Below are 72,089 nucleotides of genomic sequence, written 5' to 3'. Positions count from 1 at the left end.
TTCTCTTTGGCCTTCTTTATTTCATCTGCCTGGAGTTCCATTGCTTTGATGGCCTTGGTCAATTCCTCTATACTTGGGCTGGCATCTGGAGCTGCTGCTTCTGTTGTGGGGGCCACTGCTGCTCCTGAAGTTGCTGCTGTTGTTGAAGTAGTTGGAGGAGCTTGGGAAGTGGATTCTGCTTGTTTATCTTGTAATGCTCCTTCCAGCTCTCTCTCCAATTCCCTGATCCTCTGGTCTTGCTGCATTAGGAGGTCCAGTTGGTCCTCAGCCTGTTTTTGCTTTTGAAGTTCTGCAGTTTGAGGGTGCTCTGTGGGCTGCAGCTTCAATCTTTTCTTCAAGGCATTGAGGTCATCATCTTTATTCTTCATAAGGGCCTTCACACCCTTTGGATCACTAGGATCATGTCCTAGATCAATGATGATCTCCTCCAGAGACTTTATTCTATTGTCTTTGGCCAGAGAGGACATTCTCTCAAAGTCCAACTGGGTATTGGTGTTTTTGAGGGACTCTTTCAGCTCATGTGCCATGGTGGCCTTCTCCACCAAGGTTACATACACCATCTCCCCAGCTTGCTTATGGAGTTCAATCTGGTCCATGGGATGTATATCTCTGGCTAGGACCTCCACCCTTGTCTTTACAAAATCTGCAACTGTCTTAGGCTGCGGCCCTTTGGGCTTAAAGTGGCTGAGGAGCAATTTTTCCTCCTCAATGTCATATACCGACATTAACCTTTCCCCTCTGTGACCCAGCTTTTTGATGTAGCATGGGAAGGCTTCAGAATGATAGTACATGAACAGGTGGTAAATATAGGCCGAGTACTTGAAGACCCCCTGTCTGTCCACTCTGTTCAACTGATCATGAATCTTGTTAGCTATCAACTTAGCAAAGTTATATTTGCGGGCAGGGGGTTGGCGTGGGCTGTAAGCAGATAGCAATACCAGCATTGTTTTATCCACATGCTCACTGTTTTTGTATCCCAACACATAGGCAATCATGTCCAGTAAAAGCTTGCCTACATCATTGAAATGGACATCCAGGTAGGGAGGTGGCCCTGTAGGCTGGCACTCAGGTCAAATGAATGTCCTGGTGACCTTTTGGATCTCCTCACTGGTCATCTTCTCACCGGTGTCCAGCAAATAGTTCATGGAAAATGGGATTAGCAACTATGTCTGATCAAAATTTAACATTTTGTTGATGGACTCAGCATTAATGTAGAAAAGGATCCTCCCAGATGGAGTGCTAATAGCTATGTGCTGCACATCATAGTTTTCAGCACATAGGTGAATGATTTCAGGGAAGACATTTATAGCTGGGAGACAATAGTATGGTAGGTTTGACTCCCATATCCCATGTGTACCATGACCATCGTTATAGTCCTCTCTTAATTGACAGAAGGTCTGCAAGAAGTCCCTGTTACCCTCAAAGTCTTCAATAAGATAGTCTTTGTCAGCAAATGCCAAGGCCTCCAGCTCTTTATTTGGTGGATTTAATGGAGCTATACTGAGGGATGAGGATGCAGAAGCAGCCATTGTAAAACTTGATTTTGAAATAAGGTGATGGCAATGGTTTGCAAAGTTCTTTAAGAGCTTAAGTAATAGGCCAAATGTAGACCAAGTCTGAAGTGTTTTTCTCAGTGGAAAATGCAAATTGGTTTCTGTAGTTTGTTGCAAATTCACAGGGATGTGAATTGCTAAGGGTAAGTTGCAGAGGGTATGAGGTTTCCTTTGGTAGAAATTGCAGCTGGCCTGTACTCGGCAAAAGGGAACAATGCCGAGCACCTCGAGGACAATTTTATGGTTCTGGCCCGCGGAACGACTGTTTTAATGCCAATTTTTAGTTCTGGGGGCAATGCAAGTTACTTTAGCTGACTCTTAGTTAGCAGACAGAGCTAGAATGTGGATTTTGACCAGTCTTCAATGGTGAATTTACAGAGAAATGGAATGCATGGGCAAAATGGGGAATCTGGTGAAATACCTGGAAAAACGTTCGACAGGCCTGTGGGCCGAACTGCGCAGGCTCAATGTAGCTGAATTCTTGACTTGTAGCGGTTTGAATCTTGAATTTGATGGCTGGAAACGAATTTTCGCGGCAGCTAGTTGACAACGGCTACGTCGTTTGTGCGTGAAAACGACCACAAATGGCTAATTTAGTCGTTTATAACGCCAAATTTGGACAAAACATGCCATTGGCGCTTTTCCGTCGATGACGTCAGCATGACGTCATGGTGGGGCCCGGGTACGGAGGTGACGTGGCTGCTGAGGTGTAGGCCGGGCTGGTAGGACACGGTGGCGGGTAGATGCGGTGGCAGGGCTACGTGGAGGGCCACGGGACGCGGGGGCGGGTGGAAGTGACATGACGTCAGGCTGACGTGAGGGTGACGTGCGCCGGATGGGTGGTAATGGAGAGGCGGTAAGCGGGTTCCCCGCACCACCTTTGGGCCAAAGGCGGTATTAGGGTGGCGCTCTGAACAACCCCACTGCCTACCACGTGTCCTTGCACGGGGCGCAAAACCATTTTCCCCGGACGCTAAAGGTCGGCATATCCGGGCCCAAGAATACCCGCCCACCGTTAGATCATGGGTGGCGGAAGATCGACGGCTGGCGGGCCCTCCGACGGATCGTGCAAGTTGGGGGGACCCGCTGGCCTATTAAAATATTCAATTTAATATTTTTAGGCGGAAAACTTTAGAGTTAAGGGTTTTTGATGTGTTTTTGGGGATTTTTGGGTTTTTCAAGGGTTTTATAAGGGAAAAGAGGTTTTTAGGAGTGGGTTTAGCAGGGGGAAAGGGGTTTTCTGTGTTTTTTGAGCAGAGGGAAGGTGAGGGCTTAGGGGAAAGGTTGTTGCTCATAACCAGAGGTTAGAACAGCCCCAAGACAGGGTTGACCACAGCCCCTGGTGGACTGAAGTCTCCTTAAACAACTTATTTGGCTATAGTGCCAAGGGGAGGGATATTTATACTATGTTTGGGGTTTATACACCATGGTGTTATACTAGTAGGGAAAAGGGTAACATAGGGGAATTATATAATAGAGTTAGGGTTAATATGGATGAAAGGAGTGGAGGGGGGGAGATAACACTAAGTTTATTTGAAAATAACTTAGCTTAGGGAGTAGATCAAAATAAAAAGACTTTTAGACAAGAAATGTGGCTTCTAATAGGACTAAGAATCACCATAAAACCATCAATTCTTCCATGTATCTCAACTGATGTTGGGATGTTAGTAAATGAATGGGAAGAGGGGAAAATTTGGGAAGTTAGACATGCTTCTTTGCTTTGCTTTTCTTATCTTGACCAGCAAGATTCAATCTGAAATGAATATCACTTCTGCAGCCCCATCTACTTACCCAGCTACTTTGCCTAGCATTTTTTGTTTCTTCTTGGAGTGTGCACTTGAACTTGCAGACCCTTATGTGCCTTTTCTTTTCATTGGCTTTTCTTTTGATCATCTATCTAAGACTGCCCTTATTTCTTCCAAGGTCCCAGATTGAGCAGTTGGGAGCCTTTCTTCTCTACCTAAACTACTTGTCTGCCAAGATTAAACAGTTTGGACAGACTTCTTTCTCTATTCTACAACTGGAAATTCAAAACATGGCACGATCCAGATTAGGCTGTTGGACCATCCATCAAAATGAGACAACATCAAGCTATATACATAGATTGTTTTCTCTTGGAAATATGTGATCTTTGCATGATCAAAGCAGAGCATATTTGGAACTTTTCATTGTCAATCGTGAAATACGAAACCTATTGGTATAGGTAGCTAACAGTGGCTCCACATGGGGATGGTTTTTCATTTGAAAGACCACGAACAGCAGGTCAGAATGCCTTGGCCTTTGAATGCTTTTACCAAGCTTGAAGTATGCTGCTTTGAAATGCCAAAATAGTGTACTTCCCTTCTTGGTAGACCTCTGATCCTATTTACCTTTTGCTGGTAGTTAAGCAAACTTGAGAAATTGCATTTTTACATCTTAACAGAAAATAATATATACATCTGGATATGTACAAGGGAAAACTCAGGCTGCACTTATGGGTAGCAGTCAAAGTAGTGCTTCAGCATCCTGCCATTCATAGGACCTTCATCCAAATCAGTTTCATTAAGACTTTTAAGGAAATAAGTGTTGTTTCCTTGTACTGCTTGGACAGCAAATGGTCCTCTCCAAAGGGAATCAAATTTTCCATGTTTCCCTTTATCTTCTCTCCTTGAGTCCCATTTGAGGACTTTGTCTCCAACATTAAAGTCTTCTGCCTTAGTTCTTTTGTCAAAGGCCTTCTTTAATTTTTCTTGTAGAACTTGAACTCTGCTGAAAACTTGGTCTCTGGTTTGCTGTAAACATATGATTTGATTGATCCTTCTTTGCATATCATTTGGTTCAGCTTGGCTTTCTTGAAGAAGTTTCATAACAGGAACCCCTAGTGATGAAGGAAATTTGGCTTCTAATCCATAAACCAACTCATATGGGCTGGTCCCAATCGATCTTTTGGTTGTTAGTCTATCTGCCCATAAGGCATTAACCAGCTTCTTATGCCAATTCTTCTTATTTTCTTCCAGCACCTTCTTTATGATGTTCACTAGGCTTTTATTAGATGACTCAGGAAGGCCATTTCCTTGGGGATAGTATGTAGTAGAATGGCCCAAGGTAATGTGAAATTTATGGCAGAATTTCACCATCTTCTTGGATCTGAAAGCAGCAGCATTGTCTGTTATTATTTTGTCAGGGCAACCAAATCTAGCTAATATGTTATTCTCCAAAAACTGAATGATTGTTGAATCGTTTGCTTGTCTGCATGGAGCAGCTTCAATCCACTTGGTGAAGTAGTCTGTGGCTATTAAGATCCACCTATGTTGGCCTGAAGATGAGGGATGAATTTCCCCAATGAAATCCAAGCCCCATTGTTGAAAAGGTCTCTCTGTTGCAATAGGCCTCAAGGGAAGTGGCAGCAACTATCTCTTTCCCTCAAACACTTGACATTTATGACATGAGGTGGTAAATTTCTTAACATCAGAGAACATGGTGGGCCAGTAGTAACCAGCCCTTAGTATTTTATCCACGGTGGACTTCCAGTACAAGTGTCCACCACAGTCACCTGCATGAAATTCTTTTATGATATTGTCAGTTTCATTCTCAATTAGGCAGTTTAGCAATATCCCTTCATGGTTTTTCCAAAATAAATTTCCATCCATAACACAGAATTTAAAAGCTTTCATTTTTAAGAACCTACATTTAGTTCTGGACAATCCTGGGGGAGCACACAGGTTTTGCAATACATAACATATATCAGAGTACCAAGGGGATTGTTCAAAGGCTACATTGATCTTTGGAGTCGCCAGCTCTGGTTCACTGTCCAGCTGGTTGATGTCTAAGGCTTGGAAGTTTGCTTCTGTCATTAGTTTTTCAAACCTTGCCCTTTTATTAGTTTTGTAGGTTTTATCTCAATATCAAATTCCAAGATGTTGGCAATCCATTTTCCTCTTCTGCCCTCTAGGTTTTCTTGAGTGAGTATGTCTTTTACAATAGGACTTGGTACATAGGCTATAACATGGGAGTACAGGACGTAGATCCTAAAGTCTTTAATTGCTTTGACCAAGGCATATGCTTGCTTTTCCATGATCTGGTATTTCAGGGGTGCATCTCTAAGAGCTTTACTAAAGAAAGCAATGGGTTTCTCATTTCCTTGGTCATCTTTCTGCAATAAAACAACGGCAATTGTGTGTTGGGAGGCAGAGGAAAATATGATAAATTCCCTATCAAATTGTGGATTTGTTAGAACTGGGGTTTGGGTGAGGGCCCCCTTTATTCCTTCAAATGCTTGACTTGCTTCTACTGACCATTTTACCTTTGAATCCTTTTTAAGCATATTATTGAGTAACCTACTTAATTCGGCCAGATTTGGGATAAATCTCCTTAGAAAGTTGATTTTCCCCAAGAAGGCTTGTAATTCCTTCACATTTCTTGGATGAGGCATTTGTAAGATGGCCTAGATTCGGTCTGGATCAATCCTAATTCCATCTTTAGAGATGATGTGACCTAACAGTTTACCTTCCTCCAAACCAAACAGGGATTTTTTAGGATTTAAGGAAATCCCATATTTCCTACAAGTTATGAATATCTGTTTCAAATGTTCTTGGTCAGATTTGGAAAAAGGTGTGAGGTCATCTAGATAAATGACAAGGAAGTCATGAATCTCTTTGGCAAAAGCAATATCCATTGCCCTTAGGAATGTGGCCCCTGCATTTTTCAACCCAAAAGGCATTTTAACATATTTGAAGGTTCCCCATGGGGTTGTAAATGTTGTTTTGTCCTGATCATCAGGATGTACTAAGATCTGGTTGAAACCTGAGAATCCATCAAGTAGAGAAATTCTTGAGGCCCCCACTACTCTCTGCAAGATGTGATCCATCTTGGGTAAGGGGTAATTATCTTTCAAGGATACTTGATTTAAGTTCCTTAGATCAACACAAAGCCTTATTTCACCAGTTTTCTTTCTTGTAGGGACTAAGTTTGAAATCCAATCAGAGAATCTGATTGGTGCTATGATACCTGCCTTAAACATTTTCTGTACTTCTTGTTCCATTGCTGGGAGAAGCATAGGATTAATTCTCCTAAGTTTTTGTTTAAAGGGTTTTTGATCTGGTTTGAGAGGGATGGTGTGTTGAATTACAGAGGTGTCATAGGATTTTAAATCCTCATAACTCCAGGCAAAGACATCCTGGAACTCCTTAAAAAGGTCAATGTATTTAGGCTTTTGATCAGGGGGTAAAGCAGCAGACAGCTTTATGATTTTGGGTTGTTCAGTAGTCCCAATTTTGCACTCTTCTATGGCAGTGTTGAGGGGCTGCATTTTTGGTTTGCTGGGAACATCATTGGAATAAAAAATGTCTTCTAGTGGGGCTAAGCCAGTGGGAAGAAAATTATCCTTCAATTGTATAACTTCAGCTTCATCATCAGCTGTCTCTTCACAATCAATTTGTTGAATTTCTAGTATGTTGTCTTTGTTAAAAATTGTAGGATGTAGCATTTGGTTAGCTGTTTTAGGTGATATTGCTTTGTTATTTTGTTGATCCTGTATTTGTGATTGACTTTCTCTTTCAAGTATTTGTGATTGACTTGCTCTATCATTGTCAATACTTAGTCCTGAAAATTCTTGCTGCAAAGTCAAGAAGTTGTTTATTTGCATGTCATCATCAAACACTTGCCAATCCTTAACATTGTTTGGGACAGATGGTCTGTGTTTTAGCTCGGCTGTAAAGCAGTGGTGGGGCTCAAAAGATAGCTTGCAGGTACTTGCAAATGTGGCCAAGCTATGAGCATGAAGGTTCTGAGTCCTAGGAATTTTGGTAATCTGAAATTCAGTAAACGAATTTAATAATTCAGCAGCAGCAGACCTATAGGACCTCAGTCTTTTGTCATTGGTGACAAAATTACCCTTGACTTGTTGGATAACTAGGTCTGAATCTCCTAGGATTGAAACTTTTATAGCTTGTAGGGACTTTACTAGCTTGAGACCTAGTAAAAGAGCCTCATATTCAGCCATGTTGTTAGTGCATCTGAAGTTCAATCTATAAGCTCTGCCCTCTGCATGACTGTTTTGTTTATTATGTATCCAGACTCCAGCTCCTGCCCCTAACTTGTTGACTGACCCATCAAACTCCATGAACCATAGGATCTGTTGGTCTAGGGGAGACTTAACAACTTCTTCGTGGTCAGGGACTGTGAGCTGAAGTTCTGGTTTTGTATTTTGTTCATCCTTTAGAACAATCTCATCACTTGTTTGGATCAGCTTTACTTCTAGGACAGTAGTATCTTGTTCATTACAACCCTGCTCTCGTTTTGATGTCTTGCTTTCATCATTATTTGTTAGACCTGAACTGTTATTGAAGAGAATGTATGAATCTATATCAGAATGGATAGCATATATGGGAAAGTTTTGAGGTTTCTCTTCACTGCTGACCATATATTTCATGAGGGATTCTCTATATAGTCTCTTGGGTTGACCAAAGACTGTGATTGTGGCATATGACATGTCTAACTGTAAGGAACCTTGGATTTTAGCCCCCCATGATCTTGATAACAGCATCCCATACTTGGGTGGGATATCAACAACTACAACATCCATTAGGATTGTTTTGTTTGGGTATTGGACAAGGGATACACACAAGTCTTTTATCAAGCCTAAACATTTGACTTGGCTGGAGTCAAATGAGAATAGGTCCTTATATGGTCTTGTAATGTCTAGGTTGAGCCTCTCCATCACTGATTTAGGCATAAGGTTATGAGAAGCACCTGAATCAAACATTGCATTGTGTAGTATCTTGTCATGCACATGTAAACTAACATAGAAAGGTAATATCCCTGTGACAGCTATTTTTCCATCAACCTCTGGACTGAACAACAATTCTGGGGTGTCATCCAACACATTGACATTATCTTTACTATGAGTGAGTTGAAGGGATTGCTTGATCTACTGTTTGTAGATGTCATGTTTGGCTAATTCTGAGAGAGGAATGGCCACTTTCTGTTTGCCAATTTCAGCCTCCAAGTCAAAAGGTTTTTCAGTTTGAACCTTAGTGTGGTGGGCAGCAACCTTTTCTTTGTTTACTGCATTTTCTTCTTGATCTTTGTCTTGATCTTGGGGCCTATGTCTGTCATTCATTTTTTGAGGATTATCCGTTGGTTTAGGCTGCAAAGAAGGTACAGCCAGTGGCTGTTGTGTTGAGGACATTTGTTCAGTAGTCTCTTCCACAATTTCCTCTGTTACAGGTGAATCAGTTATGTTGATTGGTTCAGTGACTATGGCCTTTTTAGGCTGCAGCCTGTCCTGTGGTTTCTCAGGCTGTGTTATATTTACAGTTCTGCTCCTTAATTTGTACTGTTTATGAACTTCATAAACAGCTGTATCATAGCCTTGTTTGAAGTCAAACGACTCACCTGATTTGGTTTGGAATTGTGGAATATGTTATAGACATTTTTGTGTCTTACAGCATGAAGCATGAAATTTCAATAATCTAAGGGATCCAAAGTCCCTAAACATGTTGTTCCTACCCTTAGAGGAACAAGGTCAGCAAACCACAGCACTAAATATCAGTTCTCCACCTGAAAACACTCAAAAACAAGCAAATTCTGGATCATGTCAACTGCTCCACTGAGCATCTGCGCTGAATGTCAAGAGCTCCACTGTCTACCTGCGCTGAAGGTCAACTGCAAAGAAGGCTACCTGCGCTGGGCGAGTTTGGACAAGTGGCACAGTCATTCCTCAAGGTGTCAATGCCCAAGAAGCTTCCAAAATGACACTTGGATCAGGGAATTCGACTAGTGATGAGTAAGAGGGTTTGGATCTCCAAGTGGAAGCAAGAACCTCCAAGTGGACTCAAGAACTGAAGAATAACTGAAGTGGGAGAGGACACTAGTCAGCTACAAGCTGACTCATCCTTTCTCCAAAACTCCTATATATAGAGCTCTCTCATGAGGTCTAGGGAGGCTGGAATCTTGTGAATGTAAGGAAGTGTTGTTGGTTTGAGTATAGAACTATTGGGTGATTTGCTTGAAGGAGGTGAAGAGGAGATTTCTTTCTGCTGGGTGGTGATGCTGGATTGGACCTTTTATGGTTGTATCACTTCCTGAACTTTACTTCTTCCATTAATAAAGCATTTGAGGTTCTTCTATATGCATGTGTCTCAATGGTGTATTGTTATACTTGTGTATTTGATTTATTATAATCCTTGAATCAATTATGAATGTATGCTTCTTGTAGTTTCCCTTTCTTGCCATTTTGCAGGATCTTGGTGTAGCTAGGCCAGTGAAAGAGCAAGGAGCTGGGAGCAAGCAGCAAAGAGAGAAGATTGGATCAATCATTAGCGGAAGACATCGGTTAGTGGATCTCTTCCTCCTCTCTCTTACATCTCATAAAGAAGTAATCTCAAATAGCTTTGCTTTGATTGTTGCTGAGGTACTATCACCCTTAGAGTGGGATAGGGTCATTCCGTATTGGATACTTTTCCCAACAACAAATTGGCAACTCCACTGGGGATCGTATCTTGTTGATTGTTTGTGTTTTTGCTATTCATTTCATAAACACAGGGAGTACCGAATCGAACTGCATTTGGATCTTTCATATGCAAAGTAGAGGGCAGCTACTCTAGCTCAGTTTCTGGGCATGTTTATGATTTGAAGAGCTGATCCACAAGGACTCTGAACAGCTCTTAGTTATAGCTTTTCATCCTCCTTTTCATCCCTTAGTGTGTACTTGACTGATAGCTTCTGATTTGGCCAAAAACTGTGAATTTTTGAGCAATCTGTGACCCGGAAACTGAGAAAAACGAAAGTTTATCTCTTCAGTGCAGGCACTGCGAAGGCAGTCTGCATTTCAGCGCAGTTCCCGAAGGGGCTACCTGCGCTGAAGGTCAAACTGCCAGTGTACTACCTGCGCTGAACCAGTTTTGCCTAGTGCTATTGGGGTTCCCTCCTGTTTATTGCCCTATTTTCACCCTTGTTTTTGCAGCCTGTTATCTGTCAATGTACCTATCTGAAACCAACTTTCCTTGCCACTATTCCGCCTCAATTGTATAAAGAAACTGTATTTGTTCTTTGTGTATTTCTTATATCATTTGCAGTTTCCCATAACGAAAGTGAACTAGTCTTGCTGTGGCCTCTTAGATCTAGACCTGTGATAAGTGTCGTTTTGATCTTAAGAGTTAGTTTATTTGCTGTTCATAGCTGATTGAGCTTTTGCTTTCGTCATATGGTTTGAATTTATGTATTTCTAGTGTCGAAACAAGTAAATCTTAAGGTGTCTTTTGATTTTGGACAAGCTTGTTTGCTTTCACTTGAAATTGAATTCGAAGTTATACAACAGCTTTCTTTTTGTATTGCACCAACATTAAGAAAGAGAAAAGAAATACCTGCATTGTGCATGTGCATTTTGACAGTTTGCATGTTGATTTAGGAAAAAATGCATTAGTGTGTGCTCTATGATCTGTGTGAAAAGATGATGTCTTTCTTTTCCCTCAGTAGTTAAGATTTTCAAAGTTGAAAGATTGAAAAGCTTGCTTATCATCTTAGACTGCATTTAGGAGTGTTACTATACATCTCGTGGTGATCCATAAAGGCAAACTGCTAAACAAGATCAACCTTAAAATAAATTGAATTTACATAACAACGCATTGAAACATAACGCAAACACATAGAGGTCTAAGCTAGAGACGTGTTTCGGCGTCGTTAAACGTGATATCTTAGCGTTGAGTGGTTGGGTGATTCCTCCACGGTGAAGCGATAAGTATCAATACGGACTTGTGCTCCCACGTACCGTCACGTATATATTGGGAGACCCCTATAGGAACAAAGCCTTTATCCATAGGAAGCCGTGTCGGCCGCCCTACTGATCGCAATGCAGTGAACACAGCATTCACGAAGATCGACCACTCGTACCGTAAAACGTATTCTGTGGTTTTGCGAAAAGTTTGGCACACCCTCTGCCTAGATCTCCAGAGTAGTTTCTTTTGGCCTTTTTCAAACTCTATAACTGAAAAAGTCCATCCGAGCATTTGTCACTTCGGGCTCGTTAAAACATCGAAGGAGACTAGAGTCATCTTTAGCTTTTTCTCGACTCTTAAAAAGTGAAAAAGTAAGTTGTGTCTAAAGCGTCGTTATAAAATTTATTTTAAACGGAACATAATCACCTCCTATTCCTGCATTGATCTGTAGGTTGAGAACATGGAACGCCCCAACCAAGGAATTCCACATGATGGAAATCCTAGTCCTTTCTCCTCTTGGGGAGAAGTTGGTGCGCCCCACATGGCCACATTGTCGCTTCCAGGACTGACAATTGGCCTGCCTATTTGGCTATTCTCAACCAATGTAGTTCAGAACACCATGATTCCTGAACAGTCGAGCCAACAGTTAGATCAGTCTAGAGCTGCCCACCAGCCTTCAACTTCCTATAACTCTTCCTCCAATCCTTCATCTTCGCAAGGTAGAGCCGGCAAAAGCCAAGCTCCCATGGAGAAGAAGGAGAAGAAGAAGAGAGAGAAGAAGAAGAAGGAGCCTAAGGCGACTGGGGGCAAGCAAAAGACATCTGACAAAAATCCACACACAGCACAGACCGGGCCTAAATCGCCATGTGTCATATGTAGAGGAGACCACTTCCATAGAGATTGCCCCTGTATTCCCCGGATACTAAGGGACTAGTCCCCTCGTTTGCACAGTTCGGGAGCATCAACCTCTGATAGCCATGTTGAATGCTTACCGTCAACCAGTGAAAGTGAAGGTTCAAGACAAAGAGGGGGAGCAAGATCCCCCTGCAGACTGTGTGAAGGCGATCACACCATCCACCGTTGTCCCTTCTTAGACGAAGCGAAGAGAGTTTTGGAAGATCGCCCGGTTTCACCGTTGAGACTTCCTCCTGGATACAAAAAACTCGTGCCAAGTCCTTCGTTGGTTGAAAATACAGCTGGCCCGCTCAAGTGGTCAGCTGAAGCGTCAGTCATTGAGAATGAACCTACTGAATCCAGACCGGATGAAAGTCCAAAGGTCGAAATGACAGCTGACCCGATTCTTCCTTCAGAGGTTTCACCCTCAAATGACACCGTCACTGAAGATTCATCTTCAAATGACACCCTCACTGAAGAGAATAAGGATGACACCATCCAGATTCTTTTCATCAACATCGACTCTGACGAGCATCAGGGCAATGCGCCCATTCCTTTATCGCAGGAAGGAACATCGTTAGGGTCATATCCGGCCGTGTATTCGGTCCCACCGCCAAGCAACCTGGTTGTGTCCTTTGATTGGAACCAACTAGGCAGACCCCGGTTGCCAGCCAGTGTACCATTCAGAATCATAGTCCAAATTTATAGGATGGTAATGGCTGGAACTATCATTGATGAAGGGGCATCTGTGAGTATCCTTTCCTTTATTGCTTGGAAAGCACTGGGTTCCCCGGAGCTTTTTCCTGAGATAAGAAATCTCTCGGGTTTTGATAAAGGAACCAGTCGACCATTAGGGATCCTCCCCAATGTGCCTGTTACATTGAAAGGGAAGACCGTTCAAATGAGCGTGATGGTCGTTCAAGGACCCTTGGATTATAACCTACTCCTTGGACGAGACTATATATATTGCATGGAGGCAATAGTCTCCTCACTCTTTAGAGTAATGTGTTTTCCACACGAAGGAAGAATGGTCAAGCTCGTAGACCAACTTTCATTTCCGGGATCACGCATCGCAAATAGTCACATACCAACCCTCAATGGTCTATTCACTCAATAAATGTCTCCACCCCCAGTCCTCCTTCCCGATGAGTGCGAGTGATTCGGAAAGATGGGACTGGAACCCAGGGGGCATGCATCCTGGTCTGCTTCGGGCAGAGGAAACCCTGGGTATAAGGCAAAATTTCCGCGAAAGAATATGACTAGTCCGTACCCCGTCCGTGGATGGAAGAGGGGTTGTTCTAGAATAGGATTCTTTTGTTAAGGTTACTTGTTTGACAAAGGTCATTCACCATTGTCTACTTCGGTAGACAGTGCCGAGGAGATGTTTTCGTTTGATGGTGTTAACAAAACAATCTTTGGGTAACCAGAAAGAGGCAAGCCTCACCCTTTAAAACAAATGTTTTGACGGATAAGTAGGGGCAGCCTTGAAATTTTACTTTATACCTGGGGGCATGCAAACCTTTTGGAGTGCAAGCAAGGGACGACTATTTATTTTTTTTAATTTTTAGGTCCTCCCTTTAAACCTGTAGGTCTAACCCTTTAAACTCGTAGGATTAACCGTTTCCAAACTTGCATAAAGAAAGGATGAGAAGGAGCATAGCTTCGTCGGATAAAGCTCCATAAAAAATAGCTATCTCACAGGAGACATTCTTATCTTATGACTGGTATTTCGAGCAGTTTTACCGCGGAATTTATGCTCGTTAAAAAATAGAAAAGCGAGATCCGAGCAGTTTTAGCACATAGTTCATGCTCGTTAAAAAATAAACATAAGATTGAGCATTCAAGCTCATTAAAAAATGAACATACTCCGGTAAATAATCTCTGTGAACGTAAATTTATTAGCCATAAAAAGCCTTGGTCGTGTTTGCACCTGCCACCTCCATTCCATTTGGCCAATCATTCACCTCCATATGATTGTTTACCCATTTTGAGGAACAGCTGCGAAGAGTGATTTCACCTAGCCATCCTTGTGACACTGCCGTGATTGGAAAATTCCAACCTGTACCCGGAATCTACTGCTATCCCTGTTTATTACTCGTTCCTCAAAAGACGAGTCTTCTTTGAGCTCTTTTCATCTGACTCGTAAAATATGAAAAGTTTGCCGAGTTTTGGCCTTCCAGCTCGTTAAAGTGACCGGAAGAGCTATCCCTCCTCTAGATTTTAATCTTTTTGGACCTGAGGGATTATTACACAAAAAGGTCGAGCGCTTGTTTTATTCGGCTCGTTAAAGTTATCGAAAACTCATCCTTTTTGTATTGTTTTATACTTTTTCGGACTTAAGGGATTAGATGACGAAAAAGGAATTTTGGAGTTAACTTTCTGTACCTTTTCAGACTCTCTAAAAATGAAAAGGACCGAGTTTTCCTTGTCGTTAGACTCGTTAAAATGATTAAATAGCGACAAACTTGTCTTTAGACGAGAACGAGTTTCCCTATCGCTAGGCTCGTTAAAACATAGCGATGGGCTTGCCCGAAGGGCAGGTTATAGAACAAGCATATGTTATCCTCCTCAAGCTTGACAAAAATAAAGAGGTACTGGTCAGAAATGACTGGGGAAAAATTGGGAGAACCTCAAAGCTTTAATGGTAGCAAGTCACTCTTGAACATGACACTTTTCCTCCATATCACATCGGGTTGGGTTGTTCCATTCACCGGTCTCATCACCATGGTCTTCGCCAAACCATCCACGTTTGGGGTAATGCTACCGATCCATCGCATCAGTGTCGTTATATGTTCAAGAGATGTTGTTTAGAAAGAGTCAACCGTGTCCCATCCACTGCCATACATTATCCTTCATCCACCCATGATCGCCACCCTGAATCATATGTCACAGATTGTTTTCACCTCCACTAAAATCATTAGCTCTGTTCCGTGTCACTGATGTGGGATTCATTAAGGCCCTCCTTTGACGGATCGCTTCTTGTCGACTTCAGCTCATTATCCAAGAAGTTGATCTAGGAACACCCCCCTCAGTACTTTGAAGCTTGCATGCCTCAATGACAAGTTTCTCACTTCCGGCGACAGGTATACATCAATGACCTTCGACTAGAAGATTTTGCGTGGTGTTCGACGCCAAGTCCTTTATTCACACCACGTGAATTGTACTGCAGTACCTTGAGGGTCATTATCATTATCAGTGATTCCTCTCGTGCTTGTTAACGGTTTACATCATTGACCGGTAATCAAGCGATGTCTTTCCATGTTCGACTTCAGCGCAATTCTCACATGGATCGACTTGTACTTAGAGTGAAGATCGAACGAGTTTGAAGACCCCGGATCTAGTTTCATCCATCCGGGCTGCGATATATATTTAGGAAATATAAAGACATTTGACATATACATCATTGCAGCAGATGATCATCCTACTCAAAGGATGATAATTTCAGCAGAGAATTATCAGTCTACTATCAGACGATCGTCTGTTCTATGTACCAAAATGAATTTATAAAGCTGAGCATGGGAATGCCCGCCTCAGCTAGATCATGAAAGCAGAATGAAAAATAATGTATTGTATTGTATTTTATTACAGGTCACCTCTCAGCGATTGAATGAACTTCGGATCCTCCTGATAAAGCATTTCACCCAATAAACGACCTCATACTTTAGGGGGCAACTGTTATAGACATTTTTGTGCCTTACAGCATGAAGCATGAAATGTCAATAATCTAAGGGATCCAAATTCCCTAAACATGTTGTTCCTACCCCTAGAGGAACAAGGTCAGCAAACCACAGCACTAAATATCAGTTCTCCACCTGAAAACACTCAAAAACAAGCAAATTCTGGATCATGTCAACTGCTCCACTGAGCATCTGCGCTGAATGTCAAGAGCTCCACTGTCTACCTGCGCTAAACGTCAACTGCAAAGAAGGCTACCTGCGCTGGGCGAGTTTGGACAAGTGGCACAGTCATTCCTCAAGGTGTCAATGCCCAGGAAGCTTCCAAAATGACACTTGGATCAGGGAATTCGACTAGTGATGAGTAAGAGGGTCTGGATCTCCAAGTGGAAGCAAGAACCTCCAAGTGGACTCAAGAACTGAAGAATAACTAAAGTGGGAGAGGACACTAGTCAGCTACAAGCTGACTCATCCTTTCTCCAAAACTCCTATCTATAGAGCTCTCTCATGAGGTCTAGGGAGGCTGGAATCTTGTGAATGTAAGGAAGTGCTGTTGGTTTGAGTATAGAACTATTGGGTGATTTGCTTGAAGGAGGTGAAGAGGAGATTTCTTTCTGCTGGGTGGTGATGCTGGATTGGACCTTTTATGGTTGTATCACTTCCTGAACTTTACTTCTTCCATTAATAAAGCATTTGAGGTTCTTCTATATCCATGTGTCTCAATGGTGTATTGTTATACTTGTGTATTTGATTTATTCTAATCCTTGAATCAATTATGAATGTATGCTTCTTGTAGTTTCCCTTTCTTGCCATTTTGCAGGATCTTGGTGTAGCTGGGCCAGTGAAAGAGAAAGGAGCTGGGAGCAAGCAGCAAAGAGAGAAGATTGGATCAATCATTAGCGGAAGACATCGGTTAGTGGATCTCTTCCTCCTCTCTCTTACATCTCATAAAGAAGTAATCTCAAATAGCTTTGCTTTGATTGTTGCTGAGGTACTATCACCCTTAGAGTGGGATAGGGTCATTCCGTATTGGATACTTTTCCCAACAACAGAATATCATCATCTTTGTGATCTTCTTGACTTAGGAAAACTTGATGCCCATCATTCAAACCCATCAGGTTGATGTGGGTGTCATCTTCTTGCTCATTTGAAGTAGATGTTTCAGCATAGTTTTCTTGAAATGGAGGTCTGATTTCTGGATCAGCATTGGCCTTGCCAACGTTTGGGTTTGGATTTCTCCTAAAATTGGGATTCTTGATAGGGTTGTTTTGTGGTGCTTCCCATGATGCTTTTCTCTCAACTGATTCCACTCTATCACCCAATATTTTCATTCCATTGAGTATTGCATCCAGCTTTTGATCAAAAGCAGAGGGTTCCTCTTTGAAAACTATTCTCTTTTCCAATCTTTCTCTGTTTCTTTTAGCAATCAGGTTAGCTTCCACTGTGACAGCAACCTTTTGGGCCTCTGCAAGGGTTTGGGGGTCTCTCTCCTTTAACTGATAGGCCATGTCAGGATCAAAACCATCTGGGAATTTGTACAAAGCTAAATCAGGAGGGGGTCTTAAATTTTGTGGAATTGCATTATATACATTGTTGAATCTTGCACAGTACTCCAAAACAGTCTCTTGGGGACCTCTTTTAATAGTTTCATATTCACCAAGTATGTGCAGAGGATCCTTCTTCTTCTCCCATCTGCTGGTAAAGGCTTGATAAAGCTCATCAGGAGTTGTGATGGAGTTTGCATTCAGGGATCTAAACCAAGTCCTTACATCCCCAGTTAGGCTTTGAACAAACATCCTCATTCTCACACTGTCATCATCTATTTCATAGGTTTCGAAGTGGTCTTGCATCCTTTTGGCATGCTGAACAGCTGTCAAAGGGCCAGTGGAGTGAAAATATGAGATTTTGGTTTGGTAGTCTTGGGGTAGAGCTGCAGCATTAGCGGGTACTTGCAAGGGTGCATATCTGTTAGCCATATTCACAAGGTTTGGGGGATTTACAGGGGCAACTGGGATAAAAGGAACGGTGTGTACTACAGGGGTAATAGGTGTGGTAGCACCTAGAGTGTTGGTCAAGGGGATATGTGCAGTGGATGAAGATGTGAGAGGAGGACTTTGAGATGTGGATGGTGAACTAGGGGAACTAGGGGTAGACCGGAAAAGGACCTTGCATGGAGTAGAGATGAGGCTGGGATGATCTGAATCTGAGATTAAATCAGCAGGCTGCTCCTGCCTTTGCTGCCTCCTAATGTTTCTAGGGATAGTATTTGGATTATCAACAATGATGGGTGGATTAGGGTCAGGATTTGCCCTAGTATGCTGTGGATTTTTCTTGGGAGCCAGCTTCTAACTGTTTTTAGGATTTTATAGGAAGTTTTTATATCTGCAAGGACTGGATAAAGATTTTGGAATGGCTATATATATTTCAAAGCTGAGATGAAGATTCACTGAAAAAGCTCTTCCCTAAAGCTGTCAATGTGACACAGAAACATTTTTGAAGGCCTCCTGACTGATTTCAGGCTTGATTTGTAGCTTTGAGAGATGTATAGAAATTGGAAAATCCTAAGAGGTCCCCAGTGGAGTCGCCATTTATGTTAACACCCAGGTTGTTCCCTTTGAATCTAAGGGAATACGGCTGGGGTAACCACTAACCAATCTTTGGATTACAGCTTCTAGCCAAACTGTGATCAGAGAGGGCTCTCTCTTTAATATTTATCTCTGTTTTGTACTTATTTTAGGCCAGCTATAAGTTCAGGTTTGTTTAAGTTTTTGGTTGGATGATAATTTCAGTCAAGGTGCTTATGCATTCTCCAAAGTGTTCTAGTCCATTGGGCTATGGAGTCAGTGGTCCTTTAGTTATTTTGAGGTGCTGAGTGGTTTGCTGTAGTGATGCTGCAGAGCCAGATTAGTGTCTGAGAACAACGTTTATAATAATGATTAAGTAGAGTGTATCCAGTTAATGCAAGGCAGTGAACAATCTTGCAGTGAACTGCTAAAGAAACACAAGGGGAATATTGTCCTAGAAGCAATTAAGAATTTCTAGGTAGTATTCGTACTTATAGAATCAATATAGACATGAGCAATTAAGAATTCATGTGCATAGTAATCCTGAAGACAAACATTTACAGTAGTAAAAATTGAGTACAAGGTGTAGCGAAACAAGTCCTGCACTATTCTTTCTTTTTACTGCTAGCTTAGTATAAGATGAGTATGATTTTGACAAACATAAGTAAAACAAGAACAGAGTTTGGAGAAAACTTGTTATTTCATCAGACAGCACAGGAATTCTGCATCAGCACATGGAGCATCATCCAGACATCAAATATTTCAGGAAATCACTGAGCTCATCCAGCCCTTTGTATTAGATAATTCTGAAAGTGTACAATACATTTGTCTCATAGAGAAAATTACCAACCCCTTATGAGTTACTCAGGGGAGTATATATACAAAATTTACATCAAAAAAAAATATCAGCGAATGAGTTAATATCTCATTTATGATATGCTAATCTCTGGAATGCAGTAGCTGAAGGAGTGAATGCTGCAGTAATTCCTTAATGCCTCAGCTGTCAAAATAGTCAGAAGATATTTGGACTTTATGGCTGTTAGAGTCGGCTGGAGATGTGCTGTCTGAAACTTGGATAGCTGTCATTGTCTATGTGATGATTCACTTTTTAAGCTGTTTTAACTACTGACATTTGTCATGTTATTTGTCTTATAGTGACCTGGAGCTGGCAGTGGCCGAATGACTGAAGCTACCGTGGCAAAATCTGAAGCATAAATTGCCACCAATCCTCCTTAGGCATTTGATGTCTGTGCATCTTTATCAATGTTTCCTCGGCCTCTGTATGTCTATAAAGATTGGGAGGGGTTTCAAACAGGTGATTTACTTTATTCTCAATGAAGAACATGCCTCCAAGTTTGTCATATAAGCTCTGTCCTGTGGGAGGCCCTGCTTGTTCAGATGAACTGCCAGATGCAATAATCTGATTTTCAATTGTGGTTGCCATTCTGTTGGCCATTTGATCTGGAGAGATCAGTTTTCCTACACCACTTAGTAAGCTGGGCAGGCCTTTTGCTTGCAGCATTCCCATTTTAACTTTGTATTCCTCCACATCTGCTTGCATCTCATAGTACTTCCTCTCCACTGTTTGTATATAGTTCCTGAGAGTTAGTACCTTCTTGGCAGAGAGGACAGCCTCTGTTCTGTTGGGAATGCCTATAGCTGCCAATTCCTCCCTTTCTTGCATGTTCAGGAAGTCTATCATTCGGTTTGCCTGCTCTGCTCTGTGTCCTAGCACTGTCTTGGCCTTCTGAATTTCTGCTTGAGCTTGGCCCATTAAATCCATCTGCTCATGCATTATTTTTATTGACCTCCATTACTGTTTGATGGATTGGCCAATTTTGGCCCATAGGATTCTCTTTATGTCGGCCATAGCAGTCTCCAGATTCAGCTCTTTCTCTAAGGCCTTTATCTTTTCTTTTTGGGCCTTTATTTCTTTGCTCTGTTCTGCTACAGTCACTTTGTACTTGTCATACTTGGCATCCAGTTCTGCCAACTTCTCCTTGGCCTTCTTTATTTCATCTGCTTGGAGTTCCATTGCTTTGACGGCCTTGGTCAATTCCTCTATACTTGGGCTGGCATCTGGAGCTGCTGCTGTTCCTGCTGCTTCTGTTGTGGGGGTCACTGCTGCTCCTGAAGTTGCTGATGTTGTTGAAGTAGTTGGAGGAGCTTGGGAAGTGGATTCTGCTTGTTTATCTTGTAATGCTCCTTCCAGCTCTCTCTCCAATTCCCTGATCCTCTGGTCTTGCTGCATTAGGAGGTCCAGTTGGTCCTCAGCCTGTTTTTGCTTTTGAAGTTTTGCTGTTTGAGGGTGCTCTGTGGGCTGCAGCTTCAATCTTTTCTTCAAGGCATTGAGGTCATCATCTTTCTTCTTCATAAGGGCCTTCACACCCTTTGGATCACTAGGATCATGTCCTAGATCAATGATGATCTCCTCGAGAGACTTTATTCTATTTTCTTTGGCCAGAGAGGACATTCTTTCAAAGTCCAACTGGGTATTGGTGTTTTTGAGGGACTCTTTCAGCTCATGTGCCATGGTGGCCTTCTCCACCAAGGTTGCATATACCATCTCCCCAGCTTGCTTATGGAGTTCAATCTGGTCCATGGGATGTATATCTCTGGCTAGGACCTCCACCCTTGTCTTTACAAAATCTGCAACTGTCTTAGGTTGCGGCCCTTTGGGCTTAAAGTGGCGGAGGAGCAATTTTTCCTCCTGAATGTCATATACCGACATTAACCTTTCTTGCTGGGTTGGTGTTGCATCTATGAATTGCTTGTAGACCTCAGCCCTTAGCAACTCATTCTGAGCTTTTATTTGTTTGAAAGAAGCCTTGGTGCTCTTGGGCTTTTTGCTTTGTTGGGAAGAAGAGGACACCTCCAAACCGAGCTGTAAAGTTTGCTCCTGCTGAAAGGAGCTTGTACCTGTATGCTGACTGCCCTCCCTGTCTTTTCTTGCACTGTCCAAGACATCTTCAGTAATGTCTTCTACCTCTGGGGAGTCTGCTCTTTGCCTTTTGGCTTCTGGCTGGTGGGAGGATCCACTGAGAGGAGTGGACTCTTCTCTATCTCTTTTTGTCCCCCTTTCCTCATGTGCTGGGCTCTGTAAAATTGGAGCAGTTACTGGCTCAGTTTGTGGGGGTGGAATTTGCAGTGCTGGAGCTGCTGGTAGCTCAGTTTGTGGAAGGACAGTTTTCCCTTGCTGTTGTTCTTGTTGCTGCTCTTGCTGCTGCTCACCTGAAGGGGCAGACTTTTCTTTCATTGTTTGTTCTTCTGCACCCATTATCCCTTTGCCTTTATCTAACACTGGTGCTGTTGTGGAAGATGCCTTTATTACTGGTGCAGTCCTTGAGGCTGAGGTCCCTTCTCCCACTGAATAAGGCGGTCTGAAAGGTACCTGCTGCACATAGTCTAGGTCAATAGTTTTTTCAAGCTCCTTCACATTCTTTAGCATTGTCTCTTCCTCAGTTAGATTTTCAACTAGAGTATCCATCTGCCATTCTTGCAGGTTGGCATATTTTTCAATGTGTGGGTACTGGCAATGCTTAATGCCTATAAGCCTATACTTGTTTCTCCTAGCAGTGATGAAACCTTCAGGGTCATAATGGACCCACCGAAAACTATAGGACAGCTTGTATTTATCCTTAAGGATTAGGTCTGCATCTTCCCACCCTTCTTTCTTGTTCATGATGAAGGGGCCCAACTGGTGTTTGAACTTGAGGTGGGCCTTCTTTTTGGCGCTGTGGAAATGGGTGAGGTCGGATTGAATCAACTGCCTGTAATACTCCAAGGCAAATAACCTCATTGGTACATATTTTGGGAGCCTGTATGGACAGAGCTCACAGCCATAGATCCTAATGACATTATGGTTCTCATATAGGTACGAGTCACCTATTTTATATTTTTTGGAAAGCTGCAGAGCTTTCTTTATCTCATTTGATATTCTGGGAGGAGGCGACCTCATCAACAGGCAAGAGACTGGGTATACAAATTGGTCAACAAATTCACAGTAGGTATAGGGTGAATTTGTGACTTTGTGATAAACAGAGGTCCAGAAGATGACAGATCTTCTTTCCCCTCTGTGATCCAGCTTTTTGATGTAGCATGGGAAGGCTTCAGAATGATAGTACATGAACAGGTGGTAAATATAGGCCGAGTACTTGAAGACCCCCTGTCTGTCCACTCTGCTCAACTGATCATGAATCTTGTTAGCTATGAACTTAGCAAAGTTATATTTGCGGGCAGGGGGTTGGCGTGGGCTGTAAGCAGATAGCAATACCAGCATTGTTTTATCCACATGCTCACTGTTTTTGTATCCCAACACATAGGCAATCATGTCCAGTAAAAGCTTGCCTACATCATTGAAATGGACATCCAGGTAGGGAGGTGGCCCTGTAGGCTGGCACTCAGGTCTCATGAATGTCCTGGTGACCTTTTGGATCTCCTCACTGGTCATCTTCTCACCGGTGTCCAGCAAATAGTTCATGGAAAATGGGATTAGCAACTCTGTCTGATCAAAATGTAACATTTTGTTGATGGACTCAGCATTAATGTAGAAAAGGATCCTCCCAGATGGAGTGCTAATAGCTCTGTGCTACACATCATAGTTTTCAGCACATAGGTGTATGATTTCAGGGAAGACATTTACAGCTGGGAGACAATAGTATGGTAGGTTTGACTCCCATATCCCATGTGTACCATGACCATCCTTATAGTCCTCTCTTAATTGACAGAAGGTCTGCAAGAAGTCCCTGTTACCCTCAAAGTCTTCAATAAGATAGTCTTTGTCAGCAAATGCCAAGGCCTCCAGCTCTTTATTTGGTGGATTTAATGGAACTACACTGAGGGATGAGGATGCAGAAGCAGCCATTGTAAAACTTGATTTTGAAATAAGGTGATGGCAATGGTTTGCAAAGTTCTTTAAGAGCTTAAGTAATAGGCCAAATGTAGACCAAGTCTGAAGTGTTTTTCTCAGTGGAAAATGCAAACTGGTTTCTGTAGTTTGTTGCAAATTCATAGGGATGTGAATTGCTAAGGGTAAGTTGCAGAGGGTATGAGGTTTCCTTTGGTAGAAATTGCAGCTGGCCTGTACTCGGCAAAAGGAAATAATGCCGAGCACCTCGAGGACAATTTTATGGTTCTGGCCCGCGGAACGACTGTTTTAATGCCAATTTTTAGTTCTGGGGGCAATGCAAGTTACTTTAGCTGACTCTTAGTTAGCAGACAGAGCTAGACGGTGGATTTTGACCAGTCTTCAATGGTGAATTTACAGAGAAATTGAATGCATGGGCAAAATGGGGAAATCTGGTGAAATACCTGGAAAAACGTTCGACAGGCCTGCGGGCCGAACTGCGCAGGCTCAATGTAGCTGAATTCTTGACTTGTAGCGGTTTGAATCTTGAATTTGATGGCTGGAAACGAATTTTCGCGACAGCTGGTTGACAACGGCTACGTCGTTTGTGCGTGAAAATGACCACAAACGGCTAATTTAGTCGTTTATAACGCCAAATTTGGACAAAACATGCCATTGGCGCTTTTCCGCCGATGACGTCAGCATGACGTCATGGTGGGGCCCGGGTACGGAGGTGACGTGGCTGCTGAGGTGTAGGCCAGGGTGGCAGGACACGGTGGCGGGTAGATGCGGTGGCAGGGCTACGTGGAGGGCCACGGGACGCGGGGGCGGGCGGAAGCGACATGACGTCAGGCTGACGTGAGGGTGACGTGCGCCGGATGGGTGGTAATGGAGAGGCAGTAAGCGGGTTCCCCGCACCACCTTTGGGCCAAAGGCGGTATCGGGGAGGGGCTCCGAACAACCCCACCGCCTGCCACGCGTCCCTGTACGGGGCGCAAAACCATTTTCCCCGGACGCTAAAGGTTGGCAGATCCGGGCCCAAGAATACCCGCCCACCGTTAGATCATGGGTGGCGGAAGATCGACGGCTGGCGGGCCCTCCGACGGATCGTGCAAGTTGGGGGGACCCGCTGGCCTATTAAAATATTCAATTTAATATTTTTAGGCGGAAAACTTTAGAGTTAAGGGTTTTTGATGTGTTTTTGGGGATTTTTGGGTTTTTCAAGGGTTTTATAAGGGAAAAGAGGTTTTCAGGAGTGGGTTTAGCAGGAAAGGGGTTTTCTGTGTTTTTTGAGCAGAGGGAAGGTGAGGGCTTAGGGGAAAGGTTGTTGCTCATAACCAGAGGTTAGAATAGCCCCAAGACAAGGTTGACCATAGCCCCTAGTGGACTGAAGTCTCCTTAAACAACTTATTTCGCTATAGTGCCAAGGGGAGGGATATTTATACTATGTTTGGGGTTTATACACCATGGTGTTATACTAGTAGGGAAAAGGGTAACATAGGGGAATTATATAATAGAGTTAGGGTTAATATGGATAAAAGGAGTGGAGGGGGGGAGATAACACTAAGTTTATTTGAAAATAACTTAGCTTAGGGAGTAGATCAAAATAAAAAGACTTTTAGACAAGAAATGTGGCTTCTAATAGGACTAAGAATCACCATAAAACCATCAATTCTTCCATGTATCTCAACTGATGTTGGGATGTTAGTAAATGAATGGGAAGAGGGGAAAATTTGGGAAGTTAGACATGCTTCTTTGCTTTGCTTTTCTTATCTTGACCAGCAAGATTCAATCTGAAATGAATATCACTTCTGCAGCCCCATCTACTTACCCAGCTACTTTGCCTAGCATTTTTTGTTTCTTCTTGGAGGGTGCACTTGAACTTGCAGACCCTTATGTGCCTTTTCTTTTCATTGGCTTTCTTTTGATCATCTATCTAAGACTGCCCTTATTTCTTCCAAGGTCCCAGATTGAGCAATTGGGAGCCTTTCTTCTCTACCTAAACTACTTGTCTGCCAAGATTAAACAGTTTGGACAGACTTCTTTCTCTATTCTACAACTGGAAATTCAAAACATGGCACGATCCAGATTAGGCTGTTGGACCATCCATCAAAATGAGACAACATCAAGCTATATACACAGATTGCTTTCTCTTGGAAATATGTGATCTTTGCATGATCAAAGCAGAGCATATTTGGAACTTTTCATTGTCAATCATGAAATATGAAACCTATTGGTATAGGTAGCTAACAGGTGGAAGCTTGATAGTCCTATAGTGTGGACTCTAGAATTAGTGTGGCAACTAGAAGCCTCTGAAAACAATATCGTGCTGGCTGTCGATCATTGGCTCAATTGAATTCTAGGAGGATTCATTACAAAATTTGCAGTTGATACCTCAGTCAGCTATATCAAAGTGGAGCAAAGCAGAGCGAAGATTATTCAAAGGACCGTGAGGTAAGTATTTAAGATCATTGAATACTTGGATTAAAATGTTGTTATGTGAAAAATGGGTGATGCCATTACCTTGATGTTCAGAGCTACGTGAAGTGGATGATTCTTTAGAAATCGTGAAGGATTAGGACTAGAGTATAGTCCGTTGATTTGACCTCCTTCAAGTAACGATGAAGGGGTGGGGTAGACTACGCCGCGAAGTGCTATTCAACTAATCACTCAGGGGATTCCTAGAATAAATCACCCATCCACTCCACCTCCACCTCCACCTCCACCTCCTCCTCCACCGCATACACCTTCACCCACACCTCCCCCCTCCCCCCCCCCCCCCCCCCCCCCCCCCCCCTCCCGCACCACCACCATTCAACATGGTGAACGCAATGAAAATGTTGATTTTCAAAGGAATAGGAAGAGAAGATCCAGAGAAGTTCTGATTTTTTGTGAATGTTATATGGACAATGCAACAGATCACCAATAATAATATAAATAAGGCACAGTTGGTTACAACTTTGTAGGATTGCACGCTAACCTAGTACATTAAGTATTACGCTAATAATCCTCTTGCAACGCTAGCAGAGACTAAGACAGATTTGAATAAAGAGTTTAGTAAGCCTAAATATGACTCACAGTCAGTGATTGAATTAAAAGAGATTGTGATGAAGGTTGAGGGGATGCCTTGAGACTTTGATCAGAGGTTAAAGTGCTAGATCAGATAGGATAACATGTATATCATAGATAGCCAGCATAAAAACTGGTTTATTGCATCACTTTTTCCCCATTTGAGAATTGCTCTATCACAAGAGAAGATAGATACACATACAGAATCCTTGGATATCGTGATGAGGCTACATGCATCACCTATTCACGACACGAATCTAGGGGTGTACCATATCCACTCACAATTAGCGAGCCTACACCTAGAATTACAGAGTTTGAAGAAAGACGAGGAGATTAAACCAGAAGTCTGGTGTTTGAAGTGCAAGGGCCAGAGGCACGATAAAGATTATTGTCCTGTGTATGCGAATTATATTATAGGAGGGAGCCCAATTCCCCTCAAGTCAAAAGCCCCAGCAAGGCCGAGCACGGGGATTGTGCTATGGTGTTCCATTTGTTAAGTTACTGGATAACATGTGGCAGATAATTGCCATTTAGTTTAGAATTTTGTTCAAATGCCCCAGTAGTTGTTCTATAATTTCTATAAATATGTGGGCCACGATGAGCGCCACTATCGGAGCTATGAGCTAATGATGGAAAGAACCCCTAATTACCATATGCATGTAGAAAATCAGCCTCCAGATCAACGTGCAGGAGGAGCACATGGATGTTTTCAAGGTCGAGGATGATTCTGAGGGGGAGGACTTGGTAGAGTTTGTGGTCAGGTTATCTTCTACAACTACGGACAGTCGAGGCACTATGCATGAAAGCATCAGAATCATACACACCTGTCATGTCAATATTGCAGACAATTCGACCATACTATAGAAGAATTCTTGGTGTTAATAGCTAGGATGCAAGAGAAGAAAATGCATCCTTAGTAGCCTACACAGAATTTACAAATGATGAGGGCTGAGCCCCATGAGGAAGATCAAAGCGCTAATATTATGCTGAGAAGTGCAATGACAATTAGTGCTGATAAAGGTAAATAGCTCGAAGAATATGGATGGGTCCGCAAGAATCTAGAGAAAGAAGCTTGATTTGATCTGAATCACTCTAAGGAAACATTTATGGAAGCCAATAAGAGCTTCGCTGAGGCCTCCTCCTTAGGAAGCCACGGCAAGATGCAAGAAATCAGTGCACCTGCAGGGGTTGATCCTTCTGTACTCACTACGTTTTTGGATACCTGCATGAAGGTGTTGCACGATAGCAAGGCTATGGAGGGATTGTAGGAATTAATAAATAAATGCACTAGTAAAGAAAAGGCCCCTGATGGACACTGCATGGTCACAAAGATTGGCAAACATAAGCAACGAACACGATGAGAGATGCATCTAACAACATAGATAGGTGATTATGAAATGGACTAGGTTATCTTGGATCTGGGGTCTAGTGCCAATGTTTTACCAAAATAGACATGGGAAAGGATGGAGAGACTTGTGCTGCAGTGCTCTTCGATTCATCTCAGGATGGTGAACCAACAAAAAATCATCCCCATGGGACGATTATATGGAGTAACGATGGATATTGAAGGTGTGAGTGCAGTAGCAGACTTTGAAGTTATAGAAATTGTTGATGACAGCAATCCCTACACTGCACTTCTAGGAATTGACTAGGCTATTGATATGAATGGGGTCATTAATTTGAAAAAGAAGACAATGTCGTTTGAAAGGAAGTCGCTTCGAGTTATAGTGCCACTGGACCCTGTATAAGGGGTGCACTATATTGAACTAGTCTGCGATTATGATGAAAGTGATGATGAAATGGATCAAATTTACAATAACAACATGAGATCATGACTGGATCAATTTGACGGTAGATTGGAAGATTGCGTGGAACTGGGAGTGTTCCTGCACCTCTGATTTAGATGAGGAATTAGAGCATTGGTAGAATCACTTACATGAATTTTCTACACTGCAATGCAATATGATGACAAAGTCGTTGCATTGTGTTTCATTGGAGGTAAGAAGGTTACCTTATTATGATGGTTTAACTAATGTAGATATGTTTTTAGATTACTTTGAGTGCGAAGTCCTTGAGGAACACTGCTTCCAAGCATTAGAATTAGCACTACGCCTGCACGATGGTGGGGTATGCATAAGGATAGTTTTGTTGGATGGCGATATTAAAGAAGAATGATGAACGTATGATTTGGGCATGCTAATACCAGAATGACTGAGAAGTATAATGGAATGGATGATCCACGCAATCACCTGGAAAAATGGACTAAGGCCTAGCGGACCGAACCATAGCCAGAATGGGTGCACATATTTTTTCATACCTTGGATACAATCCCCATGAACTGGTATCTTGAGACGGAGCTCTGCCATGGCATCACAGAATGGGATGTATTGAAGGAAGGGTTCTTATTGACTTTTATTTTTGAAGATGGGTTTGCAAGCATCGATGAAGCGCTCCAAGATATTAAAGCGGTTATATTCATAAAACTGAAGGAACCTATGGAATGGACCCAACCTGACTGGATCACCCAGCTGCGCCACACATTGGAATCCTATAATATGACCACTGAAGAGGAAGAAGAAGACCCAAGGAACATTAATATTCCAGAGGCAAAAGGGCATCACGAAGTCAAAGGCCCACAAATGGAAAAACTAGACATCTCCGCACATTTGAAAATAAATCAAGTAAACATTGGCACTGAAGAAGAACTGAAGTTCATGAAAACTGGAGATTATTGGGACGATGCTACAGTAGATAAAGTCATTCAATTACTTCGCAAATACCAGGATCTGTTCTCCACTAAGTTTTCAGATTTAAACTGATTAATTGGAGATTTGGGCATTATGAATATCACATTGAAGCTAGAAGTGAAGCCTATTAAACAAAGGCCTTATCGTCTTAATCCTAAATATAAGGAAAAGGTTCACCAAGAGCTGGATAAGATGCTGGAGGTAGGAATCATAGAACCTATTGAAGAATTCGGTTGGATGATCCTGATGGTGGTCCAAGAGAAGAAACAAAAAGTTGAAATAAGGATGTGCATAGACCTGTGGAAGCTTAATGATTCATGTGTTCATGATCCATTAACGTCATTTATAGATAAAGTATTAGACAACATTAGGGGGTAGGAGGCTATTACTTTGCTGGCGGGTTTTAGGGGTATTGTCAAATCAAGATCTAGAAGCAAAACGACCTTTGCGATGGAGTGGGGTTGTTTATAGTACACTGTGATGCCATTTGGACTAAAGAATGCGCCTGTGATATTTTCCCGCGTAGTCATAGTGACGTTCAAGGAGTTCACTCACAAGTTTCTAGAGGTGTACTTTGATGACTAGATGATGTTTGGATTAGTGAAGTGCCATGTAGCGAGTATGCACCCGATGCTAGATACATGTCGAAGATACCAGATCACATTGAATTTGAAAAGATGCATATTTTGTGTTCCTTTTGGGATCTTGCGGGGTCATGTTGTTTGCAAGCAAGTATTGATGGTGGACCCTACAAATATTACGTTAATTGTGAACTTGGAGGCCCCTAGAAACATCAAGCAGTTGCGCGCGACGCTGGGACATACATAATACTATAGAAAATTTATCAAAGCTTATGCTCAAATTACCGCGCCCATGGAGAAACTACTAAAGAAGGATGTCACATTCTATTGGGATGAAGAGTGTCAGCGTAGCTTAGATGTGTTGAAAGAAAATATGGTCACTGCACCAATCTTAGTATTCTTTGATTGAAAAAATGGGCCTCATGTACATGTGGATGCTTCTTGCATTGCGCTAGGTGTAGTGCTAACATAAGCCGGTGAAGGAGAAATGAAACATCCTATAGCCTTCGCAAGTAGGAAGTTATTGAAGGCCGAGAAAAATTATTCAATGACTAAGCACAAAGCGCTGGCCATGGTCTACGCGCTGCAAAAATTCAAGCATTATTTGTTAGGAGGGCATTTCAAGAATCCTATGTTGGGGTGGGGGTGATTTGCAGATGGTTTTTATTATTTCAGGAGTGTGACTTTGAAGTCACTGTAAAGTTGGGGAGGTTAAATGCTGGACCTGACCATCTATCGCGAATTGAAATAGGTGAAGAAACTAGTAATTTGGAGGAAGGGTTGCTAGATGCACAGCTCTTCACAGTGTGCATAGAAGATGACCATTTTTCAGACATTATTCACTTCTTAACTACGGGGATGGTGTGGAAGGATACAAAAGTCAAAAAAGGAAGGAATTACTAGTGCGTGCTTTCAACTTTTCGGTCATTGTGGGGCATTTGTATAGAATGGGTGTAGATGAAATATTGCAGAGTTATGTGGCAAACTTTGAGCAGGATATTATTCTCACTGAAGCTCATGGGGGAGCTGCGAGAGGCCATTATGCATTAAAATAATCTTCTCAAAATATTTTGCATGTAGGTCTATGGTGGCCAAGAATGCACGGGATTCCAAGGCATACTGTAAGGCATGTGATGCGTGTCAAAGAACTGGTAGATTGTCATGAAGGGATGAGCTACCACTACATCCTTAGGTATCGTTGCAGGAATTTGAGAAGTGGACGATTGATTTTATTGGTCCAATTCAGTCCCCTGGAAAGAAAACGAGCGCACGTTACATGATCATTGTGACACAATATCTAACCAGATGAGTAGAAGCATAGCCCGTCAAAGATTGTAGAGGGGTTGCGGCTTCAAAATTCTTGTTTGAGTATGTCTTAACAAGGTTTGGATGCCTAAAAGTGTTGATGAGTGATAGGGTTACGAAATTTCTAAATGAAATGATCAGCACATTAACTGATGAGTTCCAGGTCTACCATAAGAAGAGTACTCCATATCACCTGCAAGAAAATGGAACTTTCGAAGCTTTAAACAATATTTTAGAGAACGCGCTGACGAAGATCTACAACACGTAGTGGAATGACTGTGATGTATGTGTACCTGTTGTGCTATGGGGTTATAGGACTACTTGTAATAAGCTGACAAGACAAATGTTGTTCAGATTGGTCTACGAGGTCAAAGTCATAATGCTGATGGAATACATTGTGCCTAGTCTACGCATAGCAGCTTTGATGGATATGGCAGAATGAAAGGCCTTGGAAGAATAGCTCACACAACTCATGGAGCTTGGAGAAGACCAATTTTTGGCAGGAATAGAAGGAACATGAAAAAGCATGGCATAATCGCCATATCAAGCTTCACACATTCAAGGTAAACGATCTTGTCTTGTTATATGATAGTAAGTCCACTGAATTTCCAGGTAAATTCCACATGCATTGGTTAGGGCCATATATTGTCAAAGAAATTACAGATGGAGGTGCAGTTCAGCTCATGAAGCTAAATGGGGAACCCTTCCTAGGGAGAGTGAATAGAGGTAGGTTGAATTTGTTTATAGGGGATCCTGCGCAATGACTATATGGTAGCAGGATAGTCTTAGTGCTCCAAGTAGTTGCAAGGGAGCGCGGGACTATAAACTACACTGACTGGCTTGGAGGACAAGGCAGTGAGTAGGCTGCACGGAGAGTGACAAAGATGCAACAAATGAAGATGTGCTCAGGAAGCTACACCATGGGGGAAGGTACCACACAACTAGTAGGAAAATGACCATTGGAGTTGCTATTCATTATTTGACAGCTAGAAAGTGGTTAAGAGGAGCGCGATGGCAGAAATTAAGGTGAAAATCTTTGAATATCTGCTGCCAAAACAACATTTATTATCAGAATTTGGGGGGAATGGTCAGATTTGAATTCAAAACCCAGTATAAATTAAGTGTTCCAGTCCAACAGAGAACAATTTGCACTCTAAGACTTGCTAGTAAATTTTGTTGTCTGTCGCATATGAGCCGAGCATTCTGGGAGGAATTTTTGTCATGCCCTCTATTTCTTAACTATTCTACAGAAGACCGGGAGTTATTCATTGAGAAAATGACTTCCACTAAACCCACTAAAGCCTTGAGTTTGGAAGAAGATGTGTCCGGCGCGCTAGGACTAAATGTGTCGAGTATGGAGGCTACCCCTATTGTGACCACAACGCCTAGGTTGCCTAGGCTGAAACAGACTGTGGCGAAAGAAAAATAGCCTGCTATGAAAGAAAAACAACCATTCACGAAGGAAAATACAAAGAAGCTAGTGCTAGTGCACGCATCACCGAGGAAGCATAATGAGACATAGGTGAAGTAGAAAAAGGATAAGTAGCCAGAAATGGTAGTGGACCTAGAGGTGGAATAATTCTAGGGTATCAAGGACATTGATGCTAAAAGTAGTGGAACCTATTATGAGGCTATCCAAGTACATGCCTCTGCAGAAGGGAAAAGGTAATATCACAAAGGATCCCGATATAGGGAAATTTTCAGTTTCAACACCTTTGCTGCCTGAGCAAGTTGTGTTCGAGGGTCCTATGCTGGCGCGCATTCCATTGCTTAAAATGGAATATTGGGACCTCGCGACCACATGAATTTTTCGCATTTAGCGACTCACAAGTATATGCATAAAACCTACTATGATGACATGGGGGTTACAATTTTGGAGCCCATGAAGTGGGTGTGTAGTGTTGAGTAGTCAGGGTTGCTCAATCTGTTGTTAGTGCCGCATTATCACCACACCCCCATTAATATGATCTGTGTGCACTAGCTCCTCACGCTGGTGCATGATGGGTGCCTATGGCTAGGAGAGCCTATCCCTATCACCGACATGTTGATCCATAGGATCACTAAGTTACCTTACAAGGGAGTGAACCCTGCCAAGGAGTTTGGAGGAAAAACTAGAGAGAAAGAGTTGGCAGATAAGATGAAGAAGGAGTTCAGTCTACTAAAAAAGTAGAGAGGGTACTCTATCATGTCCATATTAGACCCGACAGTATAGTTGGCTACCCAGATTCTAGCATGCAAGGTAATGAGAAAATGTCGCAGGGATGAAGTTTTGGCATAGGTCATATCGCTCACATCTCTGTGCACGAAGGGGGCTCTATACAACTGGGCCAAGTATCTATGTCAGGAGTTCCTCGTGAACTACCATGAGGCCCAGGACGAGATCAAGCCATTTCATTATGTCTGCCAGTTTTTTTTTATTGTTTTGGTTTCTTGGAGGTTACCAGAGGATAACCAGTTTCCTCCACACAAAAAAGAATTTCTCGAGGCAGCGCAGTTTACCCTGTTATGGACCTCAAAAGATCTAGAGCATGTTAAGGAGACAAATATTTTGTGTTCTGATGGAGATGGACATGCATATGGTGGTTAAATAGCAGCCAAGGTTGTCTCCCACCTTGTACATGCAACTATCGGCTTATGCAGAATTCAAAGCCAATTTTCATAGGGTCTCAATCAAAGTGCGCAAAGACCTTGAGAAGAAATGGCACCCATTGCCTTATATGGTGATGGATATAGATATCCAGGAAGTTGTGGGGCTTTGGCCATGGGAATGGTGCATGCCTACAGAGTTAGATGCTGGAACAAGCACAAGCACAGAAATCTCTGTTGCGTAGAAGAGAAAGGATGCAACTCAGAAAGTTGCGTGCATATTGGCTGAGCAAAAGAGGAAGAAGGTTGCTATGGCAGCTGTAGAGAAGGCCCGTATGGAGAAGGATCACGCTGAAAAATCACAGGAAGAGTGTGAATAGAAGGATGCAGAGGAAAGCGAGAAATTTGCTTCCCACCACACTAATGAGCAAGGGTTGTCAGAGCGAGGGGGAGATGGAGGTGAGGGGAAAACCACTCCTCTCATCCTGATGAAGCATGCATAGGAGCAACAAGGTGGGTAGTGGATGTAATATAAGTCTGATAAGCATACACATTTTCATCCCATAGTACTAACAGAGGGTGATCTCCATGAGATCGGCAATAAAATTTTGGACACGACAACACAGGTGCTACAACAATTCGAGCAGTAATACATGCAAACACTCGGGAATGTCTAGAAGGATCTATGCAAGCTATAGATCTAGGTGAATAGAATTCAAGTGGATGTCAGGAATCAGACCAGCACGGAAGCCATCTTAACAAAGGGTAGGAGTGCAGTATTAGAGATTGACTAGCCTCAGAACATCAAAGTCTTTCCTTTACCTGAAGGGTCAGCCCGCGTGGAGTCGGTTGAGCATCGCGTGATGCTTCATACAGTGAAATACATGGGGCTAAACCTTTTCGTGCTACCGCTTGCGTCTCTGCATGCGCTACATCAGGGGGTCATGGAAGAGATCAAGATCAAAGAATAGTGCACACTCACTGCCATCACTGAGTTCAAATTCAACATACAAAAAATGTTTGTAGAAAAGACTCAAGCCATGAAGGAGCAGGAGGAGCTGCAAACACAATGTCAGAACCTGGTTACACCGATCGAGTAGGCCTGCAAATCCATACCTAAGTTGGTTATACTTGATGATACAGAGGCCTCATCGAAGGTAAGGAAATTGGTTGCTACAGTGCGTGCTTCAAAGGAGAAGGTCGACAAGGTAACTTTCGACCTCAGGATGTAGATAGTTGAGTTGTAGTTGAAGTTGCATATGACCACACCGCCTGAGGTTTGGGAACAAAGGAATATGCAAATTAAAGAATCAATGGCTTAGCTAGATCTCACCATTCAAGGGTGCGATAAGCTCTTCACTCGGGCACTGGGCCTCTAGGATGCATTACAAGAGGATCCTACACTGTAATAGTTGAAAATGGATCTTAGGGAAATGTAACAAAAATACGATGAAATCAACATGACAGCGCAGATGTTTCCACCAGTCTAGCATTTTGTGTGCTTACGGGAAGGTAAACAAAAATTGCTGCACATTCAAGAATTACATAAGAAGAAGTTTGTGCTCAGCGCATGGCTTGAGCCCTAGATAGAGGAAGCTAGCCAGTTCTCACAGACCGGCTTGAGCCCTGGATAGAGGAAGCTAGCCAGTTCTCACAGACCATTCTTGAGAAGCTGAAGGCTATGCAACTAGTATTAGAAGGTCCAATCATAGAGAAATTGCTCCAGGAGGTGCAACAAGCAAGAGAACGGAGTACAACGAAGCTACAAGCATTGACCAAGGAATTTAGCAAACTCTGCCGGAAAGTAGAACAATCAGTTGAGTGACTCGAGGGAAAGTCATGATCTTTGTGTTGGGGGCCTATTGGGATGGGGTCCCCATGGGTAGAATGGAAATAATTAGTCATTTTTTGTAACAAATTTTGTAAAAGATGTAAATTCTCCGCGATTTGTTGATGCACAGTGCGTAGATGAATAAGAGTTAAAGGGCTTAGCCCCTTGTTTTAAGTAAAATTTTGAGTCAGTTTTGAGATTCACCCATGGTCCGCAGACCATGGAATCGTATGGAAACGTTTATAAATGGTCGATATTTAGTGAGTCTAAGAAGAAGTTTTTTGGACATATGTTTTCGGATAGAGAATCGGGTTAAAGAGTCCTGGGTAGGAGCTAAGGCAGGAAGGCTCTGCTTCCTGTGCTTAGCTAGGGAAGGGAAGGCTCTGTAGTTGAGTGCACGAAGGCCTAGGTAGAGTCTATAGCTGAGTGCACAAACCCCTACAGTTATGTGCACAAGGTAGTTTGAGTCTGTAATAAATGAATTGAAGATCAATAAAAAGAGTTTTCTAAAGAATTATTGAGTATTTTTGTTCATATCTATTTATGTTATATACTTCTGATTAATGACATGTTTTATGAACTAATGATTAAATGCTTCACGATTCTCTTGAGCCTATCTTAATAATGTACATAATGAATGCTTAGCCACTTCCACAAAGTTTATGGTGATTTCTCTTATGTTTTCTGATGAATTAAGTAGATTTGTGCGAACTCCAATTTAGGTTGCTTCCTTATGCGTGTAAGTAGGTAAATCGATTGTTAAAGGTTCGCAAGGATTGATCGTGGACCTTCATGAAGTTCTGAAGGCCGCTTTAGATGAGTGATAGGGACATACCCTAGAATTATATCAATCTACATAGAGGCAGATCCAGGGCGCTGGAAGACATCACACTAGTCTCTAGATGCAGAAACTTGGTTCTTGCATCCCCCCATACTTCTTCGGGTGAGACTGCAGCCTACGTTACGCGGGTTGTTGCTGAAAGGGCCAGTAGTGTAGGGTTTTATTGGTTGGCGCAACTAACTCTGAACCTGGGTTAGGACCCCCTAAGCCAACAATGCTCACAAAATAATCTATTTAAATGGAGTGGGTGCTTTCAATTTATGTCATAATAAAAAAAAGCATTGGTTGTTTTTCTCCTGGAATGGTTTCCACATTAAAATAATTGTGTACAATTGTAAATGCATTTTATTGTCTGATTGTGTGATGTTTGTTTAAATAAGAAAAAATTATAACTGATTTGCTACCCCCCTTTTAATAATTCCTTATTCCCAATAATTGGTATCATACAAGGTTCCTTAAGGAACAATTTAATTGCTATAAGTTAGATTTGCATGGAATCATGGCTAATCACGAAAATCATGATATCTACATGTAAAAAGTACTAGTCTCTGATAGAGTTAGTTATGTATTCAAGAGAGTGAGAATGGATGCATAAATCATGGTCTCTTGGAGTAGATGTATGGCCTATGGTAGAATCTGGATACATAGTTCAAATAGTTGTACCTATAGATCCTAATGAAAGGAAAGTGTAAAACAATAATGTAAAAGCCAAGAATCCAATTGTAGCCAGTCGTAACCAATCCTAGTTGGTAAAGGTGATGAACTACCAATCAATGAAAAAAGCCTAGGACAAGCTTAAGAATATCTATGAAGGAGACGAAAACGTAAAGCAAGATAAACTCTAAACCTATAGAATGAGATTTGAAAGTGTTAGAATGAATGAAGAATAGAGCATAGTTCAATACTTTCCTAGAGTAGATAAAGTAGCATATGGTCAAAGGTCTTAATGAAGACATAAAATAAGGGGTGTTTTTTCAGAAAGTATTAAGAGCACTCCCAATGATATTTAGTGGAAATATCTTAGCCATAGAAGAGAAGACTGAGCTAAAAACTCTAACAATGGATTAGTTGCATGGAACTCTCACTGCTTATGATATGAGAATTGGAGGAGAAGTTGGAGCTAAAGGAAGTAACATTCAAATGCTCAAAGAAATCTAAAGATCACAAAATACACCAACATTTCTCTAGCTATGATTTCGAGTAGGAGATGGATCAGTTGTAAGGAAACTAAAAAGAGGCTCAGTCAATTACAAATCTAAGCTACCTTTTAAATGTTTTGAATGTGGTAGAGTAGAACACTTTACTTCTAAATTTCCATGTAAAGTTGAGAAGCAATACAAGGATAAAGAATGAAAGATCTAACACAAAGCTTAGGAATATAAGAAGAAGAAGACTCAGAATAAAAACAACTTATACTCTAAGAAAGGTAGTGATTCATCCAAGGAAAGGAGTGAATAATCCTTTGAGTTAGAAAAAGAGGATTTCACACTTATGGAATTTGAATTTGAGACTAAGTTTAAAGAAAAATCATAATCTAAAGAAAAAGTGGTGGACCTTGAGGCAGAACTGATCAGTGCACTGGAGGAGCTAAAGAAAACTAGGAACAAGAACAAACTGTTGAAAGAGAAACTTATAAGAGTTAAAGAAGATATGTATAAATCTAGAAATGAAGAATATAACCTTCAAAAGGTAAATTTATAAGATACTCTCAATCTTAAGGAAATTCACATTTAGAAATTAATGGATAAATAAAATATTCATGATAGACTAGAGGATGCAAATGAAGTCCTAAAACTAGAATTGTTGAAAAGGTAGGGAAAGAATAGTTTGGAAGCATATGATGGAGACATCATCTCTCTAAAATCTCAACTTGAATAATCCAATGGAAAAGAGGAGCTTCTTATGAACCTAGCTAAATAGGAAACAAACTACCAAGAGTTTGAGGAAATTTTTCTATCTCTGAGTAGAGATCTCATGAATATCAAGTATAAGACGGATATGAATATAGAATTTACTAAAAGGTACAAAGATTTTGATAGTACTCTCATCTTTGAAATACCATTAGCTATTGGAAATAATTCTGAGAGGGGGGGTGAATCAATATTATCAAATCAATAACTTTTTCATTTCCATAATCAAATTCATATACGCTACTTCAGTTAAGGGAACTCGCGTGTACACGCAACTGTGTTTAATGCAACTAGCGTATATCCAACAAACTTATGATTCAGTTAATTCATCATATGTTGATCTTTAATCAGTGCATCAGAACATCATTAACCATATAAACAGTAACCAGGTGCAGTAAAAATGGAACAGATCATCACACATAAGAGACACACATGAACAACATGATATAAGGTGGAAACCCAATGCAGGACAAAAACCACCTGCTGCTGTTTTCTTTAAGATAAAAAAAACCTGTTTGTAATCTTGAATTGGTGCAGACTCATACCAGTACGTAGGCACCCACCTGCAAAAGGGTACAACCTTCTCTCATTCTCCAGCTTCTATTGGAAGGGAGCTACAACCCCTTAGCTCTTGTACTAGCCGATATATTTACTAGTACGTAGGCGCTGGCCTACAGAAGGCTAAGACATTCTCTTATCTTCTAGGGACCACGTTTCATAAATTTTCAGACTGGATCCATCAATACAAAATCAATCACCACTGCAATACAACCATCAACTATATCTGCATCATTAATCTCTGAATCACCCAACAAGTGAATCACTGAAACCCTATCGTCAAAACACAGTCACCAGAACACAGAGCAGAACCCAGAACTCTGCAACAACCACTAGAACCAACAGCAACCTCAAATATCAAAACTCATAATGTATACGGTACTTGGCTGTGTCGAACTAGCGTGTATACACCCTTTCACCAAAGGGAACCAACGTACAGATCTAAAAATAATTACTTATACCTTAACTGCACTTTTCTACTTCAGATATACCCAAATCATTAGATATAGAGGATTAGACATGAGTCAGTATTTAGATCTGAACTATTCATGATCATACCATATAATGATAATGCATTTTAGTCTTCATGATCCCAGTCCATCAACCTTCATTTGCCACATAGGTGCATCCTTAGCAAAGTATCACATACCCATAACCTGCATACTAGATCTCACACTTCATCAGATATTCATCACTTTCACACTTGTGCTTTGGCCTAATGATCTTCTTCTCCTTATATAGGTTTAGGCTTCTCTCAATACCATGGTCCAAAACCACATAGGACTGATACCTTGGACCCAATACCTAGGGTTAATACCTCAAACCAAATATCATGGACCAATACCAAAATACCATGGTCCAAATACCATGGACCAAAACTTAGTTTTCCAACATGTACACGCCTTTCCTTCTGTGAAAGTGTGTGTGTACATTATACGCACCTTTGTATATAGTGAACCTGCATGTATACGTGACTTGGTATATAGTGAACCTGTGTATACCTTTTCATATACGCGACTTTGTAGACAATGAACCTGCATGTATACGTGGCTTGGTAAATCGTGAACTTGCGTATACCCTTCTTTCTTCATTCTTGTTGTTTACCTGCTATACTGTGATCTTTCATCTAAGAGAGTTGTCATCAAGGACAAAACTTGTGTCATAACTATATCATAATGCTAACAACCTCTCGCTTTGGACTTGATGGCAACAACCAAACCAAGTCACTCTCCCCCTTTGACATCAAGGGCAAAGGGTGGACCAAGATATTATCTCCCTTGATATACATTCTACTGTCCATACTCCCCTTGAGTACATGTTGAAATCTCTGATCGACCTCTCCCTTTGTACATGCCAAGATGTTCCAATCCGTCCATGCTCCCCCTGAGCACATGCAGAGTCTGCAAAAATATTTTTCAAAAGAATAACATGACTCTACAACTCAACTAAGTCAGTATGACCTTCCTATCACAATGACTCATACATACATCAATCTCCCAACTAAGTGGAGATACACCACTTTGACTCATCCACCCAACCAAGTGGGGGTATACCAAATTTTTATACATGATTGAAAATAGAAATTATTACATCATCCTTCCCATGCATAGTGGGGGTACAAATTAGGACTTTGCAAGACCTTTACACCAAATGATATTCATGAATTTTATAAAAAAGACCAACAATCTAAACAAGACCATGATAGTCATCAACAACTATTGTACACCATATGATTTGCACCATAAGCATCTGTCACTAGCATCCAGACCTATAACCTGCAATACCATTCTCTTGGCCAACCAACAATAAGTAGCAAGATGTATCATTTAGCCATATAAGCATCAACACCAAATACTTGTAACCATAATGTCAACAATGCATTATATGCTCCCCCTGAACCTGTGCCAACCAACATATACCATGACCAAACCATATCAGACTTCTTTTCTTGAGTCTTTTCTGTTTCTTTTTCTTCAAAGCTCCATATACGCGACTCCGCAGCCTTTAACTCACGTATATACACGACTAATCTTCATAATAGCTATGTATGCAAATTGGAATATTGAAGGTTTACACTTTCAGCTTCCCCAAGGTCTGTTATGTCTGCTAACTGAGTTATGCCACATCTTTCTAACACTAATTCTGTCTTCTTCAATACTTGGGATTGAGATGATGTATGCTCCTTTTGCTTTGATGTCCGAATTTTTCTCCTGCATTCCTTTACTTTATGTCCAAACTTGTTACATGCATAACATCTTACATGTTTCATATTCCTTTTATTGCAATCAATAGCTTTGCGACCAAACATATTGCAAGCAAAACAATATCCCTTAAAGTACTTGGAACGTGATGATATTTCTATGTGATGGTCTTGAACCATTCTACTTCTGCATCTAGCTACAGCATGTCCAAGATTATGACATTCATAACATTCAACATTATTCATTAGAGGAAATAACCATCTATCACTTCCACAGTTACGAGCAAAAGATTTTCTTTGAAGAATTTCTTTCCTTGTTTGTTGTTGGGGTTGACCTCTTATCTCCTTGATGAGCATTTCAGGTTTTGCATTAGAGTTCCTTGCCTCACCCCACGAGCTAGATTCACCTTCAACAATTTCATAAAAGCCAAGACCAGTTTTGATAGCAGGGGATCTTTGACTACTAAGAATATCATCCAAAATCTTAGTACTGTCTTGAAATCGTAACAGTTTATCCTTTTCTTCTAATTTACCTTTTAAGATATTTACCTCAACCTGATGTTGTTCTTCCTTTTCCAAATATTGCTTCTTTATGTTTCCTTCAACTTTTCTTCCTTTCCCCACTTGTTGCCGTAATTTGAGCACTTCATGTTCTTGTTCTTCAAGAGCTTCTTCATTCTGCTTCTTTGATTCTTCAAGATCTTCTTTTAGAGAGAGGATCTTAGATTCAAGTCTCTAGATTGTTATGCTCTAATCTCTTACTACATCCTATAGCTTCTCCCTTACTCTGGTTACTCTCTCCAGCTGAACTTTTAATCGGGTAACTTCTTCTTTTTCTACGTCATTATTTTCATATGCCATGAGAAGTTTAATTTCTTGATTATCTTCATCACTATTGGATGAGTCATAACTATTATCATGAGTATAATAACTTCTATTACCTTCTTCAGACATCCTTCCTTTGTTATGAGGGCATCTAGTAGCGTAATGACCAACTCTACCACAAGAAAAATATTTGAAAGGTAGCTTACCTTTGAACCTTCTAGATCCCCGTTGAAGCTTCTTGACAAAATTTACCTCATATTCTTCTTCTGAAATGTATCTTGATTCATTGAGTTTTTCTTTTCCCTTTGTTGATACTTTAAATGCAGCTTCTCTCATATCTGATGGTCCTCCTTTTCTCATTTCAAAACAAGTTAAGATTTTGTGAAGCTACATCATAATGATATTCTGCAGATCCTGCTTTTCTTCTATGGCAAACACTTTGGGTTCAAATTTAGCAGACAAGGATCTCAAAACTTTCTCAACTAAGACAACTTCCTTAATTTCTTCACCCAGATTCTTCATACAATTGACAATCTCATCTATACGTAGGAAGTAATTAGCCATGCTTTCATCACTATCCATCTTAAGAGTTTCATGCTGAATTCTGAGAGTTTGAAGCTTAGCACGTTTTACCTGAACATCTCCTTTGTAGCTTAGAATGATTTTGTCCCATATTTCTTTGGTTGATTTGAGCTGCATGACCTTGACAAACTTCCCAATAAGATAGTAACAGCGTTGGCATTGATTTCATATTGCTTTCTACCTGCCCTATCTATATGAATTGTTGATGGAAATGTATATCCTCCTTCCATGATTTCCCAAATATCAGTTCCACACGATTGTAGATAGGCTGTGGTTCTTATCTTCCAGTAAACAAAATTGCTCCCATCGAAGATTGGTGGTCTGATGGATCCATCTCTTTCTTGATTACTCATGATGATGGATCTTCCATCAAGCGATCAAGCTTATTCTGAAGGACCTGCTCTGATACCAATTGTTGGAAATAATACTAGGGGGGGGGGGGGGTGAATCAGTATTAGCAAATCAATAAATTTTTCATTTCCATAATCAGATTCATATACGCTACTTCAGTTAAGGGAACTCGCATGTACACGCAACTGTGTTTAATGCAACTAGCATATATCCAACAAACTTATGATTCAATTAATTCATCATATGTTGATCTTTAATCAGTGCATCAGAGCATCATTAACCATATAAATAGTAACCAGGCACAGTAAAAATAGAACAGATCATCACACATAAGAGACACACATGAACACCATGATATAAGGTGGAAACACAATGCGGGAAAAAAACCACCTGTTGCTGTTTTCTTTAAGATAAGAAAAACTTGATTACAATCTTGTATTGGCATAGACTCATACCAGTATGCAAGCACCCACCTAAAAAAGGCTACAACCTTCTCTCACTCTCTCACTTCTATTGGAACCCCCTAGCTCTTGTACTAGCCAATATATTTACTAGTACGTAGGCACCGGCCTACAGAAGGATACGACCTTATATTTTCTTCCAGGGACCATGTTTCATAAATTTTCAGACTGGATCCATCAATACAAAATCAATCACCACTGCAATACAACCATCAACTATATCTGCATCATCAATCTCTGAATCACTGAAACCTTGTTGTCAAAACATAGTCACCAGAACACAGAGCAGAACCCAGAACTCTGCAACAACCACTAGAACCAACAACAACCTCAAATATCAAATCTCATAATGTATATGCTACTTGGCTGTGTCGAACTAGCATGTATATGCCCTTTCACCAAAGGGAACCAGTGTACAGATAAGAAAATAATTACTTATACCTTCGCTGCACTTTTCTACTTCAGATATACCCAGATCATCAAATATAAAGGATAAGACATGTGTCTATATTTAGATCTGAACTATTCATGATCATACCATATAATGATAATGCATTTTAGTCTTCATGATCCCAGTCCATCAGCCTTCATTCACCAAATAGGTGCATCCTTAGGAAAGCATCACATACCCATAACCTACATACTATATCTCACACTTCATCAGATATTCATCACTTGCACACTTGCACTTTGGCCTAATGATCTTATTCTCCTTATATAGGTTTAGGCTTCTCTCAATACCATGGTCCAAAACCACGTAGGACCGATACCTTGGACCCAATACCTAGGGTCAATACCTTGGCCCAAATATCATGGACCAATACCAAAATATCATGGTCCAAATGCCATGGACCAGAACTTAGTTTTCCAACATGTACATGCCTTTCCTTCTGTGAAAGTGCATGTGTACGTTGTACGTGCCTTTGTGTACAGTGAACCTGCATGTATATGCGACTTGGAATATAGTGAACCTGCGTGTATATGTGGCTTGGTCAATGGTGAACCTGTTTATACCTTTCTTTCTTCATTCTTGTTGTTTATCTGCTATACTATGATCTTTCATCTAAGAGATTTGCCATCAAGGACAACACTTGTGTCATACCTGTATCATAATGGCAACATTAGTAAGAAAATATGGTCTTGGGTAGAAATAATTTCAACATATTCTAAAAGGAGAATCAAGCTTTAGGATGTAATTCCTGATTCCCAAAAGCGTTGAGCATATTCTCTGATCTTGTTCATGTTTTGATGGAAACCTACATGGGTGATTTTAAAACCTATCGGAATGACTTCTAGGAGGACCTCTCAAACCTAAGAAGAGTCTTTCAAAGGTGTAAGGAGATGAACCTCTCGTTGAGCCATGAGAAATACCTATTTCTTATCAATGAAGGGATTATCTTAGGGAATTTATTTCCGCTCTTCAAAAAGAACTCAAGTGGATCCTAACAAGATATTCATGATTAAAAATGTTTCTTTTATTCAAAAACAAAAATATGCTAGAATTTTTCTGCGCCTTATTGGATTTTATCAAATATTCATCAAATATTTTAGTAAAATTGCTTCCCCTATACTTTCATGATGCCAAGTTTTGTTGGATATATTTGTGCCAAAAAGAAGGGAATTAAAGAAAAATTAATGACAACACCTATCCTCAGAGGTTTTAATTGGACCCTTCCCTTCCATATCCATGATTACATACATATGCATTAGATAGGGAAATTGGTGAAACTATGGGACAATTAGAAGGTAACTTCCTATATGCAATTTCTTTTATTAGAAAAAATATATCCAAGGCTGAGCTCAACTATAAAGTAACTGAAAATGTATTTCTTTCCATTGTACATTATTTAAATAAATTTGAGCATTACATCACTTGGTATCAATTATTCATGCACACTCAACATGAAACAATCATATAACAATCATATACTTAATGAATAAACCAAATGTGAAAGCTCGAATAATTAGGTGGTTATTACTATTGCAGGAATTATATTTGATTATTGTTAACAAACTTAGGAAAGAGAATGTTGCATATTTTATATCAAGACTAACCCTGTCTACAGATGAAGAAGTGGTAGATCACCAACTCCCTAATGAGCATACCTTTTCCATATCACTTTTGTATCCATGGTTCACTAACATTATCAATTATTTCTCTAGCAGCCAATTCCCCCCTCACCTATCTTCGAAGGAGAAAAAATATATTGTTACAAAGACTACCTCTTACACTTGGATTGGGGAAAACCTTTTCAACTTTGCTCCTGATAATACTCTGAGAATATGAGTGAGGGAGGATGAAGTCAATGAAATCCTATCAGATTGTCATGATCAACCCTATAGGGGAAATCTTGTTGTGAAGAGGAAAACATATAAAATCCTGCAAGAAGGATAATTTTGGTCAACTCTTCACAAGGATGCCTAGATATCTACCTTTGAGTGTGATGAATTCCAAAGGATGGAGAAACCTACTCCAAAGGATGAGATTCCCCTCAAACCTTAGGTTCCTTTTGAACAATCTAAGAAGTGGGGCATGTAATTCATTGGTCCCATTGACTCCCCATATAGGAAAAAGAAGCACATCATTATTTTCATAGACTACTTGATCAACTGGGATGAATTGAAGGCAGCAAAATAAAAATAGAAGAAAAGTGGTCAATTTTCTATGGGAGAATATTTTCTATAAGTTCAGTTTTCCAAGAGAATTGGTGATATATCAAGGCTCCTATTTCACCTCCAATCTAATCAAGCGGATAATGCAATAGCACCACATCAGAAACTAGAAGTATACCCAGTATTACCATCAAGAAAGTGGAAAAATTGAGGTTACCAATAGAGCATTAGAGATAACTCTATTAGAATGTGTTTTCATTAGATGAAAAAGTTGATTTATAATTAACTGAGGTTATTAATGTCAAATGTGGTTTTAGGGAGACTATTACGAGGTATTTTCATTAACGATAAAAGTTTTTTCATTCTTCCATTCTCATGTTCGCATTTTTGGTTGGTGATGTTGAATGTGATGGATCTGTATTGATGTCAAATGAAGTGTTGTGGATTAGAAAATATTAATTGGTTGAAGGTAGATTGATGATCAAGTGAAATAGTTGTTTATCAAGAATTATCTTCATACCAATTTTTGTCTTAGATGTATAGATTAGATTCTTTTGGAAACTACATATATGGATATAACATGAAAAATCATTTCCAATAATGTATGGAAGTTTACGAAATACCTCTTGGATCAAAAGTTATGGTCAAGAAAATGTTGTAGGTTAAATGGTCAAATGTCAGGCCAAAATTGTCTCCAAACTAGTGGGCTAATTGGAGGAGCTTAGCTAAAGTTGGTGATTAGAAACCAAAACATGTGGGATTTAACTATCATTATTGCATAGAATGAAATCAAACAGTGGATAAGAGCTCGATCCAATGGTGAAAATCACATCAGGAAGAAAACTAGTGAGAGGTTTAATAGTGAACCTCCAGCTTATATTATCCAATGACAGAGCAGAGTGTGATCGGGTGAATGATATTTCCATCATATGATGAACTTTCATAGGGGTTAACATGATTCTAAATCTCGATGGGGTATTCAAGTGACGTATTGGTGACATGGTACTGGGTGGAAAGTGAGGTGGCTCAACGAGATAGAGAAACATGGAGAAACATGGCATGATATAATTGGTAGATAGGTATGAATCAATGCACAGGCAGTAGATGGCATGGCATGCTGACACAACACGTTGACATCAACAATATGTCATGATGACATTAGCAAGCATCTTGGTGAGTGTTGTGTTGTGCAAAAACCCCCCATTTATTTTACATAAATGACTTAGGATATTATTGTATAAATAAATAGGGACCCTTAAAATTTAAAAAACATAGGAATATAGTTTAGTTTATGCTTTTTGTTAAGAAAAGTTTTGTTTTTTTAATAAAAAAATCCTCATTAAAGCTTGAATGACTTGAATAAGGCTTACCTTAAAGAAAACCCGACAATATCGCATGTTGCAAAGTTTCAAAGAAACAAAGTTTTATTTACCCTTTCAAAACTTGCGATTGTGATAAAAGATAGCCCCCGGGAACCAAAACATATATATTCCTTAAAAATCTTAAGTATTGATGAAATTCCTTCATGGAAAAAATTCCCTGCATCGCAATCTTATAACAAAAGTGATATATCATAAGACCGAGGAACATTCCTATTGTGAAATGCGACAAGCTACCAGACCCGACAAAATAATAAAACACACTCTCTAAAAACATCACATCCGGATAAATCGCAAGAGTATCAACATGCTGCCCAGGTGTATCATTCCCAATTCCCCCGATTGCGATAAAGATATTTATTAAAGAGCGTGCATAAGGAAAATCATAAGGCTAAAAACAAAAGTCACGCCTAATAATAAATCCATGGGCCCACTACAATGCCACATCACTTCTCACAATTTCGTAATCGTTCAAATCTTTTGGCCATATATGTTCTCCTCTACTCCCAAAAACCTCTGATTGTGATATTGCAATTATCACATCACACTTCTCCCATACCTGAGGAAACAATATAGTGATATCGCTATCGCATATCGCAGAGTACATAGAAATAAGTTATATATCATTTGAAAGGGTTTGTGGTGCATTAAAGAGCTAATAAATAACCATGTGAAAGCCATGATTTCAGTTATCAAAGGATTCTAATGGTATTTATGATTTCAAATCCCAAGAAGATTTGATGGCTTGTTTAGATTGATTCTCATTTAAACTTCCCTTCCTGTCATTTCAAGGCCTTGTGTGTTTGTATGCTTCCACGTTTAACTCTTATTTCCCTTCATTCCTCTGTGTTCTCAATTTGCAAGTTTCGCCTGAGAAATAATTATGTAGCAGGTTGACTAAGTTGAAGAAAATACGGAGATGATGTATGCTCCTTTTGCTTTGGTGTCCAAATTTTTCTCCTGCATTCCTTTACTTTATGTCCAAACTTGTTACATGCATAACATCTTACATGTTTCATATTCCTTTTATTGCAATCAATAGCTTTGTGACCAAACATATTGCAAGCAAAACAATATCCCTTAAAGTACCTGGAATGTGATGATATTTTTATGTGATGGTCTTGAACCATTCTACTTCTGCATCTAGCTACAACATGTCCAAGATTATGACATTCATAACATTCAACATTATTCATTAGAGGAAATAACCATCTATCACTTCCACAGTTAGGAGCAAAAGATTTTCTTTGAAGAATTTCTTTCCTTGGTTGTTGTTGGGGTTGACCTCTTATCTCCTTGTTGAGCATTTCAGGTTTTGCATTAGAGTTCCTTGCCTCACCCTATGAGCTAGATTCACCTTCAACAGTTTCATAAAAACCAAGACCAGTTTTGATAGCAGGGGATCTTTGACTACTAAGAATATCATCCAAAATCTTAGTACTGTCTTGAAATCGTAACAGTTTATCCTTTTCTTCTAATTTACCTTTTAAGATATTTCCCTCAACCTGATGTTTTTCTTCCTTTTCCAAATATTGCTTCTTTATGTTTCCTTCAACTTTTCTTCCTTTCCCCACTTGTTGCCGTAATTTGAGCACTTCATGTTCTTGTTCTTCAAGAGCTTCTTCATTCTGCTTCTTTGATTCTTCAAGATCTTCTTTTAGAGAGAGGATCTTAGATTCAAGTCTCTAGATTGTTATTCTCTAATATTTTACTACATCCTATAGCTTCTCCCTTACTCTGGTTACTCTCTCCAGCTGAACTTTTAATCGGGTAACTTCTTCTTTTTCTACGTCATTATTTTCATACGCCATGAGAAGTTTAATTTCTTGATTATCTTCATCACTATTGGATGAGTCATCACTATTATCATGAGTATAATAACTTCTATTACCTTCTTCATACATCTTTCCTTTGTTATGAGGGCATCTAGTAGCGTAATGACCAACTCTACCACAAGAAAAATATTTGAAAGGTAGCTTACCTTTGAACCTTCTAGATCCCCGTTGAAGCTTCTTGACAAAATTTACCTCATATTCTTCTTCTGAAATGTATCTTGATTCATTGAGTTTTTCTTTTCCCTTTGTTGATACTTTAAATGCAGCTTCTCTCATATCTGATGGTCCTCCTTTTCTCATTTCAAAACAAGTTAAGATTTTGTGAAGCTGCATCATAGTGATATTCTGCAGATCCTGCTTTTCTTCTATGGCAGACACTTTGGGTTCAAATTTAGCAGACAAGGATCTCAAAACTTTCTCAACTAAGACAACTTCCTTAATTTCTTCACCCAGATTCTTCATACAATTGATAATCTCATCTATACGTAGGAAGTAATTAGCCATGCTTTCATCACTATGCATCTTAAGAGTTTCATACTGAATTCTGAGAGTTTGAAGCTTAGCACGTTTTACCTGAACATCTCCTTTGTAGCTTAGAATGATTTTTTCCCATATTTCTTTGGCTGATTTGAGCTACATGACCTTGACAAACTTCCCAATAAGATAGTAACAACGTTGGCATTGATTTCAGATTGCTTTCTACCTACCCTATCTATATGAATTGTTGATGGAAATGTATATCCTCCTTCCATGATTTCCCAAATATCAGTTCCACACGATTGTAGATAGGCTATGGTTCTTATCTTCCAGTAAACAAAATTGCTCCCATCGAAGATTGGTGGTCTGATGGATCCCTCTCTTTCTTGATTACTCATGATGATGGATCTTGCATCAAGCGATCAAGCTTATTTTGAAGGACCTGCTCTGATACCAATTGTTGGAAATAACACTGAGAGGGGGGGGGGGTGAATCGGTATTAGCAAATCAATAAATTTTTCATTTCCATAATCAGATTCATATATGCTACTTCAGTTAAGGGAACTCGCATGTACACGCAACTGTGTTTAATGCAACTAGCGTATATCCAACAAACTTATGATTCAATTAATTCATCATATGTTGATCTTTAATCAGTGCATGAGAGCATCATTAACCATATAAACAGTAACCAGGCGCAGTAAAAATAGAACAGATCATCACACATAAGAGACACACATGAACACCATGATATAAGGTGGAAACACAATGCGGGAAAAAAACCACCTGTTGTTGTTTTCTTTAAGATAAGAAAAACTTGATTACAATCTTGTATTGGCATAGACTCATACCAGTATGCAAGCACCCACCTACAAAAGGCTACAACCTTCTCTCACTCTCTCGCTTCTACTGGAAGGGAGATACAACCCCCTAGCTCTTGTACTAGCCAATATATTTACTACTACGTAGGCGCCGGCCTACAGAAGGATACGACCTTATCTTTTCTTCCAGGGACCATGTTTCATAAATTTTCAGACTGGATCCATCAATACAAAATCAATCACCACTGCAATACAACCATCAACTATATCTGCATCATCAATCTCTGAATCACTGAAACCTTGTCGTCAAAACAAAGTCACCAGAACACAGAGCAGAACCCAGAACTCTGCAACAACCACTAGAACCAACAACAACCTTGAATATCAAATCTCATAATGTATATGCTACTTGGCTGTGTCGAACTAGCATGTATATGCCCTTTCACCAAAGGGAACCAATGTACAGATATGAAAATAATTACTTATACCTTCGTTGCACTTTTCTACTTCAGATATACCCAGATCATCAAATATAAAGGATAAGACATGTGTCTATATTTATATCTGAACTATTCATGATCATACCATATAATGATAATGCATTTTAGTCTTCATGATCCCAGTCCATCAACCTTCATTCACCACATAGGTGCATCCTTAGGAAAGCATCACATACCCATAACCTACATACTATATCTCACACTTCATCAGATATTCATCACTTGCACACTTGCACTTTGGCCTAATGATCTTATTCTCCTTATATAGGTTTAGGCTTCTCTCAATACCATGGTCCAAAACCACGTAGGACCGATACCTTGGACCCAATACCTAGGGTCAATACCTTGGACCAAATATCATGGACCAATACCAAAATATCATGGTCCAAATGCCACGGACCAGAACTTAGTTTTCCAACATGTACATGCCTTTCCTTTTGTGAAAGTGCATGTGTACGTTGTACGTGCCTTTGTGTATAGTGAACCTACATTTATATGCGACTTGGAATATAGTGAACCTGCGTGTATATGCGGCTTGGTCAATGGTGAACCTGTGTATAGCTTTCTTTCTTCATTCTTATTGTTTATCAGCTATACTATGATCTTTCATCTAAGAGATTTGCCATCAAGGACAACACTTGTGTCATACCTATATCATAATGGCAACATTAGTAAGAAAATATGGTCTTGGGTAGAAATAATCTCAACATATTCTAAAAGGAGAATCAAGCTTTAGGATGTAATTCCTGATTCCCAAAAGTGTTGGGCATATTCTTTGATCTTGTGCATGTTTTGATGGAAATCTACATGGGTGATTTTAAAACCAATGGGAATGACTTCCAGGAGGACCTCTCAAACCTAAGAAGAGTCTTTCAAAGGTGTAAGTAGATGAACCTCTCGTTGAGCCATGAGAAATACCTATTTCTTATCAATGAAGGGATTATCTTAGGGAATTTATTTCCGCTCTTCAAAAAGAACTCAAGTGGATCCTAACAAGATATTCATGATTAAAAATGTTAATTATTATCAAAAACAAAAATATGTTAGAATTTTTCTAGGCCTTATTGGATTTTATCAAATATTCATCAAATATTTTAGTAAAGTTGCTTCCCCTATACTTTCATGATGCCAAGTTTTGTTGGATATATTTGTGCCAAAAAGAAGGGAATTAAAGAAAAATTAATGACAACACCTATCCTCAGAGGTTTTAATTGGACCCTTCCCTTCCATATCCATGATTACATACATATGCATTAGATAGGGAAATTGGTGAAACTATGGGACAATTAGAAGGTAACTTCCTATATGCAATTTCTTTTATTAGAAAAAATATATCCAAGGCTGAGCTCAACTATAAAGTAACTAAAAATGTATTTCTTTCCATTGTACATTCTTTAAATAAATTCAAGCATTACATCACTTGGTATCAATTATTCATGCACACTCAACATGAAACAATCATATAACAATCATATACTTAATGAATAAACCAAATCTGAAAGCTTGAATAATTAGGTGGTTATTACTATTGCAGGAATTATATTTGATTATTGTTAACAAACTTAGGAAAGAGAATGTTGCATATTTTATATCAAGACTAACCCTGTCTACAGATGAAGAAGTGGTAGATCACCAGCTCCCTAATGAGCATACCTTTTCCATATCACTTTTGTATCCATGGTTCACTAACATTATCAATTATTTCTCTACCAGCCAATTCCCCCCTCACCTATCTTCGAAGGAGAAAAAATATATTGTTACAAAGACTACCTCTTACACTTGGATTGGGGAAAACCTTTTCAACTTAGCTCCTGATAATACTCTGAGAATATGAGTGAGGGAGGATCAAGTCAATGAAATCCTATCAGATTGTCATGATCAACCCTATAGGGGAAATCTTGTTGTGAAGAGGAAAACATATAAAATCCTACAAGAAGGATAATTTTGGTCAACTCTTCACAAGGATGCCTAGATATCTACCTTTGAGTGTGATGAATTCCAAAGGATGGGGAAACCTACTCCAAAGGATGAGATTCCCCTCAAACCTTAGGTTCCTTTTGAACAATCTAAGAAGTGGGGCATGTAATTCATTGGTCCCATTGACTCCCCATATAGGAAAAAGAAGCACATCATTATTTTCATAGACTACTTGATCAACTGGGATGAATTGAAGGCAGCAAAATGAAAATAGAAGAAAAGTGGTCAATTTTCTATGGGATAATATTTTCTATAAGTTCAGTTTTCCAAGAGAATTGGTGATATATCAAGGCTCCTATTTCACCTCCAATCTAATCAAGGGGATAATGCAATAGCACCACATCAGACACTAGAAGTATACCCAGTATTACCATCAAGAAAATGGAAAAATTGAGGTTACCAATAGAGCATTAGAGATAACTCTATTAGAATGTGTTTTCACTTGATGAAAAAGTTGATTTATAATTAACTGAGGTTATTAATGTCAAATGTGGTTTTAGGGAGACTATTACGAGGTATTTTCATTAACGATAAAAGTTTTTTCATTCTTCCATTCTCATGTTCGTATTTTTGGTTGGTGATGTTGAATGTGATGGATCTGTATTGATGTCAAATGAAGTGTTGTGGATTAGAAAATATTAATTGGTTGAAGGTAGATTGATGATCAAGTGAAATAGTTGTTTATCAAGAATTATCTTCATACCAATTTTTGTCTTAGATCTATAGATTAGATTCATTTGGAAACTACATATATGGATATAACATGAAAAATCATTTCCAATAATGTATGGAAGTTTACGAAATACCTCTTGGATCAAAAGTTATGGTCAAGAAAATGTTGCAGGTTAAATGGTCAAATGTGAGGCCATAATTGTCTCCAAACTAGTGCGCTAATTGGAGGAGCTTAGCTAAAGTTGGTGATTAGAAACCAAAACATGTGGGATTTAACTATCATTATTGCACAAAATGAAATCAAACAATGGATAAGAGCTCGATCCAATGGTGCAAATCACATAAGGAAGAAAACTAGTGACAGGTTTAACAGTGAACCTCCACCTTATATTATCCAATGACAGAGCAGAGTGTGATCGGGTGAATGATATTTCCATCAGATGATGAACTTTCATAGGGGTTAACATGATTCTAAATCTCGATGGGGTATTCAAGTGACGTATTGGTGACATGGTACTGGGTGGAAAGTGAGGTGGCTCAACGAGACAAAGAAACATGGAGAAACATGGCATGATATAATTGGTAGATAGGTATGAATCAATGCACAGGCGATAGATGGCATGGCATGCTGACGCAACATGTTGACATCAACAATATGTCATGATGACATTAGCAAGCATCTTGGTGAGTGTTGTGCTGTGCAACAACGCCCCATTTATTTTACATAAATGACTTAGGATATTATTGTATAAATAAATAGGGACCCTTAAAATTTAAAAAACATAGGAATATAGTTTAGTTTACGCTTTTTGTTAAGAAAAGTTTTGTTTTTTTAATAAAAAAATCCTCATTAAAGCATGAATGGCTTGAATAAGGCTTACCTTAAAGAAAACCCGAAAATATCGCATGTTGCAAAGTTTCAAAGAAACAAAGATTTATTTACCCTTTCAAAACTTGCGATTGTGATAAAAGATAGCCCCCGGGAACCAAAACATCTATATTCCTTAGAAATATTAAGTATTGATGAAATTCCTTCATGGAAAAAATTCCCTGCATTGCAATCTTATAACAAAAGTGATATATCATAACAGCGAGGAACATCCCTATTGTGAAATGCGAAAAGCTACTAGACCCGACAAAATAATAAAACACACTCTCTAAAACCATCACATCCTGATAAATCGCAAGAGTATCAACATGCTCCCCAGTTGTATCATTCCCAATTCCCCCGATTGCGATAAAGATATTTATTAAAGAGCGTGCATAAGGAAAATCATAAGGCTAAAAACAAAAGTCACGCCTAATAATAAATCCATGGGCCCACTGCAATGCCACATCACTTCTCACAATTTCGTAATCGTTCAAATCTTTCGGCCATATATGTTCTCCTCTACTCCCAAAAACCTCTGATTGTGATATTGCAATTATCACATCACACTTCTCCCATACCTGAAGAAACAATATAGTGATATCGCTATCGTATATCTGCAGAGTACATAGAAATAAGTTATATGTCATTTGAAAGGGTTTTGTGGTGCATTAAAGAGCTAATAAATAACCATGAGAAAGCCATGATTTCAGTTATTAAAGGATTCTAATGGTATTTATGATTTCAAATCCCAAGAAGATTTGATGGCTTGTTTAGATTGATTCTCATTTAAACTTCCCTTCCTGTCATTTCAAGGCCTTGTGTGTTTGTATGCTTCCACATTTAACTCCTATTTCCCTTCATTCCTTTGTGTTCTCAATTTGCAAGTTTCGCCTGAGAAAGAATTATGTAGCAGGTTGACTAAGTTGAAGAAAGGAAAGAAACCCATGGAAGCCACAAAATCTTCTACATCTTATGTAACAAAAATTCCCTCACTATTCTTAGACACGACATGGACTATCGACAACGATACTTCCTCATGGGAAACCATGTACCAGTTGCTAGAGAGCGAGGGTCCTAAAATAATTCAAAGAGAAGCAACAACAAACACTGCTACCTCTTCTGAAGCCTCCCACTTTGAAGCTGCAAGTTCTTTCCTTCATAGAATTTCTTCTAGCCCCAAGATTTTACCTTACATCGATATGGTAAAATGGATAATAGAGAATATTAACATTGCCAACTAGACATTCCAGACTTGAAGGAAAATATTTATCGAGTCCTTCACAACATAAGACTTGAAGAGAATGTATCATATACCGGACCCACAAAAGGTGTATGATAAAGCCTTCCTTGAGAAATTTGCAGCCAAAAATGATGTGCCATCAGACCCAATTAAGCAATGGAGGTCCAATTCAAACAAGCACAAACATGAGAAATTGGGTATGTATTCTATATCATATCCCACTGCTCCCTACTCTTATATCACAACTATGATGTGTATATTTTTTGGATATGCTGATACAACCAAGTTCTCTATTGAGTGGGGTCCCCTAATTGATGCAGCAATAAATTCTTTTATAATGGATTGGGGCACTATCTTGTTTAACAACCTTGCCTTCCAAATTCGGGAACTTAGATAACATTGGTATGTCACCACTAGAACAATCCCTCTATTTTTCATGAGTGCCTACATTATGGATGCAATCTGTTTCACTACCAGTTTCCCTACCATGGGATGGAAATGGATTATTCAAGATCCCACTCCCATCCATATATACCATAAAATCTTGTGGGAATCCAATTTCCACGCCCATTTCTATTAAAAAATTCAAGGAGTTACACTACCCATCCACTAAGCTGTTTTTGACAAAAGGGCCTCAAGATTGTTTGATGAGGCCAATATTGAAATTTTATTAATAGGTAGGTGGTTTGGGGAGGAAATGTTTACGTATGTATGAATCTATGGAAGCCTAGCACCTCCCCATGTTCTCCCATGGTATGTACTAGATAAACTGCTTGTTAGAGAAATTCCTTACCAAACTGTAGGGGATGGGTTAACCAAGACCTTAAAAGAATCTAAGAAGTCTCTTTGGCCTTCCTTTCCCCTCCAATGCAGTGTTTATGCATTACACAATTTCAAGCATGCTACACTTGAAATCAATCACATTACATGTTTAAAACTTGCCGCCATTCCTAGCAGATAGTTTTACCCTAACAAGGTTACACAAAATTTCAAGGCCCAAGTGAAAATTAGACAGTTCAACCATGAGGATGATGATTTTGATGACCAGTTTGAGTCTACTGAGTTATTTTCACAAGTGAACATTTAGCTACTCTGAGACTAGATCCACAAAAGCTATCTCAATTCCACCAATACAAGAGGAAAAGGCTACAAAAAGTCCCTTTGGATCTATTAAAGATCCCTCAGCCAATTGATCAAGAGGAGCAGGGTTTAGATCAAGATTTAAAGAAGGGCTTGGAACATAGTTCCGAGCATAATTCAAGAAATAAATTGGAACAAGGTTCCCAGAAGGATTCAGGCAGAAATCAGCACAAGGCTCATAACATAGTTCAGAGCATGAATCAAGATAGGGCTTAGAGCACAACTCAGAGCACAATCCATAGAAGAGTCCTAAAAAGAGTCCAGAAAAGGAAACTCAAAAGGAAACAGAAAATGATTCCAAGGAGAAAGAAGTGGAATATGTATCCACTGAATTACACATATATGAGTCTCCTTTGGAGAATCAGCTGGATGAGGCATGGAAACAATTTGACTAGAAAATTAGAGTATAGCAATGGGAAAAATATGTTGAAATGGAAACAACATTCAATGCTCCCAAAAACACTGGAAAAAGCTCATTTACTGGAAGGGCTACTGACAAAGTTCTCACTACGGCGGAAGTTGAGACCATCCTGGCATTCCCTTCATTAGGAATAGTTCTCAGGGTATAAGAAATCCCTCCTCTTGATGTCTTTTATAGTCCCAAGCATCAGGTTGTGGTAGAAAGGTAGAGCAAAAGGAGGAAAACAGAACAATCATCAGCAATAATTCATGATAATGAAACTATGGATGTAGTACGGAAGGATACCCCCATGGATCCTTCAAAAAATTAGACAAAACTATCATATTTTGAAGGTGCTTATGCATCTGCTACTATTGACAAGGCAACTGAAGTAAGGCAACTAGTAAGAGAAAAAGAAGAGAGAATACATCAGCTAGAGCAACGGTTGGCAGAATAAAGATAGAATTTTGATCATCAAATGAAGAGTCAATTGTCCCAATTACAAAAGAGCTTTCACCAATTAAATCTTCAATCTCAAGCAGAAATAAGTGCTAAGGATATCCAAATACAATAGCTACAATTTCACTGGACCAATTGAAGGATAATCCTAAGGTTGAGGATTTTATAAAGGAAGCATTAGAGGTCAACTCTTTATTATTGAAGCAACAAGAAACATTCTGTCAAAATATGTCTATCATCAATCCAATGTGCAAAACAAGTGATTCATTGATGAATCAAGCATCTGATCCGAGGGTGACTTTTAATGAGATTGATTATAAAATCTCTAGATATATAACATGGCAGGACACTCGAGAGGGCAGAAAAGAAGATCTTCCCAGGATAAAGGAATCTCATAAAGACATCCTCTTTACCAATTGGGAAATTCAACTAAAGCAGGGAGAAAGAGAAGTTTCCAGAGCAGCCAATGTTGCAAATAATATCATTGAAACCATCAATGATAATTTTCACAATGCTAATCTAATATAGGAATGCCCAATTAGGAGTCTTCCCGATATCAAAGTCCTAGAAACATAATGGAAAGAGACCTCAAAGGCGAGGGAAGAGGCAATTAAATAGCTAACCAAAATAGATTGGGAATTATATTAGAGATATCTAGTGAAGCCACATAGTTAGTGGCTAATGCTACATTGCCTCGTTGACTCATCCATGCACATGCTTCCTACTCTTTTAGATGTAGTGTATCCAAGACAATTACGCAAGAAGATGGGTCAGCCTCCTGAAGTCAAGCCGATGATGTATATCTACGAGCTTAGACAACGAATGAAAGATTAGACACCATTACGTAATGGAGCTTGTCATTGCAACAATTCCTATTTTTTTATTTCTGTCACTTATTTTAAGGAGAGTTGTTTAAACCTCTTCAGAACTTTCATGTAATATCTATTTTTGTACTTTATTTTTATTATATAAAACCTTTCATGTATTGGGAAAAAGGGTCCCAAATTTTATAAATAAACACTTTAAAATCTTGCACTTCTATACTTTTAAAGTTGATCTTATTAGAATCACTGGATAAGAATCCTAAAGTTTTGTGAAGAAGGCTTTTGGAAGCTTGCACTTTTGTACTTTTGGAAACCATCTTAATAAAAAAGACTAGACTAGAGCTATTTACTTCATGAGCACAGTTATATGCATCAGGTACTTCTATCATTGTATATTTATTTGTTTATGAATTGATAGCCATTTTCTCTTTGTATTGTTTGTTATATGTATCTCCTTTAATGCAGTTTTGTATTCATTCACTTCTGAAGATACTAGGATTGTTATCCTTAATACATAGATGAGAAAATGTTTGAATGATATTTGATGCGATATATGTTTATCAATTATTTTGATTAACTATTTAATCAAAATAATTATTTCAAAGGCTTTTCATTTATGTTAGTGTTTGAATAATATTCATTATCATACACTAAAGATAATCATTGTAGATCGCACAAGTGCAATTAAAATCTTGGGTAATAAATAGATAGGTTAACGACATACATATTGTAGTATCTATTAAAGGGTGAATCAAAGATGTGTTAGGGTGTGAATGCATCAAATTTGGTGTCTGAAAGGTGTGTAATATTTCATAGAGTGCATCGCTGATATTGGTGAAATAAGTGAATAGCAAGGTGGTGTCTACTAAGAAGAATAAAGAATTATCTATGCAAAGAAACGAACTAATTATGTGTTGATAGAAGGCGTGTCTAATAGTACGAGTGGTGTAGTAGTAAGAAAAAATATTTTTATGAAGAAATTCTTGTTGATATGAGTTTGAAAATTAATGAAAGAGGTATCAACATGGATAGCAAGTGGGTGATTGCATTATAGGGAGTTAATACTTCCATCTAAGTGAGTGTCTGAAGAATAGCTTGGGGGTTGGTGCCTTCGTAGGTAGGTGCCTGCAAAATAAAGGAGTGGGTGTGTCTTGTAAGTTGATAATATGTCTACAAAGAGGGAGTGGGTGGTTCCTGCTAGTGGGAGCTAGAAAAAAAAAGCATGGGTTGGTGCTCCTTTTAGTAGATGATGAGAAGTTAATGAGTGGTAGCGTCCTTCTAGTGGGTGCCAGAGAACATTGTAATAGAAAGTTGTAGCTTTCTTTTACAAAAGGAAATAAGAAGAAGATTAATATAATTATATGTTGCATATTCATATGATTTATTTGTTGATTTATGATGTTTCTTACACGAATAGTTGGTAAATAGATTGAAAATTTTTAAATTGGAAATAGTTTTATAATTTGGTAACACTATTGATTCACCCCCTCTCAATATTGTATTAGTTTCTAATAATTAGTATCAGAGGAAGGTTCCTTCATGATCAATTTAATAGCTCTAAGGAAGATCAAGGATCATGGAGAACTAGGATTAGATTACCTCATATGGAGTTCCATATTTAAATCGTCAAATTATACAACTTAGAAGCTAAGAATGGAAATCTACCTAGAAGATCTTGATTTTGAATTACGGTTATCTATAGAGAATGGAATGAAAGACAATAAGTTCAATGCACAATCTAAGGAGGAAATATTGAAATGATTGTCTAAGTGAGATCTTGAAAAATTGATTTGTTGTGAGACTACAAATGAAATATGGGATGAGTTGTAGTTCATCCAAGTGAAAGACACTCAAACTATTGGTAGTGTCAAGAGACCTTCTCTAAAGAATGGAGCATATAGAGATCATGAATTAGAAAAAGAATAGGATTCACTAGTAACAAAAGGAAATTTTGGTTATCAACACTTAAAGGTTTCAAAGGAGATGAAATATACATGTAAGTTGATGTTTTGTTATTATTTTAGAAGAATGGGCCATCTATCTTCTAGTTATTCAATTGCAACTTTTGATAGTTGTTCATCTAATAGTAGTAAAGAAGGAACTACTTGTTGGAAATAATACTGAGAGGGGGGGGGGTGAATCAGTATTATCACATTAATAAAACTTTTTCATTTCCATAATCAAATTCATATATGCTACTTCCACAACTTCTTATGATTAAGTTAATTGATATTCAATGAGTGCATTAGAACATTATCAACCATATTATCAGATAACAGATGCCGTAATAGAGAATAGATCATCACACATAAGGCACACACATGAACACCATGATATAAGGTGGAAACCCAATGCGGGAGAAAAACCACCTGCTGCAAGTCATCTCAATCTTCTTCTTAATAAGAAAATCCTTTTACAATATTTGTACTGGTGCAGTCTTATACCAGTACGGGAGCTACAACCCCCTTTGCTCTTGTACTAGCCGATCCATTTACTAGTACACAGGCTGCTACCTGCTACAATGCTCCAAATATCTCCCTTAGCTTTTGTACTAGCTTAGATACTAGTACATAGGCACTGGCCTACAATCTTCTCTCCTCCAGGTACCACGTTTCATCAATTTTCAGACTGGATACACTGAAGCACAACACATAATCTGAAAGGCCACTTTTCATCCAATTTTCATACTGGACCCAACAACAACATTGAAGCTCATAATCAAACAACCTTCTGAATCACCCAATCACCAGATCCATACATATACAATGATATTATGAGAGTTATCAACCAGATCTAGTACATAAAGATAAGTCATTAATCATGCTGTTATCTGAACTCAATACCAGTAACCAAACATCAGTTATACACCCAAAACCATGCAGAATAGTCAAAGGCAGTTAAAACAAATTTTAAGCAGGGATCGCAACTTCACTAGTATAGATCTGCGGATATCTGTACTACCTCCGCACCTGCGCCTTCTGTGGCGCCTCCGCACTGCGCCTTCTATGGCGCCTCTGTGGCGTCTCCGCACTGCGCCTTCTGTGGCGCCTCCGCACTACGCCTTCTGTGGCGCCTCCGCACTACGCCTTCTGTGGCGCCTCCGCACTGCGCCTTCTGTGGCACCTCTGTTGTGTCTCCGCACTACGCCTTCTGTGGCGCCTCTGCACTGCGCCTTCTGTGGCGCCTCCGCACTGCGCCTTCTGTGGCACCTCTGCACTGCGCCTTCTGTGGCGCCTCCGCACTGCGCCTTTTGTGGCACCTCTGCACTGTGCCTTCTGTGGCGCCTCCACACTGCGCCTTCTGTGGCGCCTCCACACTGCGTCTTCTGTGGTGCCTCTGTGGCGTCTCCGCACTGCGCCTTCTGTGGCGCCTCCGCACTGCGCCTTCCGTGGCGTCTCCGCACTGCGCCTTCTGTGGCGCCTCTGTGGCATCTCCGCACCACGCCTTCTGTGGCGCCTCTGCACTGCACCTTCTGTGGCGCCTCTGCACTTCCGCAGCTGCAGCACTCGAGAGATCACCCTTCACAGATTCGCTTTCAACTTCACTTTCATAGATCAAACTTTCAAAACAATAACCCAATATTTCAGATCTTAAGATATTCAATTGCAAGGATGAATTAGCCAAGTGATCTCATTTGCTTTATATAGGCAAGCTTATTCCTAAAATCATGGATCAATACCATAGATAACCAATACAAGGGGCCCAAAAACATGGGGCTCAATAATACCAAGGACTAACCACCATGGACCAAAGGTAAGTTCTCCAACATATACACGCTTTTCCTTGCATGAAAGTGCGTACCATGGTCCAAATCCATAGGTTCAAATACGAAGGACTAACTACCATGGACCAAAGGTAAGTTCTCCAACATATACGCGCTTTTCCTCATAGGTTCAAATACCAAGGACTAACTACCATGGACCAAAGGTAAGTTCTCCAACATATACGCGCTTTTCCTCATAGGTTCAAATACCAAGAACTAACTACCATGGACCAAAGGTAAGTTCTCCAACATATACGCGCTTTTCCTTGCATGAAAGTGCGTGAACTTTTTCTCTTCATGAAATAAACTTTTCTCTGCATAAAAGTGCGTGAGCTTTTCTCTACATGAAATAAACTTTTCTCTGCATAAAAGTGCGTGAACTTTTCTCTACATGAAATAAAATTTTCTCTGCATATAAGTGCGTGAACTTTTCTCTACACTATAATTTATTATCTGAGATGAGTGGGTTGCCATCAAGTACAACATATGTATCATAAAGCCATACCAGAATCATAATGCCAACAATCTCCCCCTTTGGACTTGATGGCAACCTCAAAATCTTCAGCTCATTCTCCCCCTTTGACATCAAGGGCAAAGGGTTATGCTCCCCCTAAGAGCATGCTCCCCCTGAATATGAACCAGATCTGTAAAGAAGAAACATAATCCACCAAACACCATAAATGACCATGAAAGAGATAGATTGCAGCAATAATCAGACCAACATCCAAGATCTCCTTCTGTACGTCCTCCATAATGCCAACAATGCATTATAAGCTCCCCCTGAGTACCTGTTGAAATCTCTGAATGAGCTCCCCCTTTGTATATGTCATGGTGCACCAATCTGATCATGCTCTTTCTGAGAACAAGCTGAAATGTCTGCTCTGCTATATAGTGTTGTTCATGCTCAGGCTCCCCCTGACTGTAAGCAAGGTCTGCAAAAGGATGTTCTACATCACAAATGACCTTCCTAAAAGATTCAATACATACATCCATCACCCAACCAAGTGGGGATATATGAGAAAAATGAAAAACCAAATACATTACATCTTCATCCCAGGCATAGTGGGGAAACCAACATAGGTCGTTACATGACCTGAAGAGATGACACTATTACATCATGAGTCTTGATATGACATCACCTAAATAAGATGAACATCAGCAACAACACTTTATGATCTGCTCCATAGTATCTGTCAACAGCAACTAGACCAGCAACTTGTATTAGTGCATGAATCATCAAGGTATGTCCGCATCAACAGAATTTCACATTCTATGTGAGAAACATCATAGCCATCCAGATCTACATGAATCAAGTATCATCAATTGGGAATATCTGCATTAATCAACATATGTATGAAACAATCCTATCATCATATAGATAAGAGCTCATTATCATCATGTCTCCAACAATGCAACTTTGAATAATCATCCCTGTATCCAGCCAACAATCCTCATCCATTTGTGCCAAGAATGAAAGGAATCATAACTGTAATATATGATCTTTATGCATATGACGACAGCAGCATATGAGTGACTCAACATCAAGAAGATGTGAATTCAAGCTAAGTGCTTCCCATGCAAGCATCATTAGAGAATCAACCATAAATCTGATCCAAGAACCATGTGAACAACTCATAACCATAGCAAGATGAATCATTTATCCATATAAGTATCATCACCAAGGACTATTAACCATAATGCCAATAATGCATTAAGTCCATATGCTCCCTCTAAACCTATGCCATCTGTCTGATCATGCATATCAATAAGAAGTATCAAGACATCATCAATATCAAGTTAGAACCAAAACACTTCTAACCATCATATCCACACATCATTATTATTAACTAGAGAAAAACTGATCCTTCTCTTGAATCTGTCCCTACTGCCTTTCTTCAAACAATCATATACGTGACTGTGCAGTAACTAACGCGCGTATATATGCAACTTTCCTTTATGGAGTTTTCATATGAGATTCAGGACACAGAAGTTTTGTACTTTCAGCTCCCTCTGATTCTGGTATGTTTGTACGTTGTGCAATGCCGCCTTTTTCTGACTGTACTTCCTTTTTCCTCCATATCTTCAAGCGTGATGATGACATTTTCTCCTTTTGATATGGTGCCCACACTTTGTTCCTGCATTCCTTAGCTATATGTCCAAGCTTGTTACATGCAGAACATCTTACATGTTTCATATTCCTCTTGTAACAATCAGCAGCTTTGTGACCAAACATATTGCAAGCAAAGCAATATCCATAAAAGTACCATGAATGTGATGATCTTTCTGCATAATGGTCTTGAACCCTTCTTCTTCTACATCTAGCTGCAACATGTCCAAGATTATGGCATACATAACATTCAACATTATTCATAGGAGGAGTAAAGGATTTTCTTTGAGGAATCTCTTTTCTTGGTTGATGATGAGATTGATCTTTCATTTCTTCGTTGATCACTTTAGATTTCTCTTTAGAGTTCCTTGCCTCACCTTGTGAACTAGATTCACCTTCAACAGATTCATGGAAACCAAGACCAATCTTTATAGCAGGAGACCTTTGACTACTAAGAATATCATCCAAGACTTTAGAACTATCTTGAAATCGTAAAAGCTTATCCTTTTCTTCTAGTTTACCTTTCAAGATATTTACCTCAACCTGAAGCTGTTCTTCCTTTTCAAGAGATTGCTTTTTCAAATCTTCTTCATCTTTCCTTCCTTCTTCCATTTGTTCCCTTAGTTTGAGAATCTCCTTTTCTTGTTCTTCATTCAGATCCTGCTGCATTTGACGAACTCGGAAGGCACATTCTAGTTGAGATTTTAAGCTGGTGACTTCGTTTTCTTGTTTTGCAATAGCTTGGAGTAGATCTGTATTCTGCTTCTTTGATTCTTCAAGATCTCCTTTTAGTGAGAGGATTGTAGCTTCAAGATTTTCATAGTAGCTGGATCTATCTTTGAGTTTCTTGATGGTTGTGCTTCTTTCGTTGACTTCTTTTCTTAATGATGTCACTTCATGCTGCAATTTTTGACATTGGTCTTCCTTGTCCTTGAGTAGCTTTCTTACCTTGTTTCCTTCTTCTAGTTGGGCCTTTAGTTTGGTAGCTTCTTCTTTGAAATCACATTCCCTTTTGTTCAATAGATCTTGTTGATCTCTAATTTTGTCTGTTAGCCTTTTAAATTCTGCCTCTATTTGATATCTTTCTTGTTCACCCATAAGATCAAATTCAGCAGTTTCGCTATCACTTTCATCTCTTCCAAAAGGAAAGATAGCTGGAACATCAGAGGATAATATATTCATACCTGATAATGATTCTGAATCTGATTCTGAATCTGAAGAGCTTCTTATACCTAATCCCCAATCGATTCTCCCACTGTCATAGTTCTTCTGAGATGACTTCTTTTTCTTAGGTGCTTTCTTCTTAAGCTTCTTTCCCATTGTTCCACGGATCTCCTTCAAGCGATCAAGCTTCTATCAAAGGACCTGCTCTGATACCAATTGTTGGAAATAATACTGAGAGGGGGGGGTGAATCAGTATTATCACATTAATAAAACTTTTTCATTTCCATAATCAGATTCATATATGCTACTTCCACAACTTCTTATGATTAAGTTAATTGATCTTCAATGAGTGCATTATAACATTATCAACCATATTATCAGATAACAGATGCCGTAATAGAGAATAGATCATCACACATAAGGCACACACATGAACACCATGATATAAGGTGGAAACCCAATGTGGGAGAAAAACCACCTGCTGCAAGTCATCTCAATCTTCTTCTTAATAAGAAAATCCTTTTACAATATTTGTACTGGTGCAGTCTTATACCAGTACGGGAGCTACAACCCCCTTTGCTCTTGTACTAGCCGATCCATTTACTAGTACACAGGCTGCTACCTGCTACAATGCTCCAAAGATCTCCCTTAGCTTTTGTACTAGCTTAGATACTAGTACATAGGCGCTGGCCTACAATCTTCTCTCCTCCAGGTACCACGTTTCATCAATTTTCAGACTGGCTACACTGAAGCACAACACATAATCTGAAAGGCCACTTTTCATCCAATTTTCATACTGGACCCAAGAACAACATTGAAGCTCATAATCAAACAACCTTCTGAATCACCCAATCACCAGATCCATACATATACAATGATATTATGAGAGTTATCAACCAGATCTAGTACATAAAGATAAGTCATTAATCATGCTGTTATCTGAACTCAATACCAGTAACCAAACATCAGTTATGCACCCAAAACCCTGCAGAATAGTCAAAGGCAGTTAAAACAAATTTTAAGCAGGGATCGCAACTTCACTGGTATAGATCTGCGGATATTTGTATTACCTCCGCACCTGCGCCTTCTGTGGCGCCGCGACCACCGCACCTACGCCTTCTGTGGCGCCTCCACACTGCGCCTTCTATGGCGCCTCTGTGGCGTCTCCGCACTGCGCCTTCTGTGGTGCCTCCGCACTGCGGCTTCTGTGGCGCCTCCGCACTGCGCCTTCTGTGGCGCCTCTGTGGCATCCCCGCACTGCGCCTTCTGTGGCGCCTTTGCACTGCGCCTTCTGTGGCGCCTCCGCACTGCGCCTTCTATGGCGCCTCTGCACTGCGCCTTCTATGGCGCCTCCGCACTGCGCCTTCTGTGGCGCCTCTTCACTGCGCCTTCTGTGGCGCCTCTGTGGCATCTCCGCACTGCGCCTCCTGTGGCGCCTCCGCACTGCGCCTTCTGTGGCGCCTCCGCACTGCGCCTTCTGTGGCGCCTCTGTGGCGTCTCCGCACTGCACCTTCTGTGGCATCTCCGCACTGCGCCTTATGCGGCGCCTCTGCACTGCGCCTTCTGTGGTGCCTCCGCACTTCCGCAGCTGCAGCGCTCGAGAGATCACCCTTCACAGATTTGCTTTCAACTTCACTTTCATAGATCAAACTTTCAAAACAATAACCCAATATTTCAGATCTTAAGATATTCAATTGCAAGGATGAATTAGACAAGTGATCTCATTTGCTTTATATAGGCAAGCTTCTTCCTAAAATCATGGATCAATACCATAGATAACCAATACAAGGGGCCCAAAAACATGGGGCTCAATAATACCAAGGACTAACCACCATGGACCAAAGGTAAGTTCTCCAACATATACGCGCTTTTCCTTGCATGAAAGTGCATACCATGGTCCAAATCCATAGGTTCAAATACCAAGGACTAACTACCATGGACCAAAGGTAAGTTCTCCAACATATACGTGCTTTTCCTCATAGGTTCAAATACCAAGGACTAACTACCATGGACCAAAGGTAAGTTCTCCAACATATACGCGCTTTTCCTCATAGGTTCAAATACCAAGGACTAACTACCATGGACCAAAGGTAAGTTCTCCAACATATACGCGCTTTTCCTTGCATGAAAGTGTGTGAACTTTTTCTCTTCATGAAATAAACTTTTCTCTGCATAAAAGTGCGTGAACTTTTCTCTACATGAAATAAACTTTTCTCTGCATAAAAGTGCGTGAACTTTTCTCTACATGAAATAAACTTTTCTCTGCATATAAGTGCGTGAACTTTTCTCTACACTATAATTTATTATCTGAGATGAGTGGGTTGCCATCAAGTACAACATATGTATCATAAAGCCATACCAGAATCATAATGCCAACACTACTTTGGCAGAAACTACATATCTAGGCACTACTCAAGAAGATATTGGGTGCACCTTTGGTAAAGAAGAAGATAAAATATGTCATGTGTAACACCTCCCTCCCCACATTTACCCTCTTTTACTAGCCCTTCGAATAAATGTGAAGTGGAGTGCCACTATGAAATGATGCGACCTCCAAGATCTAGTTATGGAACTAGGGCCAACAAACTGATCACCGATTTACAACTCACAACATCCCTCAATGCTACAGGATACTCATGGGGCTAGATGACCATACTAGGTGACTAACCCTGAGCTAGGGTTTCTTTTCTCATAACTTAACCCCCAACCACATGCATGAAAAGGCCTCCATGCAGTTATAGGCCTCCAACTACATGCACAACACTGCCTCCATGTTGTTGTGAACCAACTTGCCCTGTTCAAAGGGTGCGGTCCCAAGAACTAAACCACAATTCCAGTCCAACCTCTAGACTGTTAGTGTCGGTATCTTCATCCCTCCATCAGTGATCAAAATTCTCTCTTTGCATGCATTTTTAGGTGTCTCATCTAATCAGCTTCATTCCATTAGGATCATGGATCATCTGATGGTAGTGGCATATTATCAATTTTTCCTCATGATCTTTACCTGCTGGCCTATTTTCACAAATTCTGGTCATTTACAGTCATATTTTGTCTTTACATTTGCAAAAACCATTTCTAGGGTTTTAAGTTTCATTAGGTCTACGGTTTGTCATTATAGTCTTGTAAAAGCTCAATAATGGTCAACAGGAACATGAGGAAGTCTAATAAGGTCTCAGTATCAAAAATTTCAATAATGACATACTCAGTGATTGATTTTTTCCTCAAAACCCTGTTTTGAGGAAAAACAGAGTTTTATGTTTTATGTATAAAATTTCAGGTAATTTTAATTTTCCTATATGTAGTAAGTCCAGAAATCATCCCTAAGTCACCTTGCCAAACTCCTGCACTCCATCCCCTGCAAAAGAGACAAGAAAATCCAAGTACACATGGCGCACCTGTTAGGCGCGACGCACCAGTCTGCCAAGCCTAAACTTCACTCAATCGACCTCCTCAAGCTCCAAAACTTTTCCAATATCATTCCACAAGTAAGTAAAACATCCCAAATTGCCATTGCAAGAGATTTAGTCCTCCTTGATGATGTTTTGATAGGTGAAAATTCAAACCCTAGTTTGCTGCATAGTGCATTACAAAAACTGTCTAGGGTTTTGCAATTTTGACATTCTTGTTGTTTTTGCTCCCCTACATAATTCTCCCATATCCCATCCCTCTTCACTACATTTCCTAAATTTCATTTTCCTTTCCTTCTCTCACTTAAAATCATCCTACCTCCCTATCCCCAAAACCCTAAAACCCTATCAAATTCCCACTACTACCCAAACCCTAATGTACATTCCCAAACCCTATCACTCCCTAATAACCCTACAGTCAGCATAAAATCATTCACTCATTAGTCCCATTCATCAGTCCTATTCATCAAATAGCAGTCACATATTCTTGACTTAAAATCTCTTCATACTCATCATTTTACACCATACAGTGGCAAATATGGAAACAGATTCAGCTTATGAAAGGGATGAGGAAACTGTGAGTGATTCCTCCCAAGAAATTCATGCACCAAGAAAACCACATAAGGGAGGAAAAAACATATGGGAGGATCCCACTACACTCACAAAGCTATTGGCTTGTCCTCTTGTAGTAGCATGTTTCAAACATAAGTCTTGCTACTAGTTTTGTGAGATGGTGGAAAGGGTGAAATACCACCATGAGCTTGCTAGACTATTTGTCCTTCATCTTCACAATGGCCAGGTTAATTTAGCAGGTGTTACCTTCACTTTGACACCTGAAACTATAGTTGAAGCAACAGGTATTCTGTTATGGCCTAAATCTACCTCAGGCTAAGAAAGGCAGGTCTAGGGTAACATCAAACCACGCTTAACCCGGTAGCTAGCCCTACCAGATTGGGAGAGGGCTCTTTCCTTGTCAATCTCAAAGAAAATATGGCAAGTAAGGCTTGAGATGACTGATATGAATTCTAATTTTAGGCTAGGTATGTTTTCTCAGAGAATTTTGTTTGATTTTAATGGTTGGTTTGCTGGATCAAATGGGGAAGGCAGCTTTGGGTCCAGGAAATCAACTCATATTTGTAGAGGTTTCTGTGGGGCAAGGTAGGCAAGTGTTTCAGCACTTTTAAATGAATGTGATGGTGATTCTAAAGACTAGTGAGGAGTTGGAGAGGGCATGAAAATGTCATGAGTCCCCTTCAAACAAAGGAAAACATGTAGAACTAAATAAACCCCAAGGTAGAGCATTGAAACACCAATGAATTCCACCTTTAAAATTGATTCATTTAGTTATTCAGAAAGAGAGAGATGATGGCACACATAAACATAAGATCAACTGAATTACAAAGAAGAACACAATGCTAAATCACATTACCACAAGAATCCCACAAAACGCTGCAAAACCCTGGTTTATTTCCTTGCCAAACTGCAGAAGTGATGTAAAAAGTAGCTCAATGCATCCACAAGAGTCCAACCTTCTACCAAATTCAAACCCCTACACTATGAAATAAAATATATACATTTTCTCATCCATGTACTAAGGGAATTGAGCTCAACCATTTTCTTCAAAATAGAATCAGTTACATTAAACTTGGACCGAATTTCTGAAAATAGGTGTTGAATATGAACTCGTATCTCCTAAACCATAGCACCTGTTACAAAATTGAAAGAGATTTTTGTAGATAAGGTCATGTTTGAGAAAATTCTCTCTCAAATTTTGGAAATTCGTTTCCAGTTGCTCGTAATTTGTGCCACAAAATCATCTCTAAAACAGAAAATCATTAAAAATTTAAATTTGTGAAAATGAGCTGTAAAGATCTAGTCACTTATCCCAATTCATGACACCTGTGAATAAACTGAAATATTTTTTTGTTATATGGTTCGTTATTAAAAAAAACCTCCTTGTATTTTTCAAAATTACTTTCCATCTATTGTAAAATGGCATCGCACTAAAATGACTAAAACAGTAAAAAATATGAAAATTTTTCTTTGTTTTAATGTAGGTTCCAAATATCACTGTATATATCCCACATAGTAGTACCTGTGTATAAACTAAAGGAGGTTTTTGTTATTTGGTATGTTATGAACAAAAACCTCTTTCACTTTTGAAAAATTCCTTACCATTATTTCAGAAACTGATTTTGTACTAAACTTGTCATTGTGTGCAGCAACTGACCTCAAAACATGCATAACCAAGAATCACTCATTCATTTCAATCATATCTTCTAATCCAGGAGCCAGTTACAGAAATGTGATATACCATTGGAAATATTTTTCCGAGCTTCTTCTGATGGACACACTTGTGACATGTTTTGTGCTGAACATCATGTGCAAAACATCTAATAAAACCAGACATAGTAAGAGTTCATGTTGATCCCTAGTGACAGGCTGCGAAGACTGGAACTAACATAGACCACTGCCCAAAACTACCTGAGACTTCTCAAAATAATAAATGACATAATGATAAGGCTAAAATACAAACTTGAGTAAGAAAATTTACCTAGACTGACTAGAGCATACTAGAGATTTCTTCAAACACATGGTAAACATATAAGCTATAGGTCATGAATGCATATCTGAGTGTAAGTATTTTTTATTTAGCTGTAAATCACCAAGTAGGTATGATTACCTCTCAAGTAGCGGCAACCACACTATTTAGCCCATGCACTCATCAATAATTCATCGATTAATCAAAGCATAACAAGAGCCATAACTAGAACATGTTATAGAACCATGCTTATAACCAAAACATAATCAAAATATTAACCATGACAGAACAACTATAAGTGCCACATAATAATAAGTATAAATTTTCATGAGACACAATAGGAAGATAACTCTTATTAACATATGAAAAATCCAACCAAGTCAGGGACTTCCACATACCACCCAACCATAGATTGGGCTGAACCAAATTTGTGTTTCATCCAATCACCGCCATGCCATATTCCAAGCATGAATATGGGATCTCATGGGAGAAAACAAGACATAAAAAACCAAGGGAATCTAGGGGTTAAACCACCTCCACCCTCACACTACTGCGATCTCACCAAAACCAGTAAAGGGATCATAGAACCAAAACAAGCATGGATGCCTTAGAATTACTTCACTCTACCTCAAGGAATTTTCTTGTATCCACCCACCTATCAAGGGCTTCATGAAGAAAACCATCTCCACCCCTAACCATTGGGAATTTTCCTAAGACCACCTTACCTATTTCCAAAACCTTCCAACTATCCAAATCTCAAATAAGAATGAACCCCATCAAACCATGGCTATCCAGGAAATGGAAAGGCAAGGCGAAAACCACTTT

This window comes from Pinus tabuliformis, chromosome J (genome assembly GCF_031772625.1).
Source record: "Pinus tabuliformis cultivar Carrire ecotype Pingquan chromosome J, CPIR1, whole genome shotgun sequence".
Taxonomy (NCBI): Eukaryota; Viridiplantae; Streptophyta; class Pinopsida; order Pinales; family Pinaceae; genus Pinus; species Pinus tabuliformis.
This window is presented reverse-complemented; position numbering follows the sequence as displayed.